This window comes from Gopherus evgoodei, unplaced genomic scaffold (genome assembly GCF_007399415.2).
Source record: "Gopherus evgoodei ecotype Sinaloan lineage unplaced genomic scaffold, rGopEvg1_v1.p scaffold_54_arrow_ctg1, whole genome shotgun sequence".
In the NCBI taxonomy this organism is placed as follows: domain Eukaryota; kingdom Metazoa; phylum Chordata; order Testudines; family Testudinidae; genus Gopherus; species Gopherus evgoodei.
The window spans coordinates 1-72,089 of record NW_022060075.1 but is presented as its reverse complement, the minus strand read 5'-3'; the positions used below and the strand labels follow the sequence as shown (position 1 = coordinate 72,089).

General features: G+C 44.0%; 2 protein-coding genes and 2 pseudogenes across 2 annotated transcripts; 3 read left to right on the top strand and 1 right to left on the bottom strand.

The window, feature by feature from the left end:
• Positions 1 to 8,738: 8,738 nt before the first annotated feature.
• LOC115643263 lies at positions 8,739 to 9,673 on the top strand (annotated as a pseudogene).
• A 10,554-nt stretch (positions 9,674 to 20,227) lies between these two features.
• LOC115643261 (olfactory receptor 52M1-like) lies at positions 20,228 to 21,175 on the top strand. Its single transcript, XM_030547142.1, has one exon. It carries the CDS (start codon positions 20,228 to 20,230, stop codon positions 21,173 to 21,175), a length of 948 nt encoding a protein of 315 aa, XP_030403002.1.
• A 16,535-nt stretch (positions 21,176 to 37,710) lies between these two features.
• Positions 37,711 to 38,531, top strand: LOC115643262 (olfactory receptor 51E1-like). The gene is made up of 2 exons (XM_030547144.1): positions 37,711 to 38,198; positions 38,357 to 38,531. Exons 1-2 carry the CDS (start codon positions 37,711 to 37,713, stop codon positions 38,529 to 38,531), a joined length of 663 nt encoding a protein of 220 aa, XP_030403004.1.
• Positions 38,532 to 59,125: 20,594 nt separating this feature from the next.
• Positions 59,126 to 60,118, bottom strand: LOC115643259 (annotated as a pseudogene).
• Between the last annotated feature and the right edge of the window lie 11,971 nt (positions 60,119 to 72,089).

The following is a 72,089-nucleotide window of genomic DNA, read 5'->3' as shown; positions in this document are numbered from 1 at the left end:
TTGGCAGAACAAGTAGGATGGAGTAAACTTGCAGGCTATAAAATTTTACATTGCTCTATTTTTGAATGAAAGTTTTTACTTATCATTCTACATTTGTAAGTTCAGCTTTCATGATAAAGAGATTGCACTGCAGTACTGGTATTAGGTGAATTTAAAAATATTATTTCTTTTGTTCTTTTATGGTGCAGTAATTGTAATCAAAAATACATATAAAGTGACCACTGTAAACTTTGTATTTTGTGTTGTAATTCAAATCAATGTATTTGAAAATGTAGAAAACATGCAAAATATTTAAATAAATGATTGTTTATTATTGTTTAACCGTGCAATTAACTGTGCGATTAATCACAATTATTTTTAATTGCATGATTAAATCACAATTTTTTTTTATCACTTGACATCCCTTTAAAAAATCTAAAGCAGCTGACTCCAAAGGCTCGTAAACCAAAGGCAAATAAAAATAAACCCCACATTAATGTATCTCATTACTTCTAAACCAATCTCATGGTTTTTGGGGGAGTGACTTATAATTGTTGAATGAGGCTTCGTGATACTGCGTAATGAGTTCAAATGATTTGAAAAGCAACTAGCAAATGAAACAAAAAATAGCAATTTGTTTTGGAAGTATGTGAGAAGCAGTAAGACTGTAAAACAATCATTGGAACCATTGGACTATGAGGTGATAAAGGAGCTGTCAAGGAAGATTAGGCTATTACAGAGAGGTTAAATGAAGCCTTTGAACTGGTCTTCGCTGCAGAGGATGTGAGGAAGATTCCCAAAACTGAGCCATTCTTTTTAGTTGACATATATGAGGAACTGTTCCACATTCAGGTGTCAACAGAGGAAGTTATGATGCTGAATCCATATTCATCATAGTGGTATAATTATGACATAATTATGAAGCATCTGGTACAATATATGGCTTGTGAGGTATCAAAAAGTTATGATTTCCTGAATATCATTATCCTATGTGTGTGCATGTATCATTTTTGTACCTGACGTTATATATATATTAGGACCAGACCACGTGACACTGAACTCCATTTTGGTACACATATTTTTCCACAGACTGGGCTGGGAACTTGGCTTGAAACAAAGGCTTTCTCTTATATGGAAAAACAATATAAGGCAGGGAGTGACGTCCTCTCTTGGCCTCACTCCCCACACAAGAGAACTCCTGGATACACTTGAGTAACAAAGATTAAAAGGGGAGAAGTCTTGGACCCAGGCTAAAGGGATTTCTATCCTGTGTATTAAAATTTTGTGGACTGCTTGTATCCTCAGTCAAGGTGACAAACTGACAATTCATATCCTATCTATATAATTTATTAGGCTCAGTTCATGGCTCTGTTTATTTTTCAACACTCTGGGCTGGGAAATTGTCTCGAAACAAAAGGTCCTCTCCTTATGGAAATACTATATAAGGTTGGGAGTGACATCATTTCTTGGACTCACTCCCTACACAAGAGATCACCTCAAAACACCTGAGTAAGAAAGACTGGCCTCCTGGAAATGATGGTCCCAGGCTATCACTTATAAACACTTAAAATTCATGTTTTTGTAGTTAATAAATTTGTTTTATGCTTTACCAGCACCTCCCTGACAAATATCTCAGCTCTGTGTACAAATGCTGTTGCGTATCTTTCCCACATCAGTGGGGAAAGTGACTTTAGTTAATGAGCTTACAAGATACAGAATCCTCTGCAGTGCAAGGTGGTATAATTTTGGGTTATACTCCAGCAAGGGTGCAAGGCAGGAGAGCTTGGAAATTGGCTGTTCTCTCCTGCCTGTCTTGGAGTGGCTTAGGTAAAGCACTCAGGCAGCTCAAATGGGTGTGTGGCATCACTTACTGTCATGCTGGGTGTAACAGAGATAGCACAGGCTGGCTGTGTTACCACAAAAGCAGTGTAAGATTGGCCTGCCCAGCTGGAGGGTTAAGGGGCACATCGGTTCCTGTGGCTCCCAGACTACACTCCTGGGATGACAATGTGTGACAGTGGTCTGTGTTATTAAGCTTCCTGAATTCATCAATAATCTACATGGACTCCAGGGAGTTTCTGATGAACCCAGGAAGATGAGTACCACATACTGCCTCCTCAGCCACACTTGAAAATGTATGGCAAATAATAAGGAAAAACTTCCCCAGGCAAACCCCAGAACTGGTGGCCGGTGACCACAGCTGTGCCAGGGGAGACATAGCCTGCCCTTGCCAATTATATCTGCCATCCATAGTTCCAAACATTCTATTAGCTTTTTTATTGACTGCTACTGCACTTTGTGTGGATGTTTCCAGAGAACTATCCACACTGACTCCAAGATCTCTTTCTTGAGTGGTGACAGCTAATCTGGAAACATCATCTCTCAGGTATAATTAGGATTATGTTTTCCAAAGTGCATTACTTTGCATTTATCTACACTGAATTTCATCTGCTATTTTCTTGCACTTGGTTGCCACCCCTTGCCACCTTAAACAAATGGGCTGATGGAGAAGTTTAATTGAACTTTGGGGGCCATGATACATAAATTCATCAATGAGCACTCCAGTGATTGAGACCTAGTGTTGCAGCTGTTGTTCTTTGCCTACAGGGTTGTACCATGTCACAGTTTAGGGTTCTCACCATTTGAACTTGTGTATGGCCGCAAGGTTAAGGGGCCATTACAGCTGGTGAAGCAGCAAAGGGAGGGGTTTACGCCTTCACCAGGAACTAACATTCTAGACTTGGTAAGCAACCTATAAAACACCCTCCAAGACTCTTTAGCCCTAGATAAAGAAAACCTAAAAGATGCTCAGGAAGAGCAAAAGTCCTGGTATGATAAACATGCTGTGACTCACCCAGGCAGCTATCCACTACCACGCACAGAGGAGCCATTGGAGAAACTGGGACGTGCCCAATTCATCTCTACTTTAGACTTTACCAAGGGGTACTGGCAAGTGCTGCTAGATGAATCTGCCAAGGAAAGGTCAGCCTTCATCACCCATGCTGTGAAATGCACCCACCATCTTCCAGAAACTTGTAGATAGTCTCCTAGCGGGATTGAGAGAATTTGCAGTCACCTATCTTGAGAATGTGGCCACATTTTCTGATTCGAGTGCATAAGGGAGGCAGGACAAACTCTTAAGGCTGAAAAGTGTTAAATAGGCCTAAACAGAGTGACTCATCATGGATACCAGTTGGGTCAAGGAACTATCAGGCCAAAGTGGAGGTTATCCAAAAGTGGCCTGTCCCAAAGTCAAAGAAACAGGTTCAATCCTTCTTAGGCTTGGCCGGGTATTACAGGCGATTTGTACTGAGCTACAGCAAAATCTCCACCCAACTGACAGACCTGACCAGAAAGAAACAGCCAAATGCAGTTCAGTGGACTGAAGAGTGTTAAAAGGCCTTTAAGCAGCTTAAAGTGACATTCATGTCTGATCCTGTCCTAAGGGCCCCAGACTTTGACAAACCTTTCCTAGTAACCACAAATGCATCCGGGCATGGTGTGGGAGCAGTTTTAATGCAGGAAGGACTGGATCAAGAATTCCATCCTGTTGTATTTCTTACCAAAACACTGTCTGAGAGGGAAAACCACTGGTCAATTAGCGAAAAGGAATGTTATGCCATTGTGGATGCTCTGTAAATGCTGTGCCAATACATTTAGGGATGGCATTTCCACCTGCAAACCGACCATGCTGCCCTGAAGTGGCTTCATACCATCAAGAAAAATAACAAAAAACTTCTTCAGTGGAGTTTAGCTCTCCAAAATTTTGATTTTGAAATAGAACACATTTCAGGAGCTTCTAACAAAGTGGCTGATGCACTCTCCCATGAAAGTTTCCCAGAATCAACTGATTAAAATTGTCCTTGAAATGTGGGAAATATTGTTAGTTTTTTATATAATCAGTAATATATCTAAAGGTGCATGTGTCTAATTAACTCTGTTGTCTCCCAGAGCTCCAGGAAGAAATCACAACCAATGTGGAACAGGCTGTCCAGCACTGTCTGTGATTTGTGATGTGTGTCATAAATAGAAAGGGAAGAGTAACAACCTTTATGTATTCAGTAATATAAAATCCCTTCTGGCCAGAGGTACAGAATCACTTACCTATACGGAGTTAATCAGTTCATTTAACCTAGTTGGCACCTGACCAGAAGGACCAATGGGAAAAGAGGATACTTTCAAATCTCGGGTGGGGAGGAGGTTTTGTTTGTGCTCTTTTTGCTTGTTCCCTCTCAGACAGAGAGAGACCAAGCAAGTAAACCATCTCTTGAAAAGATACCTTGAAATGATACATCTAAAATTAAAGAAATTGTAAGCAAAGGCAAGGAAATAGGTTAGGTTATCTTTTGTTTTAGCCTGTAAATTTTTCCTATTCTAAGATGGAGTTTTATTCCTGGTTTTTTGTGTAACTTTGAAGCTATACCTACAGGGTATTACTCTGTGTTTTAGATCTTTTTATTTACCCTGTAAAGTTATCTTCCACCCTGATTTTACAGAGTTGCTTCTTTTACTTTTTCTTTACACTACAATTCTTCTTTTAAGAACCTGAATGATTTTAGTGTCCTAAAAATATAGGGTCTGGTATGTACATTTATTAAAGGCAATTGCTTGCTATATTATTCTCAAGCCTCCCCAGGAAAGGGGGTGAAGGGCTTGGGGGGATATTTTGGGGAAATAGGAACTCCAAGTGGTCCTTTTGTCTATATCACTTGGTGGTGGCAACAGTACCATCCAAGGACAAGGAAAGGATTTGTGCCTTGGGGAAGTTTTTAACCTAAGCTGGTAGAATTAAGCTTAGGGGGTCTTTCGTGCAGATTCTTACGTCTGTACCCCAGAGTTCAGAGTGGGGAGGGAACACTGACAAGAGGTTCCTAGAGCAGTTGTGGAGGCACAGAGATTGTGGGTGGGCCTAGATAGCAGTGGATCATTGAGATCTGTGCATAACTTTGGGATTCCCTGGATCCTGGCTTTTCATTCCTCAGGAAGAAGGGAAGGGACCTTTCCCTATTGGAATGATCTGAGGGATATTTCCACGTAGGGATCCTTGTGGAATCTCCCTTCCCTGGCCTGCACCATGTTTTGTAATATGGGATAGGGGGCTTCTAGGGACAAATCTGGTCCTATATTATTATTCTTATTATTTTCTTATTTAATTATAATTTATTTTATCTTATTTCAGCGAGAGCACACTTGCGATAGCATCGTTACCACTCAGCCACCCCCAAGGTAACTATGTGACAAATAAGAACTATACAAACAGTGAAGACAAGCCTGTATTCCAGAAATAGATTCTCTAGCAGGGCTGGCACTGCAGTCCCGGTGGGAAGCATCACCAGGCATCCCCTGTGATTTGGCCTCCTGCAGTTTGCCATTGACTGTGACGGGGGTTAGTGCTAATGCACAAGAAGCCAAGCAGCTGGGTTTCCCTGATGGCCAAGTGGCCCCCAAGGGAATGTGCAAACATGCTTCAAAAATACGGCTGCCCACTTATCTGAACAGATACTGCCTGCTGCCAATGCAGCTTCCTCCATGACTCCTTGTCCTTTTGGGTGAAGACCTCTGATGTCAGTGACTCCCCTTTAAGCAGGAATTAGGTACTTTGAAAGGTTTGATTATCTTTGAAATGTGCAGTGAAGGGGAAAGGCTGTGAGCTGTTTGTGGATATTCTGTGCAGTAGCAGAGGATTCAGCTGGGCTGTCAGAGTGTCTCAGTGACAGAGGCTGGAGGACAGGCAGCACTAGGTAGCTTGAGAACCCCTCCCCTACATCTACCCATTGTCCTCAGTGAGTTGTTGTACAGACTCCTAGAACTGGCAAAACAAACTGGATAATGAGGATTCAGCTGGGCTGTCAGAGTGTCTCAGTGACAGAGGCTGGAGGACAGGCAGCACTAGGTAGCTTGAGAACCCCTCCCCTACATCTACCCATTGTCCTCAGTGAGTTGTTGTACAGACTCCTAGAACTGGCAAAACAAACTGGATAATGTGGCTAGATCATGGAAATAGGTTCTTCTCAGCTTGTAGCTCTGGTGTTGTCTCTCATCCTCTCTGAAGTGCTGGCTGAGAGATGGTTTTTCTTCAGCTATTCCTTCCCAGCCTTCTTGTTTTCCAGCAGCATGACATTAAATTCAGAAGAGTCATACTGGTTTCACCCAATAGAGCCGTAAGACAAACATCCCAGTAGTTAACCCAATATAGCTATAAGCAAACATCCCAAGAACTTGATTTAACCTACACATACATTATGGCATCTCGGCTTCATATCTGTCCCAATACCACTTTAGGGTGCTACGTATTTTAGGAATACAGGACAGAGATAGTCAGAGAATGAGAGTGAGAGAAATAGACGACTTTCCTGTGTGAAATAAAGTTACATTTCCATGAATACTCCATGAATTTGACTTTGAAATCCACTTCCTGCAAACCTCTTTGTGCCTGAATAACAGGTGTTGAGGGTACTACTTACGCCAGAGACTGACAGCTCAGAGAATGAAAATTTTCTATACTAATCCCAATGCCTGTTACCACTCTGCATACAGGCTGCAGACTGACAGAACAGAACCTGAGAAGAACCAGTCAGCTGTTAACTCAGGGACAGAGGGACTACCATACTTTTGTTTGCCGACAAGTGACTGAATGAGGGCTGAGACATTCAATCTTCTCAGGTTCTGAAGAAATCCAGGTGACGGATGCTACATTTTAAGTCCCACTGTAACCTGAGAAATCATCTCTGAAAGCAGATCAGAGGGGAAAAAATGGTGGACATGTGTTTACTAAAATACAGATATGTAAATGTTATGACAAACTTTTAATTGTAATATTATTTCAAACCAAACTTTTGTGACATGCCTGTATATCAAAAGCCAGCAGAAGAGTAGCTGGAATATTTCTAGGAAGAAGCAGTGGTAACGTTACTCCTTAATTCCTTTTGCTTTAGAAAGTGTTTCAGAAGTGCCCTACATACTGTTTGCAATGACTTTGTGCTATTAACCCTTTGTTCAGCAAAGAGTTATATGATTCTGCCACCTCAGAACTGACCAGTAGCTGTTTCTAACACCTACATTCAGGGTCATGAACACAATCCCTCTACAATAAATGTGCAAGACTTTCCAAAAAGACATGAGAGAACAGAACTGCTGGGCTGTGTTTCAGGAGAGTAGAGCTGAGGTGCAGGAAAGGGGAGTGTAATAGTGGTTGTATATAATTTGAACCCACTAATGCTTACATGAGAATGGCTGAAGCAACTTGCACACTCAAGTTACTTCCTTACTTACAGATAATAGTGCAAACCTAGTGTTTTCACTATTTAGCCATATGTGTCCTTATCCTCACATCCACCCAACTGAAGTAACTGTTTGTGTCAGTTTCTCACTTGCCAAATATCTACAGACTATGGCATGGGGAGAGATCAGAGAGTGAGAAGACATGCCGGTAGCCCGGGAACTCAAAGGGATATCTACAGCAGAGAGATTCTACAGCCCTCAGCAAGGTCCTGTGAGGATGAAGAGGAGGCTGTAGGACAGGGGTAGGCAGCCTATGGCACGTGTGCCGAAGGTGGCACTCAAGCTGATTTTCAGTGGCACTCACGCTGCCCGGGTCCTGGCCACGTGTCTGGGGAGATCTGCATTTTAATTTAATTTTAAATGAAGCTTCTTAAATATTTGAAAATCCTTATTTACTTTACATACAATAGTTTCATTATATATTATAGACTTATAAAAAGAGGCCTTCTAAAAATTTTAAAATGCATCACTGGCACGTGAAACCTTAAATTACAGTGAATAAATGAAGACTCGGCACACCGCTTCTGAAAGGTTGCCAAACCCTGCTGTAGGATGATTGAACTCTTTGGATTCAGTCAACATAGGCCAGGCAAATCACTTCAGTTCCTCTTGGAGGGATTTTTGAGGGTCAGAGTGTATCACCAGGAGCAATTGATAAGGGAATGTTAAAAGAGTCCTGTTCTGATTGAATTTATACATTTAAAGCTGGGGTGATGCCATTCAAAGCAATGTTATTGAATTAAGAACTTGTGCCTAAGAATGTATCCCATGTACTACAAATAGTCAGTGGCTTTATTTGGACTTTCAAGAGTAGAGAAATTTAAAAATTATATACAATGAGACAATGGAACAGGTTTATAAATAGCTTCAGTGCAGGACAGATAAATACAATTACATTTTTTTGCATGCATTTGCCAGGTGTTTACACACATCTCATAATACAAAGGATCACATTAAGAGGTGGAGGGCCAGAAAGAGTGTCTGTGGGAAAGTCATAGCTGTAAAATCACACAGCGCTGAAATAGATTGTGGAACTCTCAGCCACAAGACATCAATGGGGCCAAGAGTTTAGTTCAACGAAGTACTGGACGTTTATACAGATAACCTGAAAATACAATTAGAGTAGAGATGATTGTTTCAAAAACTCTTCAATCAGATCTAAACTTTCCTGACTTGCACCACAACATTTGTGGGTGCAGATTATTTCAAAGCCTTCTACTGCAGGGTGTCTTCCACTTCCTCTGAAGGATCTAGAACTGGTCACTAGGATCCATGGAATATGGGTCTGATCCACTCTGGCAATGCCTATCTGCCATGTAAATCTAAGACTATGTTTTTGCTGATCTTCCTTGAGCTCCTTGGAGTCTCTAGACTTGCACTGAGAGCAGAAAGATGTCTATCTAAATGTCATCCAGTCTCCTGTCATTTTTCCTTTTAGGAAGGAAAGTTCAGAACTACTCGGACCTGTCTAGTCCATTATGTCAGCTGTCAATAACACGAACTTCAACTGTGCAGTGTTCCTTCTCACCGGGATAACTGGGCAGGAAGACGTCCATCCCTGGATCTCTGTCCCTTCTGCTTAGTGTATGTTATTTCAATAGTAGGAAATTCAGTCATTCTGTTCATTACAAAAACAGATCCAAGCCTGCATGAGCCGATGTACATTTTCCTTTCCATGTTGGCCGTCACAGACCTTGGCTTATCGATATCCACCATACAGACAACACTGGGTATATTCTTCTTTAACACTAGAGAGATCAGCCTCGATGCGTGTTTTGCCCAGCTGTTCTTCATCCACTTGTTTGAATGCATTGAATCCTCTGTGCTGTTGTTGATGGCCTTTGACCGTTTCATCGCTATCCGTGACCCACTGAGATATGCCTCCATCTTAACCCTGCCTAGAACAGGCAAGATGGGACTGGTGTGTGTTCTCAGAGAGGTGACTGTAATGCTCCCATTCCCTATTCTCCTTCAACAGTTCCAATATTGTCGAACCAATGTCCTCTCCCATTGCTACTGCATAAACCAGGATGTCATGAAGATGGCTTGTTCAGATATCAGAATAAACAGCATATATGGCTTGTCTGTTACTCTCTTGATGGAGGGGTTGGACTCGCTGCTCATCTTCCTCTCTTATGTGATGATCCTCAAAACAGTGCTGAGCATCACATCCCAGGTGAAGGGTCTCAGGGCCCTGAACACCTGCGTGTCCCACCTCTGCGCCGTCCTGCTCTTCTACACACCAATGATCGGCTTGTCTCTGTTACACAGATTTGGGGAGGGCTCTTCTCCCTTGCTTCAGATTCTCCTGGGCTACATTTCTCTGCTTGTCCCTCCCTTGATTAATCCCCTTGTGTACAGCGTGAAAAGCAAACACCTTCGTGCGAAGATACTCAAGGTGTTCGTCAGGTGAAGGATCAGTTCATCATCTTGCTCCAGCACTTATGACATGTGAGACGAAAAATACTGGCCACCTATTCCATCCTGGACCCTTAAATCCAAGACAACATGAGCTACTGATCTCCACTATGTAGAGATAGGTTCAGATGGGGTCTAAAGCCTGGAGCAATTGTAGAGGGGCTGGTGAGGGAAGGCAGGGCACTGGGGAAGGAGATCAAGACAGGCAGCAACATTTACAAAGTGACTTTGTTCATTGAGAGCCAGGGGACTGGTTGGATGTTTGTTCATAAAGAACCATATCGGTGCCTGCTCAGACCTCAGAATTCCTCTCCATACAGTCAATAAAGAGAAGGGAGGTGGATATTGTTTCCCATTGCCCTGGTTTGACACTGTCCTCTCTCTGGTTAAACATTCGCGGGCCATGAAAAAAAGTGCAGAACTGTTCTGTTGTCACAGTCCTGGCCCTTCCTGAGCGTTCTGGTTGCTGTGTGATCCATGAGGGCTGCAGGAACTGTGGACAGGGGCTATTCAAGGTTCACGGGCACCCACCCTTCCCCTATGCCTTTAGCCAGGTGCTTGTGACTGAGTCATGTCACAGACAGGATTAATGCAGGAGCCTCAGGAGAAGCAGAGCAGAGTTGCATGTGTGAGTGAGGATATGACACACATCAGTCCTGGGAAGCGATTCAGGCCCAGGTTCCCTCCTCCTTCCCTTCATTTGTGCTGCCCCAGCAATGAAAAGGGGTGGAAATGGACCTCAGCTCCCCAACAGAGGTACAGCCAGCTCCAATCCCAGCGCAGCCCATTCACTGCAGGGTGACCACCCTTTCAAAATCAGAAGATGGATAGAGGCAGGAGCCCCGCCCCCTCTGTGACACTGCCCCACCCCTCTTCTTCCCCCGTGAGGCCCCACTCTCTGGTCCTCTTCTTCCCCCAAGCCTCCACCCCCTCTCCAGGCCAGAAGCTAGTGGTGGGCCATGGTGAAATGTGTCCAAGGAGCTAGAGCCACTTTGAGGAGAACAAGATCCTCCAGCTGCCTTGGACAGGAGGCTGGGGGGGCCAAGAGCAGCCTCCACCCTGTGTCCCTGCCCCCAGGACACACCCCAGGGAAGGTGGAGAGTCTTGGGCTCCTCACAGCAGCCTGGGCTCCTGGGGTAGCTCTTTCCATGTCCCGGCTGGTGCCCAGGCCGGGGGGGAGTGGAGCATCAGGGGAAGTGGAGGTGTAGGGGGAAGGGCCTAGTGGGAAGAGATGGGATGGAGGCGGGGTCTCCATGGAAAAGCAGCAGGGGTTGTGGCAAGCCTGGACCAATGCTCACCCCCAAAAGTAGTTTGGTGAGGGCTGAGTAGAGGAGGAGGATGGGGCTATGGGGTAGGAGCCCTTGTGTTTTAGAGAAGACTGAATTAATGCAAACCCAGACAGGGGCTCTTTTTCTAAGTACTCCAGGCAGAGAGTAAGTCATTGCAAGGACCTTGGAGGGAAGGGCAGGGCACCTGCAGGGCTACCTCAGGCCACAAGGGCGCACTCTGGCATGGCCCCCATCCACAGGGACTTGGCCAGGGTGAGCTGTGCACTGGAAAGCTGTTATCACTGTGTGGAGTCTAGCTCAGCCCCCAGGCTGCTCTAAACTCCACAGGGGCAGGGGAAGAACAGGCCAGTGAATCAACCCCCTGTAACTGGCTCCTTGCCATCCCTGCTCTCTGCAGCGAAGGTGGGAGCTCTGCTGGTGCAGCAGAGAATCCAGCCGAACTTCTCACCACCCAGATGGCTGGAAGCCTGGCCCTCTTGTCTGGGCACTGCTCTGCGACTCAGGACAGCTGGGTGTGATTCCTTTGCCATGTGTGACCGTGGGCAAGCCATGGGCTGTCTCTGAGCCTCTGCACAGGTGGATAATAGCCCTGCCCTGCCTCACAGTGGAGACCGAAGGATAAATACATACAAGGTGCTCAGATGCTCTAAGACTGTAAGATCCAGGGTATGTGAGGGGTTAAACAGAGCAACACTTCTGACATTTGTTTATAAAAGGCGTCTTATCACAGCCTCCCGTGACAGCTGCTTTTGGGAAACCCCATGACTCCAGCGTGTTGGTGTCTGCGGCAGATGTGGGGGTGCTCGGGGGTGAGAGTGAAGGGTAAGAACTGGATTTCTGAGAGGAGTTTTAGACTGTTACGGGGAGGCCAAGTGGCTCAGCACAGCCACTGGACCCGTGTTTGTGATCCACTGAGGCAGAATGGGTCTAACTGCCAAACAAAGGGAATAACAGACACAGGGCCCTTATCTTAGACATCTGCCTGGGCGACAGCAGTGTGGCAAAGGCCAGCTTCACACCTTGGCCCTTCAACGTGGACACGGCTGAGCACTACGGTGACTGGGCCCAGGCTCACACAGGTTTCAGCAAAGTCTGATTCCAAAAGAAAATGACAAACAGATGGGAAAATGCTCTCAGAGACACAGGAAATCTAGGCTGGGTCCCAAGAGCTCCTTGGCTTCCCAAAAGAATGTAAGGTGGGGCAGTTTTGTTTGTCTATCTCCACAGTAAAGCCTGTCTAACTTAGCTTGCAGTGATACATGAGATAGACGAGTGTAGACATGTGACAGCTGCCTGGTATTTTAAAAGAATTTTCCCCAATGCCTTTTGCTGTTTGCCAATAAACCTACTAGTTTTAAGGAGGCTGGGGGTGACTTTATACCTCTGGTCACAAGCACCCAAAGGGAAGAGACTGAGGTGTCCAACTGGACCGTCTCAGTGATAAGCATTTAGAATAGATGGACTGTTCTCAGTTCAAAGAATGGGACAATTGTGAGATTCCCCCCAAAGCAGGAAAGGACCTGATTTAGAGGGTAAAGAGACCATATATCCAGTGTAACTCTGACAATCCTGATACTTTTTCACCAGCGGATATAATTGTTTAGTGCCTATCAGCATTCAGGGTAGTGACTGCTTCAAGTTGCACCCAAGATAATGATCTTCTCAAAATAATGATTCATAGAGTTATAGAATTTGAGGCCAGATGGAGCCATTAGATCATCTAGTGCAGCTGTCCCCCGCCCCCTCCCCAGGTCACTAGCCCCAGAGAGGAAGGATGAGTCAGGGTTGAAGTGCTGGCCTGGAACTCAAAAGAACTGGCTGCAGTTCCAGGCTCTTCCACAGACTTCTTCTGTGACCTTGGGCAACTCACTTAGTCCCTCCGTGCTTCAGCAACATGTGCTTTAATATGGCTGAATATAGAGGTTTACATCCAGCAGCAAGGGCTGCAGGCCATCCTTACCGGATGGGGGACCCAATCCTGGGAAGCAGTGACTCTGAAAAGACTTTGGGGTCAGAATTGGCTGAACATGAGCACCCAGTGCAGCGCTACAGACGAGAAAGCTAGTGCAGTCTGGGATGTACAACCAGGGGAATCTCATGTATGGACAAAGAGGTCATTTTGCCTTTGTATTTATCACTGGTGCGACAACTGCTGGGATCCTCTGTCCAGTTGTTCAGTTCTGGTGTCTGCAGTTCAAGAAGGATGTTGATAAATTGGAGAGGGGTTCAGAGAAGAGCTCAGAGAATGATTAAATTATTATTGTTTTAAAAATGAGAGTAATTAACCATTGGAACAATGTACCAAGGGCCGTGGCAGATTCTCCATCACTGACAATTGCTAAATCAAGGCAGGAGGTTGTTCTAACTCTGCTCTAGGAGTTATTGTGGGGCAGGTCTCTGGTCTGTCTGTGCAGGGGGTCAGACTAGGTGATCACAGTGGTGCCTTCTGGCCTTGGGATCTGCCCAGTGGAGTTAGTAGCATGGCCCTGCCGCATGGGGCGTTGTACTGATCAATATGTTACTGACTGTGAGGCGCTTGGACACTACAATAATTGGGCCAGAGCTCAGAGCTTTAGAGAGATTTCAGCTCTGTGTGCCTCATAAGGATGATTTGGGTCACTGGGTGGAGAACCTGAACTCTTCCCAACACCTCTTAGTGATAAGACCTGTCATTAGCACAATCCCCTTTGACGAGGGAGTTCTGGGCCCCTCCTGCAGCTCAGCAGTAAGAGGGGGCGTCAGGATGTTCTCTCAGAGAGTGAAGGATCTGGAGAGCAGTGCCTGGCCCAACACAGCTCTGCTGCGATGCCCCTGGGGCTGATCCTGACCCCCACCTTCTCTATGACCAAAGAGAGACACTCTAGCTCTGGAGATAGTCCTCAAATCCTGCATCCCAATTTCCATCATCACAAAGTTTGCGTTCACTGGATCTGGGTGGTTTTTTTGGGGTCCAATAGAGAGTTAGCAGCAAGCACTTGGAGCTGGGCTTGGATCACTCCCCTTTCTATTAAGAGTGTGGATGGCTTTGATTACTGGGTGTGTGCATGTGTCATGCCTGAATAATGGTAGAGAACATATGAGCTGTGCCTCAGGATCCAGTGACTCTTTGACTTATGTCCGGCTGTCTGTGGCGTAACCTGGTTCCTTACAGCATGGGACTCTGTAGCCCGGTACATCTCTGTCAGTGTGTGATGAGAAATATCCACTAACTAAACCTCAGTGCCGGCCTTCTGTGGGTGCTCTGCTTGTGATACAGCTATCAGTGCCAGCAACTGGGATTTTATTGGGATTCTCACACTATTTCCTGTCTTTCTTAGAGCCCCAACTTCTGGAATCTAAACACTGTGCAGGAATCTCAGCTTTCAGTTTTCCAAAGATTTTTTTTTAAATGAGTTGCTAGAAACCCTGAATCAATTGCACCCCAAAAGGCTGAGAAACCAAAGACACATGGAAACGAACCCCACATTAGTGTATTTTTAAATATAAATGGAAAAGTTATGATTTGTTGAACATGATCACCCTAGTTATATGTATGTATTATTTTTGTCCCTAAAGTTATGAATATTGACAATGTACCAGTAGAATATCAGGGTTGGAAGGGACCTCAGGAGATCATATAGTCTAAACCCCTGCTCAAGGCAGGACCAATCCCCAAACAGAATCTTACCCCAGTTCCCTAAATGGCTAACTCAAGGATTGAGCTCACAAGCATGGGTTTAGCAGGCCAATGCTCAAACCACTGAGCCATCCCTCCCCTGATTTCAAATGTGTTTGCTCCTCAGTAACAGCCACAATGTAGTTTACAGCTGATCTAGCCAGCATATTATGAATGAACCATTCATGGAAATGGTGCATTAAGAAACCATTTTTAGGCTTTAGAAGAAGATTATCCCCACTTGATGGACTTTCCTGTGAGTATTCTAGCCAGGATATGGATAATGGCCCCTGCTATGACTCATCAAAGCAGCCAAGGGCACTTGACCAGCTCATGTGACACTGGACTGCATCTTGTGGCTGAACTTTTCCACTAACTGCACTGGGCCTTTTGCTTGGAAAAATGAAGCTCCCTCTACATGGCAGAAGCTATAATAGCGGAAAGCGACATCGTCACTTGGCCTCACTCTCCCCACAACTCAACCCACCCAGAACCACCTTAGGAATAAGGACTGAACAAGTGATGTTGGCCCAAGCTGAAGGAATTTCTAGCCTGGGTATGAAAGATGGGTGAACTGTTTGTCTCCTCAGGGTGAGACACTTCTTGATTGATATCCTGTCTAGGGTATAGAACTTATGTTGCAATTTTTTTTTAATTTCTTAAGTAAACAACTCTGATCTGTTCTCTATGACATACAATGACTTACAATAATTTTTTTCTGTACTAAGTACATCTGCTTCCTATTTATTTATCTAAAACAGTATCTTTGACATATAAAGGGAAATCTGCTCAGGAACAGGGGCTGGTGCATTGTCCTCTCCACATTGAGGGAAAGGGGCAGGGCAATAAACATACACTGGTCAGTCTTCTGACAAGGACAAGACAGCACAGCTCTGAGATCCTAGGCTGGGGAGTTGGGGGAACTGGCTGGAGCCTCTCTATTGCTGGTTCAGGGATGGCTTTTGAAAGCTTTCACGTAACTGCAGCTGGGTGTGTCTCTGTCTGCATATGGATGTGTAAGTGCAAGACCTGGAGGGGTCTCACAGTGTGAGAGGGGCCCAGGCTGGTATGTGAGAGGACTCACGGGAGCCCCTCTTTCAGGTTGCACCCTGTAGAAGTCCCTCACTCCTACCCAGTGAAGAGGCCCTACAACAGTATGACTCCAATTCTCGCTTATCATGCGCTCAGTTACTGATGGAGAGACCGTTTTTTATATCAGGGAACTCAGAACTCCTGGGTTCTGTCTGTCATTCTCTATTTGATTTTGGCCAAGTCATGTCTCCCTGTACCTCAGGTTGCCTATGGATAAATGGGGATATGTTCATAGTGACTTTCCTTTGCTAGGATTTTGGAAGATCCACCAGTGAAAGGTTCTACAAGGTATGATAATAGCTACTGATGAGAATTATTGATCTCTGATCCATTAGCAAAAATCCCTTGTGCCTCCAGAAAGTTTTCGTGTCCCCCCTCAGTCATCTTTCTCTAGATCTATCTGTCTGCTATCTGTCCATCCATCCTGGGCATTTACACAGCACTCAATCCTAAAAGACAAAGGCAAAATCCCTAGGTTTCTAAGTAATCAACTATAATTTTTAAATATACACAAATACACAGAGCAGCCAATTCCTCTCTGACTCAGCGCAGAGCCCAAGAGTTCTCATCTCCCTTTGGGAAGGTCCCTTAATTACTGTTTACTCCTAAATCTGGACAAAAAACACAGACGCGCAGACATGGAAAGAAAGACATTGGCTAGAGTGTCTCTGGTCTCCAGGCTGTTTGCATCCAGATGCTGCTTCTCCCCTAGAGGCTGAGAGAATCCCACTGGGATTGCACACAGCTATATTATAAACATTGCACATCCTGTGTCAGCTCTCGGCATGGGATGCTGCTGCAGATATTGAGCTGAGAGAGGTGTGAGACATGGCTACCTGAGGGGGATTCCTAGCGAAGAGGCTTCCATCTCAGAAATCACAGGTACCATCTCTTGCTGTTCAACAATCCAAGTGTAACATATGCATGATGGGGTAGAGAATAGATTTGTTTTTATTTCTGCTCCACACAGCCACCAAACACCCCAGGGCCCTTGCCACAGGTGCTGAATTTGCTCTAGTATCCTGGGCCAAAATGTCCCTCTTTGCTGTGCCCCTTGGTGATGAGCTGCAGCCCTGAGATGGCTGCATTTCAGTGGCACAATGGACCCTTCTGGATGAAACTTGTTAGTAGACGTCCAGGACAAGGCCAGATTCAGAGGCTGTGGGCTGCAGTTTGCTCAGGCCCCCATGAAGAGCTATGGAAGCCCCCCTGTCATGTTTAAAGTGAAGAAAAGCCCTCAAGTAGGTCATCCAGAAAAAACATCCAGTCTGGAGTAAGAACTGAGTAAAACCTCAGGAGCCAGCTGCGTGTTAATGTTTAGCAAATTTATAGGCAACGGAAAATGAAGTCTTGTAGTTGAAGGTGTAAGACAGACTTAACTATGATTGGTGACACCATCAATACTAACTATGGCCAATCCATTTGTGACTCCCATTCAGCTAAGCTCTTTGCTCCAATAATATCTGTGGCAAGGAGTTCCACGGGCCAAATATGGATTATGTAAGCACTTTTTTTTAATCAATTTTCTATGTTCATTTTTTCAGCGTAAATGAATGTTCTCTTGTCAGTGTGTTATGAGACAGAATAAATTTAAATGCCTGAACTGTTTTCTATATAGATAGATTTGTAGGGTTCATTAGATCATCCAGTGTGACCCCCTGTATAACAGAGGACATTAACTCTCACCCAGTTACCCCAGTACTGAGCTCCATAACTCGTCTTTGAGTAAGAACTGGTCTGCACTAGGATTTCATATCATGGAATCAAAGAGCGATAGAGTTAGAAGGGGGCTGCAATGATCAGCCAGTCTACCCCTGCCAAGTTGCAGGATTTGTTGTGTTGAAACCATCCAAGACAGATGACTATCTAGTCTCATGTTGAAAACCTCCAGTGAAGGACTTTTCACAACCTGCCACGGCATCTGTTCTTACATTTGGGAAGTTTATCTGAGATTAAATCTAAATCTGCTGTGCTGTAGTTTAAAACTATTGCCTCTTTCCTGCCCTATGTGCAACACTCCTCCATAGTTTTAATGGCAGCCTTTCAAGTATCTCAAGACTGCTGTCATGTCCCCCCTTAATCCTCCATTTTCCAAACTAAACATACCCTTTTCCTTCAGCCTTTGCTCATATGACTTGTATTCCATCCTGTGGATCGTCTTTGTCACTCTCATCAGGATCCTTTTCAGTTTCTGTACGTTCTTCCTATATATTGGAGACCCAAACTGGACAGAATACTCCAGCTGAGGTCTAACCAGGGCCAAGAAAATTGCTACTATCCCCTCCCGTGACTTGCATGCTCTGCCTCTGCTAATGCAAATGAAAATTGTATTTTCTCTTTTTTGCTATAGCAAAAAAAAAAAAAATCACACTCCTGAGAGATGTAGCTCTATCAGTCTAACCCTGGTATATAAAGTATCATGTCTACCGAAGAATTTAAATTGACCTAGCTACCACCTCTCAGAGATGTAGATTATGTATGCTGACAGGAGAACCCCCCCCAAAGTAGCCACGGGGCTGCTGGCGGTTGAAATGGTGTCACCGGTGATGACAACATCCAATTTCTTATAAAAATGGCAGGTCTGAGGCACAGCACCAGAGATACTGTTTGCCTCCCTTGCCTTGTGGTACATTTGCCTCAGTTCCTTCACCTTTGCTGTGTACAGCAGTGTGTCCCGATCAGAGCACTTTTCCCACACACTGCCTGAAATCTGCCCTTAGGGACTGACATTTGTCATAAACAGATGGTTAAGGGTTAATGTCTCTTTTACCTGTAAAGTGTTAAGAAGCTCAGTAAACCTGGCTGATACCTGACCAGAAGACCAATAGGGAGACAAGATACTTTCAAATCTTGGTGGAAGGAAGTCTTTTTTTGTGCTTTTTGTGTTGTTCGTTGTTCGCTCGTGGGGCTGAGGGACCAGAGGTACACCCAGACTTTCCCAATCTTTCTGAATCAGTCTTTCAGATTTCAAAATAGTAAGTAATAGCCAGGCAAGGTGGATTAGTCTTATGTTTGTTTTCTTAACTTGTAAATGGTGTTTTTGCTGAAAGGATTTTTACCTCTGTTTGCTGTAACTTTGAATCTCAGGCTGGTGGGGGGGGAGAGTCCCTCTAGTCTATATGAATGTGATTACCCTGTAAGCATTTTCCATCCTGATTTTACAGAGATATCTTTTACTTTTTCTCTTTCTTTAATTAAAAGTTTTCTTTTTATGAACCTGACTGATTTTTCCTTGTTTTAAGATCCAAGGAGTTTGGATCGGTGAGAAGCCTCTCAAGGCAACCCAGGGAGGGGAAAGTCTGGGGGGAAAAAAGGGGGGATGGTTAATTCCTCTTGGTTTTAAGATCCAACGAGTTTGGATCAGGGTGAAACCTCTCAAGGCAACCCAGAGAGGGGAGAGTCTGGGGGGAAAAGGAAGGGGATGGTTAATTTCTCCTTATTTTAAGACCCAAGGGGTTTGGGTCTTGGGTTCCCCAGGGAACGTTTTGGGGGAACAGAAAGTGTGCCAGACACTGACTTCTGGCTGGTGGCAGTGTACCAAATTTAAGCTAGTAATTAAGCTTAGAAGTGTTTATGCAGGTTCCCACTTTTTGTACTCTAAAATTCAAGGTGGGGGAAAAACCTTGACAGCATTCCTATAGCTGGAGCACAGCTGGGACTGCACAGCCTCCTCCCCAAATACTGAGCAGCTCCAGAAGCTCCACAGTGTCCGCAGCATTTAGCCACCACGACAACCTAGGAAGGTGTGACGTGAGCACTCCACACCGAGCAAACAGAAAGGGGAATTTCAAAATTAGAGAGCCTTTAAAGGGGGAGGGGCAGAAAGTGTTTACCTTGTTGCAGGAAAAAGGAGTTTAAACTCTTCCCCAGAGCAGTCAGGATGGGCAATGTGGGACGCCTTCCAGAGACCAATTACAGTGATCAAAACAAGCACCAGCATCTGCACTGGCACTTTGCCAGAAAAAGTTGATGGAAAAGTCTTGTCAAGATGGTTATATGATGTCACTGACGCTGAGGAGTCTGTCGTTGAAAGTGGCTTTGCAGTGTGTACACTGCCCCCGTATCTTTGGCAAAAGCAGATTATTTACAAAAAATAAATAAATAAATAAAACATGTCAGTGTAGGAAAAGCCTAAGGAACAATGGTGGATAATCAGTATTCACACTCGTGATTTCTACTGGAGCCTAGTAAGGTTTCCCACCCCATGATGTGCAGGATTTATTGAGCAGGGAGCACCATAAAATATGGAATTGGAATTAGTAGGGTCAGTTCTTCATAATTCATTTCTCTGAATAATGAAACTGTCATTTATCAGAGTGAAAATCTACTCCCTCCATGAAACCAGCCTCCAGTAGAGGATACAGTGTCTCAGATTCACACTGTCTCTCCATCCAGGTATTTATACTGCGACCATCACCCTAGACCCTCGGCACACACAGTAAGTCAGGGGAACGTACGGTACATACAGGAGACACTGTTCTGCCTCAGAGTTGGACACCTTCTCTTCTACTCCATGTCAAGTTCCAACACAACCGACTTCACCAAACCCTCCACATTCATCCTGCAGGGCATTCCTGGCCTGGAGACAGCCTATATCTGGATCTCCATCCCCTTCTGCACTATGTATATTATAGCCATCTTGGTGAACTTTTCCATCCTGTTCATTGTGAAGATGAAGCAGAGCCTCCATAAACCCATGTACTATTTCCTCTGCATGCTAGCTATCACCGACCTGGTTTTTTATATGTCCATCCTGCCCAAAATACTGGCAATCTTCTGTTTCAATTACAAGGAGATCAGTTTCAGTGCCTGCCTCACTCAGATGTACTTCTTTCACTGCTCCTATGTGATGGAGTCTGGGATCCTCCTGGCCATGGCTTTGGATCGCTACGTGGCCATCTGTAATCCCCTGAGACATTCCATGACCCTGACTAACCCCCTGGTGGCCAAGATTGGCCTGGCCGTGGTGCTGCGTGGTTGCATTGTTGTATTTCCCTATCCCTTACTGGCAAGACAATGGCCTTATTGTAGAACCATCATCATCCCCCAGCCATACTGCGCACACATAGCTGTGGTGAACCTGGCCTGCGCCGACACCCGTGTTAGTAGTTACTACGGCCTCTTTGTGCAATTCTGTGTGATTAGTGTGGATGGGATTTTTATCGTTGTGTCCTATATCCAGATCCTCAGGGCCATCTTCAGCCTCCCCACAAAGGACGCCCGGCTCAAGACTTTTGAAACCTGCGGCTCCCACCTCTTTATCATTATAGCCTTTTACATCCCAGCTCTCATCATCTCCCTCATGAACAGATTTGCCCAAAATGTGCCCCTGCATTTCCATGTTCTTATTGTTAATGTGTACTTCTTGTTGCCCCCCATGCTGCACCCCATCATCTACGGGGTGAGGACCAAACAGATCCGGGGCAGGCTTCTCTGGCTCTTTACACATAAAGGGACCTAACGTTTTCTCCTGGTGCTCTGGCTTTCAGACCGAAGTCTGTGCAGAGCTGGCTGGTGACATGGTGCTGGGCCCCCTTCCCTCAATCACTTACTGGACAGTCAAAGTGACATTAAATCCTTTCCTGGCTTTTCTGTGCTGTGTCTGAGTGACAAATTGAGGAATCACTTTGTGTACAAGCATTCTCCCATAGGATACTACCTTTCTAATTGCTTTTAACTGGATATCTGAGGCCCCATGCCCAGTGCTGTCTATTCCCCAAGGCCCTGACCCCTGACCCACCTCTTTCCACAAGGCCCCTTTCCCCATCCCACCTATTCTCCCAAGGCCCCGCTCCATTCTCAATGTCTTCCCCCAAAATCCCACCTCTTACTTGCTCCCCTCCTCTCCAAACCCATCCACTTGCTGGATCATCTCTGCCTTCCACCCACTCCCTCTGCTTTGGGGCTGGGACAGGATCTGCTGCAGCCTGGCAAGGAACCGGCAGTGAGGACAAAGCGCTGGGGCTCGTAGGGCAGTCTGGAGCAGAGAGGGAAGCCAGGAAACTATATAAAATCATCTGAGGGTTGGGAGCAGGGCTGTGATGTAGTCAGCTGAGGCCTGGTCTACACTACGATTTTAGTTTGAATTTAGCATTGTTACCTCGATTTAAGCCAGGACCCTTCCACATGACAAAGCCCCTTTTTATCGACTTAAAGGCTCTTTAAATCGATTTCTTTACTCCACCTCTGACAAGGGGATTAGTGCTGAAATCGGCCATGTCGGGTTTAATTTGGGGTAGTGTGGATGCAATTCAATGGTATAGGCCTCCGGGAGCTATCCCAGAGTGCTCCATTGTGACCGCTCTGGACAGCGCTCTCAACTCAGATGCACTGGCCACGCAGACAGGAAAAGGCCCGCAAACTTTTGAATTTCATTTCTTGTTTGGCCAGCGTGGCGAGCTGATCAGCACTGGTGATCATGCAGAGCTCAGCAGCATGATGTGCACATTGCTGGGCACATTGCCCAGCCTGCACTTTGTGAGAAGTTTATGATCATGTCTATGTCCTCATCACTCTCGTCACCGCGTTGCCGTCGCCTCCTCGCCTGGTTTTGCTTTTGCAGCTTCTGATTCTACACTGAAAAAAGGCACAAAAAATTGCCTGCCATCGCCCTGATGGAGGGCAGGGAGACTGATGACATGGCTTACAGGGAATTGAAATCAACAACAGGGAAGGCTTTGCATCAAGGATAAACACAAACACAGAATGGCCCCCTCAAGGATTGAACTCAAAACCCTGGGTTTAGGAGCCTGTTAATTTAACAAAACAAATCGGGTCAATTTCTTGTTTTGATCCATCTATCTTTTACATCTTAGGCTGGCAGCAGACGATGCAGTACGACTGCAAGCCATCGTCATCTCCTGGCTGCTCAGCAGAAAACGGTGCAGTACGACTGCGAGCCATCATCATCTCCTGGGTGCTGACCAGAAGATGGGAATGACCTGGCTGAGTCACTCCCATGTCTGCCCAGGAGCCCCTGACTGACCTCACTGAGGTCGGCTAAAAGAGCACCAGGAATACGACGATGGCTACCAGTTATTATGCACTGTCTGCTGCCAAAAGGCAATGAGCTGCTGCTGTGTAGCAATGCAGTCCCATGTCTGCCAGCACCCAGGAGACGTACAGTGACAGTGAGCTGAGCGGGCTCCATGCTTGCCGTGCTATGGTGTCTGTTCAGGTAACCCAGGATAAATGGTGTGAAACCATTGTCTGCCATTGCTTTCAGGGAGGGAGAGAGGGAGGGAGGGAGGAAGAGGAGGGCCTGATAATATGCACCCAGAACCTCCCGCGATACTGTTTTTGCCCCATTAGGCATTGGGATCTCAACCCAGAATCCCAATGGGCAGCGGAGACTACAGGAACTGTGAGATAGATACTCACAGCTACCCACAGTTCAACGCTCCAGAAGTTGATGCTAGGCTCGGTACTGTGGACGCAGCTGGCCAATTTAATGCACTTAGAGCATTTCGTGTGGGGACACACACAATCGACTGTATAAAAATGATTTCTGAAAAACCAGCTTCTATAAATTTGACCTAATTTCATAGTGTAGAAATACCCTGAGATTGTGCCTCGTACAGCTTGTTGCCCTAAAGCTCATCTTCAAAGTCCTGAGGGCAGAGAACATTGTGTGGCTTATTTCCATCCTTTCAGTGATTGTCTCAAGTTGAGTGGGGGAGGTCTAGGTTGGATATTAGGGAAACATTATTTCACTAGGAGCGTGGTGAAGCACTGGAACGCGTTATCTAGGGAGGTGGTGGAATCTCTATCTTCAGAAGTATTTAAGGCCTGGCTTGACAAAGCCCTGGCTGGGATGATCAGGTTGGGGTTGGCCCTGCTTTGAGCAGGGAGTTGGACTAGATGATTTCCTGAGGTCCCTTCCAACCCTAATATTCTATGATTTGCTCCTCCTTGCTGGGGGCCTGTATCTGGCAGGGTCCCTGCAATGGGGATGGGTTGGGAGCCGCTTGTCGTGAGCGAGGCCTCAGGGGCAGGGCAAGGGATCAGTTTTGAAGCTAGGAGGACAACAGCTAGAGCAGTGATAGGACAAGCCCCTGTGTTAGCTGGGAAGGTGGGATGCTGGGCAGAGGCTGGGTGGCTGCGGTAGCTCACAGGGAGGGAGATTAATGGCACAGCTACTGTTACCCAGCAATTTATATGGTACCTTATCTGGAACAACAGGGCTCCCACTGCCCAGGGGCTGAAGCTGAACGGAGAAGCTGAGTCTAACATACACTCTTCCTGATGCTTTTGATCACTACATCTAGAAGTTCTTTAGCTAGGCTGCCAGGCAGGGTTCTCCTCATGTCATGGATGGGCAGAGCCACACAGAGCTAAAGTCATTTACTCAAGGCCACACAACGAATCAGTGACACAGCTGAGAATAGAATCTGGGAACCCTGACACCCCCCTACCTCCCCGCACAACTGCTCTGGCCATGAACTCGCATTGCTCCTCTGTGTTGTGTTAGATACACTGAGGCTGTTTCTGTGTCGTGATCAGTGGAGTTGACGTCCTTCTTAAACAGGAGGGATTTAATAAAGGAACAGCTAAAAACTACAGCCACACAAACAGGTTTCCGCACAGTTCAGTTTTCAGCCTTGTCTTGCCTGTTTACCAGGGACCACATACTGCCTGGAACTCTACAGAGTGCAGAATGGACAAGGATGTGCTGTAAGGAACCACATCAGTGCAGGCTGTGACTCTGCAGCCCTGATTAGGGGCTTTTGGTAGCAGCACACTGGAAATAATAAATAATTATCTACATTTAATGCAGGGAGAATATGTGCCCAAGCTCATCCAGCGAATCCGTGGGAGAGCTGGGACTCTTCATCCCCAGCTGGCTGGTCTTGGGCCAAATTCTCAGGTGGTGTAAGGGGTTGCAGCCTCACTGAAATCAGGGGCGATCCCCAGCATTAATGAAACCAATGGAGAGAAAGCACCATGAATCTGTGCAGCTGCATGGACCATACAAGCCAGGTCTGAGACACTAAACAAGGGATTGGAAGCAAGGGACTCTGGGCTATTTTCTGGGCTCAAGACATTTTCCTTCCTGCTGCCTCAGTTTCCTCATCTGTAAAAGGAGGCTACCTCCTGGGAGGAGTGAGCAATACTCTGTGTAGAGCCTATCAGCAGTAAATTCTGTCCATGTGTGACCGTGCTTCAGTGGGACATGGCTGAGGATACCAAACTCTGGACAAACTGCTGAGAAACAGGGTAGAGTCACCCCAGCCTGGCGTTTTTTCTATGGTTACATTATACCAAGCCAGTAATAAATGTAAACTTCGGTCTCATCACACTGGTTAACTAGGCACATCCCAGCCCTTGGCACACCATTCGCACACCAGATTTCATGATGAGCAGTCAGTGGAAACCAATTTCCACCACATATCAAGTCCTTCCAATCTGAAGACACCAGTCACTTATTCAGGTCCATATATAACTCAGATCTTACGCAATAATCCCACTCTGCCATCCCTTTAGCCATTAAAAACTAAAGGTTTAATAATAAAAGAAAACAAGAAGAGTAATAAATGGTTAATAAATCAGATACATCCAAGTGGTTTTTCAGTGTTCAGAGATCAGGATCACAACAGTAATGGAATAAATTCCGAGCTTGCAAAAGTCTCTATGGAAATAGCCAAAGCAGGTTGAGGGTCATTAGTCCTTACTCAGAGCTTCCTCGTTAGAAACCCAGTGCATAAATATCCTCTGCCCTCTGCTTCGAATTGCTGATATTCATAACTTCAGACACAGAGATGACACATGCATATACACAGGATAATCATACTTAGCCAATCATAACTTTCCTATTGACACTTGACAGGACATACTTTGTACAACGTTTGTTGCAATTATATAACCATGGTAGCAAGAACGATAAAAATGGTCATATTCAATCATACAGCACCACATCCTGTTCTTGCCCCCTGTTATAACTAGTAAGGGAAGGGTAACAACGGCATCTGACGAAGTGGGTATTCACCCACGAAAGCTCATACTCCAAAACGTCTGTTAGTCTATAAGGTGCCAAAGGACTCTTTGCTGCTCTATCTGTGTTGAGATATCACCAACTGGAAAAGCAAAATGGAAAACAATGGTGCACAGATATTTCAAGTGATCCAGAGAAGGCACTTGCTGACTTTTGAGATCACTAGACTGAGCTACAAAGTGTTGAAAGGTACAGAAAACTGTGCTAGAATACCTATGGGTAACAACACAATGTTTGCAATACTTGGGAGTTGTAGGGTCAAAACCTAATTAAAGCTTTGGGCACACAGCCACTGCATTACTCATTGACAAACAATCCTGACATTAGGAGCCCCAAAGCAACACTGTCATGTCCCCATATTTATTGTTGTGATATGATTATGATGTGTTTTATATAAAGTGTGTCATGGAATATATCAATGGAAAAGTTATGATTTGCTGAATACGATTACCCTAGTTGTGTGTATGTATTATTTTTGTACCTAAAGTTAGGAATATTGACTATGTAGCATTATTTCAAATGTGTTTGCCCCTCGGTAACATAGAATCATAGAATATCAAGGTTGGAAGAGACCTCAGCAGGTTCTAGTGCAACCCCCTGCTCAAAGCAGGACCAATTCCCAATTAAATCATCCCAGCCAGGGCTCTGTCAAGCCTGACCTTAAAAACCTCTAAGGAAGGAGGTTCCACCACCTCCCCAGTTAACCCATTCCAGTGCTTCACCACCCTCCTAGTGAAAACGTTTTTCCTAAAATCCAACCTAAACCTCCTCCACTGCAGCTTGAGACCATTACTCCTTGTTCTGTCATCTGCCGCCACTGAGAACAGTCTAGATCCATCCTCTTTGGAACCCCCTTTCCGGTAGTTGAAAGCAGCTATCAAATTCCTCCTCCTTCTTCTCTTCTGCAGACTAACAATCCCAGTTCCCTCCGCTTCTCCTCATAAGTCATGTGCTCCAGCCCCCTAATCATTTTTGTTGCCCTCCACTGGACCCTTTCCAATTTCTCCACATCCTTCTTGTAGTGTGGGGCCCAAAACTGGACATAGTACTCCAGATGAGGCCTCACCAATGTGGAATAGAATGATCACATCCCTCCATCTGCTGGCAATGCCCCTATTTATACAGCCCAAAATGCCGTTAGCCTTCTTGGCAGCAAGGGCACACTGTTGACTCATATCCAGTTTCTTGTCCTCTGTAACCCCTAGGTCCTTTTCTGCAGAACTACTGCCTAGCCATTCGGTCCCTGGTCTGTAACAGTTAATGGGATTCTTCCATCCTAAGTGCAAGACTCTGCATTTGTCCTTGTTGAACCTCATCAAGTTTCTTTTGTTCCAATCCTCTAATTTGTCTAGGTCCATTTGTATCCTATCCCTTGCCTCCAGCATATCTACCACTCCTCCTGGTTTAGTGTCCTCTGCAAACTTGCTGAGGGTGCAGTCCACGCCATCCTCCAGATCATTTAAGAAGATATTGAACAAAAACAGCCCCAAGACCAAGCCCTGGGGCACTCTCCTTGAAACCGGCTGATCTATCCAGATTTCTATGCACCTTATAGTGCATTCATCCATCCCATACTTCTTCAACTTGCCACATATCAAAAGCTTTGCTAAAGTCAAGGGATAACACATCCACTGCTTTCCCCTCATCCACAGACCCAGTTACTTCCTCATAGAAGGCAATTAGGTTAGTCAGGCATGTTATTACTGTTTAATTTATTAAAATTCACCAGGACCAGATGGTTTCACCCAAGAGTTCTGAAGGAATTCAGATGTGAAATTGCAGAACCACTAACGGAATTGTAGAGTCATAGAAGATTAGGGTTGGAAGAGACACTGCACCGGCCGTGATAAACAGACAAACAGAATGTTGGGAATCATTAGGAAAGGGATAGATAATGTGAGGGAAAATATCATATTGCCTCTATAGAAATCAATTGTATGCCCACATCTTGAATACTGCATGCAGATGTGTTATGATATAGATATTCCAGCCTGTCTGTAAAGGCCTATACTTTAAGAATTTAGGTTGCCTATGGAAATGATCTAGGGGGTATAAAAGAAAGAATTTGTGTAAGGGCCTTCTCTCACTGTGACAGTCTGAGGCCCTCTTCTTAGGCCAATGCCTTTGGCTTAAGAGGCAGCCATAAGTCGGGAAGTGTGCGGTCACATCCTCACATTCCAAACTAATCACATTGAAATAAGACTATCTGGGGCTGTTAGGAATGTGTTCTGATCAATCACCTCCAGCAAAAGGGAAGAGCCTAGAAGATGCAAAAAGAAATTTAGTTTGGTAGTTTTCTGTCTGGTAAGAACTCACTTATCAGTAGACACAGCTGGAGAACCCTTATGTCTGTACAGATGTAGTTGTGAAATCCTCACTTCTGAATTATTTTGTATGTTTATTTGCATGGTCTTTGTCTGGTTCTGTGACTGTTTCTGTCTGCTGTACAATTAATTTTGCTGGGTGTAAACTAATTAAGGTGGTGGGATATAATTGGTTAGCTAATCATGTTACAATATGTTAGGATTGGTTAGGTAAATTGTAGTAGAATGATTGGTTAAGGTATAGCTGTGAATATTACTATATAAATTAGGGGCAAACAGGAAGTAAGTTGGGATTCGAAAATAAGGAAAAGGAACTTGAATTTAAGCTTGCTGAAAGTTCACCCCAATAAACATTGAATTGTTTGCACCTTTGGATTTGGGGGATTGTTGCTCTCTGTTCACACGAGAAGGACCAGGGAAGTGGGAGAGTGAAGGAATAAGCCCTCTATCAAGAGATGGTCAGCCCATCTCAAAAAAAAAAAAAGATACATTAGCATTGGAAAACGTTTGGAAAAGGGCAACAAAAATGATTAGGAGTATGGAGCAGTTTCTGTATGAGGAGAGATTTAAAATACTGGGACTTTCCAGTTTGGGAAAAAGACCACTAAGGGGAGAGATGTTAGGGGGCTATAAATTCATGACCATTGTGGCAAAAGTAAATCAGGAATTGTTATTTACTCCTTCCCATAACAAAAAACTAGGGGTCACTTAATGAAATTAATAGGCAGCAGGTTTAAAAAACAAACAAAAAGAAGTATTTTTTCACACAATGCACAGGCAACCTGTGGAATTCCTTGGCACCCCAAGATTATAACAGGATTTAAAAAAGAACTAGATAAAATCATGGAGGATAGGTCCATCAATGGCTATTAAGCAGGATGGGGAAGGATTGTGTCCCCAATTTCTGTTTGCCAAAAGCTTGGAATGGTTGACAGGGTAGGGATTCCCTCTGGAGCACTTGGCATTGGTCACAGTTGGATGACAGGATACTGGGCTAGATGGACCCATGTCTGGCCCATTATGGCTGTTCATATGTTCTAATGTCCACTGAGGCAGGGAATGGTGTGCGGGTATAGTATTGTGCGTATTCAATATGTCTTATGCCCTCTAAAGTAAAGGAAAGATTTTAGAAACCGCATTTAAAAGGCCTGGATCTGTTTGCTTTAACGATCCTGTGGCCCGAAAGAGAGAAACTGGAAACAGAGTGCACCCAAGGGGGAGCTCTGGCAAGGGTGTGCTGAACCAGTTGGAGTGTCTGGGGGAGCTGAACCATGGTAGGGTGAAGTGAACAGCTTGAGGACCTCATCACACAGGTTTGGGATCACCCGGCCCTACTCCCTTTCCACTCACAGTATTCTAACATTGATGTGGCAGCTCCAGGTTTGCTGTCACAGCCTTGCTCAAGCTGCCATGGCTCAACACCCGCCAGAAGGGTGTGTTTGGGTCCCACACACTGGGGCCATGTGCTCTAGAGTCAGAGCAGCTTTCAGGCCCTGCCTCTGGCTCTGCGTTTTTATCTCTGGCTTTCTAGGCTTACTCTTGGGGTGCAGCTTCCATTCTAGTGCCTCCCTCTGGGAGCGGGGAGCTGCACACCAAGCGCCAAGGCCCTGAGGCTAGTTTCCTTTGCTCTGTACCTCGGCAGGCTTTTCTCCTACGGTACAGGGTAGTTTGCAGTCTCTTTCAGGACATGGAAGTAAATCTTATATAATAAAAATTAGATTTCAGAGAGCTCTAGTTCTAAATCTATATTGCTGTGACATCCTGTACCCCAAAGCAAAACCCTGGCACCCCACATTCACCACTGTTATTTAGTTGCAACAAATCTTGTACAAAATATGTCACATGAGGTATCTATGGAAAAGCTGTGGTTTTCTGAATGTGATTATCTTATTTGTGTGTCAGTATCACTTTTGCCTTTGAAGTAACAAACATTGACTCATCTACCTGTATTTCTAAAGTATTTCCTCCTGTGGTGATTCCACAAAGTAGTTTACATCCAGCCTAGCCAGCACATTGTGAATGGATATAAAACTTGATTGTTCATCAATGAACACAATGGGCCATGGAAGAAACTTGTCCCCATTTATAGCCAAAATATGGGCAATGGCCCCTGCTATGACTCACTGATTGATGCAAGGGCATGTGACCAGTTCATGTGACGCTGGACTCCAACTTGTGCCTGAACTTTTCCACTAACTGCTCTTATCTCTCTGTTTGCCCAGTCTAATTGCAAAGTTAATTGGTAAAGCTCTGGATGTAGTCAATAAAATGCCAACTGATAATCTTTTAGATTATTCTAAATTCAAAGAAATGGATTTGAAAGAATTTCAGATTACCTCTGAAATATATAGAGTGAAAAATACAAATCCTTAGAGGGCAGGAGTACTGCTGGCAAGAATAATGTGGAATGAAATGAAAGCTTTGATGAGGAAGTGGGCAAGGAACAAAGATGTTACAAGCTTTGAAGCAATGTTTGATGTTGTTGCTCAGGAGCATTTCTTAAATATATGTAAAGATGATGGAAAACAGTATCTGTGCGACAAAAGGGTGAACACTGTGGATGAGATGGCTTCTCTAGCTGAAGATTTTGAGCAGACACAAGCATCTATTGTGAATAAACCACAGACAGAGAGGTTTACACTTCTGGGAAGCATGTTCCATTTTACCCCCTTCCTTCACAGAGGGCTAGCGAAGATACAAAGTTCTCTTATATCTTTACATCACCAGACCTGGTATACCAAGACACCAAAGATAACCTTAGACTAAGATCCCTACTGAAGGGACACTGAGTGGAAAGGAAAAATAGTAACTAAATACATGCCAAGGTTATTGGAGGAATTGAATGGCCCAATGGATGTTGAACAAACCAAAGCGTTCAAAAAAAGTCATGGTATAATAAAAATACATGGAAACACCAACCTGTGATACAAAATTTGGTGATGATCTTAAATCTGATGATTCAAAATTGTTGCTAATTGTAAACCTTATAACAAAGAACATGGCAGTGATGGTAAATCCTATGAAAAGGTGCAATATGCATGATTTTGGGGGGAAGTTTTTAGCTGTGCTATGAGTAGTATGGAAGAAGCCCTGTGGGGATAGTGCTTCTCTACTAACATCTGTAAACAGTTTCAAAGCTTCTCTCAGCAGGGAAACCATAATAAACCTGGTCTGCTGTGTAAACGGGGAACTTGAGTCACACCACTTCATGGCATTGATGACTATCTCTGTTGAGATATCAGCAGTTGGAACAGCAAAATGGAAAACAGTGGTGCACAGACATTTCTAGTGACCCAGAGAAGGCACTTGCTGACTTTTGAGATCACTAGACTGAGCTACAAAGTGTTGATAGGTACAAAGAACTGTGTGAGAATACCTGTGGGTAACACCACAATGTTTGCAACACATGGGAGTTGTATGGTCAAAATCTAATTAAGGCCTGGGGCACATTGCCTCCGCATTAGTCAGTGACAATAACTCCTGCAGTAAACTAAGGGGTGTGGTCTGATATTTTGTGCCCCAAAGCAACACCCTCGTGTCCCCGTATTTACTATGGTGATATGATTTGATGTGTTTTATATTCCCTAAAGTTATGAATATTGACTATGTGCCAGTATTTTAAATGTGTTTTCTTTTCAGTAACAGCCACAATGTAGTTTACAGCTGATCCAGCCAACATATTATGAATGAACCATTCAAGGAAATGGTTTATTAAGAAACACAGTATGCGTTAGAAGAAGCTCATCCGCACCTTATGGACTTTCCTATGAATGTTCTAGCCAGGAGATGGGCAATGGCCCCTGCTATGAATTATCGAAGCAGGCAAGGGCACGTGACCAGTTCATGTGACACTGGACTCCGTTTTGTGCCTGAACTTTTCCACTAACTGCACTGGGGCTTTTGCTTGGAAAAAATGCAGTTCCCTCCATATGGCAGAAGCTGTAATAGGGGAAAGAGATATTGTCACTTGGCCTCACTCCCCCCACAACTCAACACCCAGAACCACCTTAAGAATAAGGACTGAACTAGGGATGTTGTCCCAAGCTGAAAGGATTTATAGCCTGTGTATGAAAGATGGGTGGACTGTTTGTCCCATCAGGTGAGACATTCCTTGATTCAAATCCTGTCTAGTGTACAGAACAGGGGTAGGCAACCTATGGCACAGGTGCCGAAGGCGTTACGTGAGCTGTTTTTCAGTGGCACTCACACTGCCCTGGTGCTGGCCACTGGTCCGGGGTGGGGGAGGGCTGCATTTCAATTTAATTTTAAATGAAGCTTCTTAAACATTTTAAAAATCTTATTTACTTAAGAAAACTATTGTTGTATGAAATATATTACAGACTTATAGAAAGAGACTGTCTAAAAACATTAAAATGTATGACTTGAACTCAAAACCTTAAATTAGAGCGAATAAATGAAGACTCATCACACTACTTCTGAAAGGTCGCCGACCCCTGGTATAGAACTTAGATTGTGATTTTGTTTATTCCTTAAGTAACCAACTTTAACCTGTTTTCTATAATTTATAAAAGCTTAAAATCAATTTTTCTGTACTTACTACATCTGCTTTCTATTTATTTACCTAACTGTGTATTATTTGAAGAATAATGAGAAATCTGCTCAGGAACAGGGGATGGTGAATTGTCCTCTCCACATTGAGGGAAGGAGGCAGGGCAATAAATGTACGCTGGTCAGTCTTCTGAAAAGGGCAAGACAGCACAGCTCTGCGGTCCTAGGATGGGGAGCTGGAGGAACTGGCTGGAGCCTCTGTATTGCTGGTTCATGGATGGCTAGTGAAAGCTTTCACGTAACTGCAGCTGGGTGTGTCTCTGTCTGTGTATGGGTGCGTAAGTGCAAGACCTGGAGGGGCTTGCAGCTTTTCAGCCTCAAAGTGTTAGAGGGGGCCCAGGTTGGTATGTGAGAGGGCTCACAGGAACCCCTGTTTCAGGTTGCATCTTGTGGAAATCCATCACTCCTACCCGGTGAAGAGGCCTTACAACAGTATGACTCCATTTCCCGCTTATCATGCACTCAGTTACTGATGGAGAGACCATGCTTATGGCAAGGAGCTCAGAACTCCTGGGTTCTGTCTGTCATTTTCTGTTTGATTTTGGCCAACTCATGTCTCCCTGTACCTCAGTTTACCTATGGCTATAATGGGGATATGTTCATAGTGACTTTCCTTTGCTAGGTCTTTTGAAGATCCTTCAATGAAAGGTTCTACGTGGTATGATAATAGTTACTGATGAGAATTATTGATCTCTGATACCTTAGTGAAAATCCCTTGTGCCTCCAGAAAGTTTTTGTGTCTCCTTTGCATCATCTTTCTCCAGATATGTCTGTCTACTGTCTACTCAGCCATCCTGGGCATTTACACAGCATCAGACCCTATAAGACAAAGGCATGATCCCTAGTTTTCTTAGTAATCAACTATAATCGGTGATGGGCTGCAGCCTTAGGTGGCTTCATTTCAGTGGCATAGTGGATCCTTCAGGATGAAAGCTGTTAGTAGACGTCCAGCACAAGACCAGATTCGGAGGCTGTGGGCCGCAGTTTGCTCAGGCCCCCATTAAGCGCTATGGCAGCCCCCCTCTTGTGTTTTAAGTGTAGACAAGCCCTCAAGCAGGTTGTCCAGAAAAACATCCCATCTGGAGTAAGAACTGAGTAAAACCTCAGGAGCCAGCTGCGTGTTAATGTACAGACACTGCCACCTCCTCCTCTTGCAATTTAGGGCTTTGGCTGTTAGCCGGGGGGAGAGGCTGTGGGATATGGAAGAGCTGTTACCAGACTTTATGTGCTGAAAGGCACGGAGGTGCTAGGGCACCTCACTAGCAGAAATATAACAATTTTTCAACATGGTCGAGACATCTTCTCCTCTAGCTTCATTCTAGAAATTGGCTGAACTGTTATGCCTACAACTTTCAAAATGCAATTCAGGCAGAAGTAGACACCTAGCATAAGAAAATTTAGGTTAATATTTGGCCAACATATATACAACTGAAAATTAAGTCTTGTAATTGAAGGTGTCAGACAGACTTAACGATGTGTCGTGCCACCTCACCACCAACTATAGCCAATCCAGTTGTGAATACCATTTAGCTAAGTTCTTTGTTCTAATAATATCTGTGGCAAGGAGTTCCACAGGCCAAATATGGACTATGTAAGCAGTTTTATGTGTTCAGTGTTTCAATGTAATTGAATGTTCCCTAGTTCATGTGTTATGAGACAGAATTAATATATTGCCTGAATTGCTTTCTATGTTGATAGATTTATAGGGTTCAAAATCGGAAGGGACCATCAGAACATCCAATCTGACCTCCTGTATAACACAGGGCATTAAATTTCACCCAGCTACCCAAGTTCTGAGCTCCATAACTTGTGTTTCGGTAAGACCTGGTCTACACTAGAATTTTATATCATGAAATCAAAGAGTGACAGGGTTAGGAGGGGGCTGCAATAATCAGCTAGTCTAACCCCCTGCAAAGATGCAGGACTTTTTGTTTCTAAATTATCCAAGACAGATGACTATCCAGGCTCCTGCTGAAACATCCAGTGGAGGACTTTCACAACCTGCCTGGACATCTGTTCCATTGTCCTCCTGTTTTTAAATTTGAGAAGTTTATCGGAGATTAAATCTAAATCTGCTGTGCTGTAGTTTGACCGCATTGCCTCTTGATTTATGTGATAATGTTCCTCCATAATTTTAATGGCAGCCTTTCAAACATCTCAAGACTGCTGTCATGTCCCCCCTTAATCTTTCCTTTTCCAAACTAAACATATCCTTTTCCTTCAGCCTTTGCTCGTATGGCTTGCATTCCATCCTGTGGAGCGTCTTTGTCACTCTCATCTGCATCTTTTTCAGTTTCTCTACATCCTTCCTATATATTGGATACCGTAAATGGACAGAATACTCCAGCTGAGATCTAACCAGCATGAAGAAAAGTGCTACTATCCCTTCCCGTGACTTGCATGCTCTGCTTCTGCTAATGCAAATGAAAATTGTATTTGCTCTTTTTTTCAATTGTAAAAAAACCCCACACCCATGAGAAATGTAGCTATGTGAACCTAACCCTGGTATACACAGCATGAGATTTACCAAAGAATTCTTCATCAATCTAGCTACCGCCTCTCAGAGAGGTAGATTATGTACGCTGAGAGGAGTACCCCCACCAATGTACCCACGGGGCTGTTGGTGGTTGAAATGGGGTCACTGTTGAGGATAGCATCCAACTTCATATAAAAGCGGCAGTTCTGTGGCACCGCACTGGAGACACTGCTTGTCTCCTTTGTCTTCTGGTACATGTGCCATAATTCCTTCACCTTTGCTGTTTACTGCAGTGTGTCCCGATTGTAGCTCTTTTCCCACATGCTGCATGAAATCTGCGCTTAGGTATTGACAGTCCTATGGCTGGAGCGCAGCTGGGACTGCACAGCCTCCTCCCCAAACACTGAGCAACTCCAGAAGTTCCGCAGTGTCCGCAGCATTTAGCCACCACGACAACCTGGGAAGGTGTGACATGAGCACTCCACACCGAGCAAACAGGAAGAGGAATTTCAAAATTCCAGAGCCTTTAAAGGGGGAAGGGGAGAAAGCATTTACCTTAATGCAGGGAAGAGGAGTTGAAACTCTTCCCTAGAGCCCTCAGGATGAGCAATGTGGGACACCTTCCAGAGGCCATTTATACTGATAAAACAAGCACAAGTGTCTACACTGGCACTTTGCCAACAAAACTTGTGCCTAGAACTCTTGTCAAGGTGGTTATATGATGTCACTGGATCTGAGGAGTTCTGTCATTGAAAGTCACTGTGCAGTATGTAGACAGCTGTTGTTTCTTTGGCAAAACCTGCTTATTTGTGAAAAAACACGGTAGTGTAGAAAAAGCCTAAGGAAGAATGATGGATAACCAGTATCCACCATTGTGTTTCCTACTGGTGCCTAGTAAGGTTTCTCATCCCATGATGTGCAGGAATTATTGAGCAGGGAGCACCATAAAATATGGAATTGGCATTAGTAGGCTCAGTTCTTCATAATTCATTTCTCTGAATAATGAAAATATCATTTTTCAGTGTGCGAAGAGTGACCAATCTGCTTTGCCCATGAGAACAGCCTCCAGCGGTGCATGTAGTGTCTCATATTCACATTTCAGAGTGGTAGCTGTATTAGTCTGTATCAGCAAAAAAAAACAACAACCAAAAAACGAGGAGTACTTGTGGCACCTTAGAGACTAACAAATTTATGTGGGCATAAGCTTTCGTGGGCTAAAACTCACTTCACTGGATGCATGCAGTGGAAAATACAGTAGGAAGATATATATATACACAGAGAACATGAAAAATGAGTGTTGTCATATGAATGTAACAAGATTAATCAATTAAGGTGGGCTATCATCAGCAGGAGGGAAAAAAAAACTTTTGTAGTGATAATCAGGATGGCCCATTTCCAACAATTGACAGAAAAATGTGAGTAGCAGTAGGAGGAAATTAGCATGGGGAAATAGTTTTTACTTTGTGTAATGACTCATCCACTCCCACTCTTTATTCAAGCCTAATTTAACGGTGTCCAGTTTGCAAATTAATCTAGTTCTGCAGTTTCTCATTGGTGTCTGTTTTTGAAGGTTTTTTTGTTGGAGTATTGCAACTTTTAGGTCTGTAATTGAGTGACCCAGCAGGTTGAAGTGTTCTTCGACTGGTTTTTGAATGTTATAATTCTTGATGTCTGATTTGTGTCCATTTATTCTTTTGCGTAGAGACTGTCCGGTTTGGCCAATGTACATGACAGAGGGGCATTGCTCACACAGGATGGCATATAACACATTGGTAGTTGTGCAGGTGAACGAGCCTCTGATACTGTGGGGGCTGATGTGATTAGGTCCTATGATGGTGTCCCTTGAATAGATATGTGGACAGAGTTGGCAATGGACTTTTTTGCAAGGATAAGTTCCTGAATTAGTGTTTTTGTTGTGTGGTGTGTGGTTGCTGGTGAGTATTTGCTTCAGGTTGGGAGGCTGTCTGTAAGAAAGGACTGGCCTGTCTCCCAAGGTCTGTGAGAGTGAGGGCTTGTCCTTCAGGAAAGGTTGTAGATCCTTGATGATGTGCTGGAGAGGTTTTACTGGGGGGCTGAAGGTGATGGTCACTAGCTCATATTCATGTTTTCTCTCCATCCAGGTATTTGTACTGCGACCACCACACTAGAGCTTGGGCACATACTTGAAGTCAGGGGAATGTTCAGTGCATGCAGGAGACCCCGTTCTGCCTCAGAGTTGGACACTTTCTCCCCTACTGAATGTCAGATTCCAACACAACCAACTTCACCAACCCCTCCACCCAGGGCCAGCGCTTCCTTTTAGGTGACCCAGGCAATTGCCTAGGGCGCCAGGATTATTGGGGGGTGGCATTTTGCCGGGGGGGGGGGCAGGCAGCTCTGGTTGACCTGCTGCAGTCATGCCTACAGAGGGTCCGCTGGTCTCACGGCTCCGGTGGACCTCCTGCAGGCATGACTGCAGCAGCTCCACCAGAGCCGAGGGACCAGCGTGCGGGGAGGCGAAATGGCCGTGCGCCTAGGGCGCTAAAAATATTAGCTCCGGTCCTGCCTCCACTTTCATCCTGCTGGGCATTCCTGGCCTGGAAGCAGCTCATGTCTGGATCTCCATCCCCTTCTGCACCGTGTACATCATAGCCATCATGGGGAACTTCACCATCCTGTTCACTGTGAAAATGGAGCTGAACCTCCATGAGCCCATGTACTATTTCCTCTGCATGCTGGCTGTCACCAGCCTGGTCCTGTATACATCCACCCTGCCCAAAATGCTGGCAATTTTCTGGCTCAATTCCAGAGAGATCAATTTCAATGCCTGCCTCACCCAGACGTACTTCATTCACTGCTTCTTAGCAATGGAGTCTGGGATTCTCGTAGCCATGGCTTTGGATCACTTTGTGGCCATCTGCCATCCCTTAAGACATACCACCACTCTGATGAACCCCCTGGTGGCCAAGATTGGCCTGGCCGTGGTGCTGCTTGGTTTCATAGTTGTATTATCCTATCCCTTACTGCCAAGACAATGGCCTTATTGCAGAACCAACATAATCCCCCAGCCGTACTGCCTGCACATAGCTATGGTGAACCTAGCCTGTGCCGACACCCGTGTCAGTAGTTACTACGGCCTCTTTGGGTAATTCTGTTTGATGGGTCTGGATGTGATTTATATTGGGGAGTCCTGTATCCAGATCCTCAGGGCCATCTTCAGCCTCCTCACAGAAAACACACGTCTCAAGACTTTTGGGACCTGCAGCTCCCACCTTTTTGTCATTTTAGCTTTTTACTTCCCAGATCTCATCATCTCTGTCATGAACAGATTTGCCCAAATGTGCCCCTGCATTTCAACGTTCTCATTGCCAACCTGTACGTCTTGCTGCCACCCATGATAAACCCCATCATCTACGGTGTGAAGACCAAACAGATCCGGGACAGGCTGCTCTGGCTCTTTACTAATAAAGGGGCCTAACGTTTTCTCCTGGTGCTCTGGATCTCAGACCAAGCTCTGTGCAGAGCTGGCTGGTGAGATGGTGCTGGGCCCCCTTCTCGCAATCATTTACTGGACAGTCAAAGTGACATTAAATCCTTTCCTGCCCTTGCTGCACTCTGTCTACATACAACTCATTCTCTCATAGGATTCCACCTTTCTAATTGCTTTTAACTAGACCTCTGAGGCCCCACTCCTGCCCTGCCTATTCCCCAAGACCCTGACCCCTGACTTACTTCTGTCCACAAGGCCGCTTCCGCTGTCCCACCTGTTCCACCAGAACCTGCACCATTCCCCATCTCTTACATCAAAGCCCATCCCCTGTTACTCACTTCCCTCCTCTCCATCCCCATCTGCTTGCTGGATCATCTGCACCTTCCTCTCCCGCAATCTGGGCTCCCTCTGCTCCGGGGCTGGGCTGGGATCTGCTGCAGCCTGGCAAGGAACCTGCAGTGAGGATGCAGCGCTGGGGCCAGCAGGCCAGTCCGGAGCAGAGAGGGAAGCCTGCAAACTGTATAAAATCAGCTGAGAGTTGGGAACAGGGTTGTGATGCAGTCAGCTGAGACTGTGCATAATACAACTTGTGGGGCCTAAAGCTCAGCTGCAAAGTCTTGAGGGGAGAGACCCTTGCGTGGCTTATTTCCTTAACTTTCAGCAATGGTCTCAAATTGCAGTGGTGGAGGTCTAGGTTCGATATTAGGAAACACTGTTTCACTAGGAGGGTGATGAAGCACTGGAATGGGTTCCCTAGGGAGGTGGTGGAATCTCCATCTTTAGAAGTATTTACGGCCCAGCTTGACAAAGCCCTGGCTGGGATGATCAGGTTGGGATTGGTCCTGCTTTGAGCAGGGGTAGGACTATATGACCTTCTGAGGTGTCTTCCAACACTAATCTTCTATGATTCTATGTTTTGTTCCTCCTGGCTGGGGGTCTGTGGCTGGCAGGGTGTTGGGCTGGGAGCCCTTTGTCCTGAGCCAGGCCTCGGGGGCAGGGCAAGGGATCAGCTTTGAAGCTAGGAGGACAACAGCTGACACAGGCGGAAGGACAAGCCCCATCTTGGCTGGGAAGGGGGGACACTGGGCAGAGGCTGGGTGGCTGCAGTAGTTCACACAGAGGGAGATAAATGCCACGGCTACCATGAGCCAGCAATTTACATGGCAGCGTATCTGGAATGACAGATTTTGATCACAACATCTAGAAGTTCTTTAGCTAGGCTGCCAGGCAGGGTTCTCCCCATGTCATGGATGGGCAGAGCCACACAGAGCTAAAGTCATTTACTCAAGGCCACAGAATGAGTCTGTGGCAGAGCTGAGAATAGAAAGCAGGAGTCCTGACCCCCGACACTGCTCCACCACCACTGCTCTGGCCATGAACTGGCATTGCTCCTCTGTGTTGTCTTACAGACAGTGAGGCTATTTGTGTGTTGTGATCAATGGCATTGACGTCCTTCTTAAACAGGAGGAATTTTTAAAAAAACAGCTAAAAACTAGAGACGCAAAAACAGGTTTCCGCACAGTTCAGTTTTCAGCCTTGTCTTGCTTGTTTACCAGGGTTCACACGCTGCCTGGAACTTTACAGAGTGCAGAATGGACAAGGATGTGCTGTAAGGAACCACATCAGTGCAGGGTGTGACTCTGCAGCCCTGATTAGGGGCTTTTCGTAGCAGCACACTGGAAATAATAAATAATCATCTCCATTTAATGCAGGGAGAAGCTGTGCCCAAGGTTACCCAGTGAATCTGGGGAAGAGCTGAGACTCTTCACTCCCAGCTGACTAGTTTCTGCTGATGCATTATCTCTAGTTAATATGTCTTGGGCCAAATTCTCAACTGGTGTAAGTGGTTGCAGCGTCACTGACATCAGGGGAGATCCTCAGCACTAAATTGTAAGCTAGGTACCCTAGGCTATTTTCCTGGCTCAAGACTGTTTGTAGAACCAATCAACAGAAAATACTGTCCATGTGTGACCGTGCTTCAGCGGCACACGGCTGAGGATGCCAAACTCAGGACAAACTGCTGAGAAAGAGGGTAGGGTCAACCCAGGCTGGTGGTTTTTCTGTGGTTACATTATAACAAGCCAGTAATAAATATAAACTTCTGCTTCACCACACTGGTTAACTAGACACATCCCAGCCCTGGGCTCAGCACCTGGACACTGGACTCCATGATTAGAAGTCAGTAAAAACCAATTTCCACCACATAAGGAGTCCTTCCAATCTGAAGAGACCAGCTGCTTATCCAGGTCCATACATAACTCAGATCTTACCCAATAATCCCACTTCTACCACCTCTTTAGCAATTAAAAACTAAAGTTTAATAATAAAAGAAAACAGAAAGAGTTATAAATGGTTAATAAATCAGATACATCCAAGTGGCTTTTCAGTGTTCAGAGATCAGGATCTCAGCAGTAATAGAATAAACTGCTAGCTTTCAAAAGTGTCTCTGGAAATAAACAAAGCAATTTGGGGGTCTTTAGTCCTTGTTCAGAGCTTCCATGTTAGAAACCCAGTGCAGAGAAATGAAGACAAGCCACAGATGTCTCTTTGGTATCCTCTGCCCTGTGCTTGGAATGTTACTGTCCCAAACAAAGCCCATTCCAGTACATCACCAATATTAATAACATCAGACACAAAGATGACACATGCATATACACAGGATAATCATACTTAGCAAATCATAACTTTTCCATTAACAGCTGACAGGACATATTGTGTACAAATTTGTTACAATTATATAACTGTGGCAGTAACAATGATAAAAGTGGTCATATTCAATCATACAGTATCACACCCTGTTCTCGTCCCATCATGGTGCGACAGCTGCTAGCCACCTAAGCAATTCCCATTGCCTGGGTTCTAGCAGGGTAAGCAGCTTGGACACTAGAGCCACTGGAGGACAGGAAGAGCAGATAAAAATCTGGGTTTTTTTTCCACAGGGAGGCTGTTCCTTGAACACAGAACGGAGGAAAGAGTTATTTAAAAGTGAGAGGTGGACGTCTGTGGACTTGGCTGTTTCCTCTAAGCATCACCAGCCAGCCCCCTTGGCTTTGAACAATCTGCCCATACAGGGGATCTTGTGAGAGTCCCTGTGTTTTCTGGGACTAGCCCAAGAACAGATCCCCTATGATGGGTTCCCCAGGGTGTAACCAGGACTGTGGACAACTGAGCCCTCTGTCCTACCAACCTGGTGTATCCCTCTGTCATGTGATGCTGAGTCAAGCCACAAACCTCTGGCAGGTTCTGTGCTTACACAGACATCCACAGGCAGGGACACACCCACCTGAGTTACATGAATAAACTCCTAGCCACTCATAACTAACACTAGAGAGGCTCAAGCCACTTCCCCCCAGCTCCCCAGCCTTGCACCAAAGAACTGCACTGTCCTGCCCTGGCCTGAATCCTGGCTTGTGTTGGATATTTACCCGGTCCACTCCTCCCTTGGTGTCGAGAGGACACACAGTCACCTTAAAAAGCAGCAAAGAGTCCTGAGGCACCTTATAGACTAACAGACGTTTTGGAGCATGAGCTTCCGTGGGTGAATACCCACTTCGTCAGATGCATGTAGTGGAAATTTCCAGGGGCAAGTATATATATGCAAGCAAGAAGCAGGCTAGAGATAATGAGGTTAGTTCAATCAGAGAGGATGAAGCCCTCTTCTAGCAGCTGAGGTGTGAAAACCAAAGGAGGAGAAACTGGTTTTGTAGCTGGCAAGTCATTCACAGTCTTTGTTTAATCCTGAGCTGAAGGTGTCAAATTTGCAGATGAACTGAAGCTCAGCAGTTTCTCTTTGAAGTCTGGTCCTGAAGGTTTTTTGCTGCAGGATGGCCACCTTAAGATCTGTTGAAGTTGCTGATATATGCATTTTAAAAAAGCAGGATGTACCCTCAGGAATGTCTGTTGGGGTCTCAAGGCTGCAGACTCTGAAATAAACCCACACCTGGTTAATCAATAATCAAAAGAAATATCTTGCTTGATCATTAAAACTGCTTGCTTAACAAGGTTTCTTTAAGGGACATGTCATTCTATTACTGATGTATAAATAAGGGGAAAAAGCTTAAGATAGTTGGACTCATTTGGGGACTCTTTTAGACTCTCTTTGGAATCTCCCTCTGGATACATCTTGGGGTCCCTACCAGCAGATGGAAGATTTGGCCACTGGAAGCCTGATGCTGTGTCACTCGAGAGCCACACTCAGCTTTGGTAATTATCAAGGGTTGGGGGTCTTTTACTAACCTGTTGCGGAAGTTGAGACTAGTAAAGTTTAGCTTTAGGTGAAAGCACTCTTGTGTTGTCCTCTTTGTGCAGCCATCTATCGGTCGGACGGCCCTGTCTCCCCTGATTTATTTCCTGACACCTCCTTGCACAGAGTAAAAGCTACCAAGGGCTTTGGGTTGAAAGAACCCTGGGTAACAGGCTGAGGATAGGAGGGAGATTCCCAAATTTGAGCCATTCTTTTCAGGTGACAGATTTGAAGAACTGTCCCAGACTGAGATGTCATTACAGGAAATTTGGGAACTAGGACCAGATGGTTTCACCCAAGAGTTTGGAAGGAATTCAAATGTGAAATTGCAGAACCACCAATAGAATTGTAGAGTTATAGAAGATTAGGGTTGGAACAGACAGTGCACCGGCCGTGATAAACAAACAAACAGAATGTTGGGAATCATTAGGAAAGGGATAGACAATGTGATGGAAAATATCATATTGCCTCTATATAAATCCATGGTATGCTCACATTTTGAATACTGCATGCAGAAGTGGTCAATCCATCTGAAAAAAAAAAGATAAATTGTGTTTGGAAAAGAGCAACAAAAATGATTAGGGATATGAAGCAGTTTCTGTATGAGGAGAGATTTAAAAGACTGAGACTTTTCAGTTTGAAAAAAAGACCACTAAGGGGAGAGATGTTAGGGGGCTATAAATTCATGACCAGTGTGGTGAAAATAAATCAGGAATTGTTATCTACTCCTTCCCATAACAAAAAACTAGGGGTCACTAAATGAAATTGATAGGCAGCAGGTTTGAAAAACAAACAAAAGAAGTATTTTTTCATACAATGCACAGGCAACCTGTGGAATTCCTTGCCAGAGTATGTTGTGAAGGCCAAGAGTATAACAGGATTCAAAAAAGAACAAGATAAAATCGTGGAGGACAGGTCCATCAATGGCTATTAAGCAGGATGGGGAAGGATTGTGTCCCAGCCTCTGTTTGTCAAAAGCTAGGAATGGTTGACAGGATAGGGATTCCCTCTGAAGAACTTGGCATTGGTCACTGTCGGCAGACAGGATACTGGGCTAGATGGACCCATGGTCTGGCTCAGTATGGCTGTTCATATGATCTAATGTCCACTGAGACAGGGAATGGTGTGCGGGTATAGTATTGTGTGTATTCAATATCTCTTGTGCTGTGGAAAGGTTTTAGAAACCCCATTTGCAGGGCCTGGGTCTGTTTGCTTTAATAATCATGTGCCTCGAAAGAGAGAAACAGGAAACAGTGCATCGAAGGGGGAGCTCTGGCAAGGATGTGCTGAACCAATTGGAGTGTCTGGGGGAACTGAACCACGGTAGGGTGAAGGGAACAGCTTGAGGACCTCATCACACAGGTTTGGGATCACCCGGCCCTACTCCCTTTCCACTCACAGTATTCTAATATTGGTGTGGCAGCTGCGGGTTTGCTGTCACAGCCTTGCTCAAGCTGCCATGGTTCTATGCCCGCCAGAAGGGTGTGTTTGGGTCCCACACACTGGACCCCGTGCTTTGGAGTCAGAGCAACTTTCAGGCCCTGCCACTGGTTCTGGGTTTCTAGGCACAGACTCAGATGCAGCTTCCATTCTAGTGCCTCCCTCTGGGAGCATGGAGCTGCACACCAAGTGCCAAGGCCCTGAGGCTACTTTCCTTTGCTCTGAACCTCGGCAGGCTTTTCTCTTATGGTACAGAGTAGTTTGCAGTCTCTTTCAGGACACGGACGTATATCTTATATAATAAAAATTAGATTTCAGAGAGCTCTAGTTCTATAGCTATATTGCTGTGACATCCTGTACACCAAAGCAAAACCCTGGCACCCCACATTTGCCACTGTTATATAGTTGCAACAAATCTTGTACAAACTATTTCATGTGAGGTATCTATGGAAAAGCTGTGATTTGCTGAATGTGATTATCCTATTTATGTGTTTGTATCATTTTTGCCTCTGAAGTAACAAATATTGACTATCTACCTGTATTTCAGATGCATTCCCTCCTGTGGTAACTCTCACAAAGTAGTTAACATCCAGACTAACCAGCACTTTGTGAATGGATATTCAACTTGATGGCTCATCAATGAACACAGTGAGCCATGGAAGAAGTTTGGCCCCATCTGTAGCTGAAATACATGCAAGGGCATGTGACCAGCTCATGTGACACTGGACTCGATCTTGTGCCTGTACATTTCCAGTAACTGTGCCGGTATCTCTGTTTGGGACAATGAAGTTCCCTCCACATGGCAGAAGCTATAAAAGGGGAATTGACATCACCACTTGGTCTCACTCCCACCGCAACTCAACACTTTAAAACACAGTTAGAAGAAAAAGACATTGACTGGAGAGGTGGTCAGTGGTTGGAAAGGAGAAATGCAGGAACTTCTCCAAAAGTCCACAAATGGGAACAACTGTGTCCTGCATATAATGAGGCAGGTGATATTAGTGAATACTTCACTATCTTTGAGATAGTGTGTGTAATTCATAAGATTCCTGTTAAACAGAAGATGCCCACTGTAGTTGCAAAGTTAATTGGTAAAAAACTGGATATACTCAATAAAATGCCAATTGGCAATCTTTTAGATTATTCTAAATTCAAAGAAATGGTTTTGAAACAATTTCAGATTACCCCTGAAACATATAGAGTGAAGTTTACAAATCCTAAGAGGGATGCTGATATGAGTAAGTGGAATATGTAAATAAAATGAAAGGTTTGACAGGAAAGCGGACAAGGAGCAAAGGTATTATAAGCTTTGAAGGAGCATTTGATGTTGTTGCTCAGGAGCATTTCTTAAATATATGTACAGATGATGCAAACCAGTGTCTGTGGGTCAAAAGGGTCAACACTGTGGATGAGATGACTTCTCTAGTTGAAGATTTTGAGCAGACACAAAATATCTATCACAAATATCTATCACAAAATATCTATCACAAAATATATACCTATATATACCTAGACAAATATCTATCACAAATATCTATCACAAAATATATACCTAGACTTTAGTAAGGCATTTGATACAGTTTCGCATGATATTCTTATAGATAAGCTAGGAAAGTACAATTTAGATGGGGCTACTATAAGGTGGGTGCATAACTGGCTGGATAACCGTACTCAGAGAGTAGTTGTTAATGGCTCCCAATCCTGCTGGAAAGGTATAACAAGTGGGGTTCCGCAGGGGTCTGTTTTGGGACCGGTTCTGTTCAATATCTTCATCAATGATTTAGATGTTGGCATAGAAAGTACGCTTATTAAGTTTGCGGACGATACCAAACTGGGAGGGATTGCAACTGCTCTGGAGGACAGGGTCAAAATTCAAAATGATCTGGACAAATTGGAGAAATGGTCTGAGGTAAACAGGATGAAGTTCAATAAAGATAAATGCAAAGTGCTCCACTTAGGAAGGAACAATCAGTTTCACACATACAGAATGGGAAGAGACTGTCTAGGAAGGAGTATGGCAGAAAGAGATCTAGGGGTCATAGTGGACCACAAGCTTAATATGAGTGAACAGTGTGATACTGTTGCAAAAAAAACAAACATGATTCTGGGATGCATTAACAGGTGTGTTGTAAACAAGACACGAGAAGTCATTCTTCCGCTTTACTCTGCGCTGGTTAGGCCTCAACTGGAGTATTGTGTCCAGTTCTGGGCACCGCATTTCAAGAAAGATGTGGAGAAATTGGAGAGGGTCCAGAGAAGAGCAACAAGAATGATTAAAGGTCTTGAGAACATGACCTATGAAGGAAGGCTGAAGGAATTGGGTTTATTCAGTTTGGAAAAGAGAAGACTGAGAGGGGACCTGATATCAGTTTTCAGGTATCTAAAAGAGTGTCATCAGGAGGAGGGAGAAAACTTGTTCACCTTAGCCTCCAATGATAGAACAAGAAGCAATGGGCTTAAACTGCAGCAAGGGAGATTTAGGCTGGACATTAGGAAAAAGTTCCTAACTGTCAGGGTAGTTAAACACTGGAATAGATTGCCTAGGGAAGTTGTGGAATCTCCATCGCTGGAGATATTTAAGAGTAGGTTAGATAAATGTCTATTAGGGATGGTTTAGACAGTATTTGGTCCTGCCATGAGGGCAGGGGACTGGACTCGATGACCTCTCGAGGTCCCTTCCAGTCCTAGAGTCTATGAGTCTATGAGTCTATGAGTCTATCTAGTTTCCAAAAACTGAGGAAAATTATCAGCAGAACTTATTGGGATGAAAAATTGAGACAAAAACGTTCAAATAAAAATTGGGAGATTATTAGATAGCGAAAAATCGCAATTCCACAGTCAAGAAGGGTAAAAACTTGGTTCAGCTGCAAAGTGAAGGTCAAAATTCGGTGTGAGGGGAAACTATATAACAAATGTGAACAAGGGGAGATAAATATCCTGCAATATAAATTGGCATTTATGAAAATCAAAAAATGACTTTAAAGACATCAGTTAAATATCCCTGGTTGGCAAAGCTAAGGCTGACGAAAAATGAGGTTATTAAGTATATTAAGAAGAAAATGAATCTTAGAAAAGTTTTAGGTCAATTCCTGTGTTTTAAAAGTAAACTATTAAAAACTGAGGGCAAAGATTTGAGAAGTTTAGGAAACAATGGAAAATCTGCTGTGGGATTAGTTCAAGAAAAATAATCTAAGAATATAAATAATGTCAGTCAATAACAAGGTTTATGCAAAACCGGTCTTGTCAATTAAACCTGAATTCACTCTTTTATTGGAGTAAATATTTGGTTTCTCAAGGGAAATGGGCATATGCAATAAGCTTTGGTTTTTCAATGCCATTTTAATTTATGAAGGGAAAACAGTGAGGTAAAATAATTAACACTCTGCAGTATCATTGGAGCACACATAAAATGGACCGAAGACTAGCTGACTGAGAGACCTCAGAAAACACGTGCTGTGACTGGGGCTTTTTCTAGTGGGGTTCTGCAGGGATCAGTTCTGGGCCTGATGTTATTCGATATTTTCATCACTGACCTGAAAGGAAATAGAAAATCAGTGCAGATAAAATTTGTGGACAACCCAAAGATTGGCAGAGCACTGAAAATGAGGAAGACAGATAATGTGACCAGAATAGAAGTGTAAAAAATCGAGACTAGGCGGGGGGGAATAGGCTCTTATAAAAGAAGAAGCTCCAAATATTGGGACTGTCCCTAAAAAATTGGGACATCTGGCCACACTAAGGACAGGGAAGACATATCAATTGAACTGGAGCATTGGTAAGAGTATTTACACTGGTAAATCTGTTAATACAGTCAGGGAATGCAGGCTTGACCCACAGTCTGGGGAACTATATTATGCAGTGCAATGACCCTGACAAGGATTTAAAGGTCATTGTTTAAAACAAACTCAAAACACCAAAAGGACTGATGCAATCCTCAGAGGCATAAAAAATGAAGTGATGAGTCGCAGCAGGGGATGGGTTTTACTTCTGTATGTGGCGAAACCAAATGAATCCAGTTTTGGGGTCCACATTTTAAAAGGATGCTGGAAAACTGGAGAGAGTGCCGAAAAAAGCCACAAAAATGATTGGAGGCTGGAGAAAATGCTGGACCGTGAGAGACTTGAAGGTTTTCATCTCTTTAACTTATAAAAATATTATCAAGCGGACACTTCCATGGAGAGAAGCCTGTGCATAGTAATAGCCTCTGTAGTCTAGAGGAGAAAGACAAAACAAGGCCCAGTGAGTGGAAGCTGGATGTGGACAAATTCCAGCTGGAAATAATGGCCAATGCTGAGCAATGAGGGTGGCTAACCATTGGAACAAACTGAGAAGGGAAGTGGTGGATTCTCCAATATTCCATGTCAGCAGATCCAGACCGAATACTTTATTGTAAAATCTGCCTAAAGGCTTGTCTACAATTAAAATGCTATAGCAGCACTGCCTTAGTGTTTCTGTGTAGACACTATTTACACCATAGGCAGGGTTTCTTTCATAAGCATAGTGTCATAGGTTTCACCCCTACTCTGGACTTTAGGGTACAGATATGAGGACCTTCATGTACACTTCTAAGCTTAACTGCCAGCTTAGATCTGATTTTGCTGCCACCACTCCCAAATACTGACTCTCTTCTCTGGATAGTCTTGAGAGACTCCTCCATCAAGTCCCTGGTGAACACTGATCCAAATCCCTTGGATCTTAAAAAAAGAAAGAATTACTCCTTTCCCCTCCCTTTGCCCCCCTCCCCGCCAATCCCTGGTGAGTCCAGATCCAATTCCCTTAGATCTAAAAAATAGGGGAAAAATCAATCAAGTTCTTAAAAAGAAGGCTTTTAACTAAAGGAAAGAAAGGGTAAAAAAAAAACACCTCTGGGAGATAGCGTACAAGCTGATCTCACAGACAACAGATTTAAAACACAGGATGTTCCCCTGGGCAAAACCCTTAGTACACACAATACCCAAATTTGATTATTTCCCTAATTGAACAAAAACAAGTTACAAAAGAAAATAAACATAAACCTATTTATCTCTTTCTAAAATTTACTACTCTGATAAGAGGCTGGTTCCTTGATCTTTTTCACTCTGGCTGAAACTGAAACTGGCTAAACAAAGGAAAACTTCCCTCCTTCCTTTTGAAACATCTTGTTCCCTCATTGGTTCCTCTGGTCAGCTGTTAGCTAGGCTAGGTTAACTTCTAAACCCTTTACAGGTAAGAGAGGCATTAACCCTCAACTATTTGTTTATGACACATAGGTAAACCACTTACTCAAGAGGTGATATCTAGGTGGATGAAAGAATTCTTCCGCGTACCTTCTCATGAAAAAGATGACAAAATGGTGGAATACAAGCATTATAATCTAAGACAGAAAGAAATAGGTATGTTAAGTTTAGAGAAGAAGAGATTAAGGGAGGCTGTGATAGCAGTCTTCAAATACTTCAAAAGGTTGCCATAAAGAACTGGAAGAAAGTTGAGGGAGGGAGAAGAGGCAATGTGTTCAAACTCCAGGATAGCAGATTTAAATTAAATCCCATGAAAAATTTCCTAACTGTAAGAAGAGAAGTACAATGGAGCAGGTTGCCAGGGTAGTCGTGGTAGTCAGGATAGTCATGAAAGCTCCTTGAATAGCGGTTTTCTAAGGAAGTGTGGACAGCCATCAATCTTCGATGACTAAGACACAACAAATCCTGTATCTTGGCAGAGGGATAGGCTAGATGACTCTTCAGGTCCCTTCTAACCCTGTGGTCCTATGATTCTATGATGTAAAATCCTAGTGTAGACCCAGCCTTAGTCACACACAGTCTTTGCATCAATACAGGGATAGCTGGGTGAAAATTAAAGGGCTTGTGTTACAGAGAAGGTATGACTGGATAGTCTAGTGGTCCCATCTGACATTACACCATATGGATCTATCAATAAAGAAAGTAGAAAAGTAGAGCAGGCAAATATCTTTACTGTGTCTCATAACCCACAGACAAGGGAACATTCAGTTACATTTCAAGCCTGAACATAACAACACTGATAAAAGAACCTTGTTACCATAATGTATATTTGACCTGCGGAACTTCTTGCCACTGACATTATTGGAGTGAAGAGCTGAGCTGAATGGGATACACGAGTGGTTTGGCCATTGTACGCGGTGCTGGTGGCACGACCTTTAGTGAAGACTGTCTGACACCTTCAATAAGAAGTCCTCATTTTCAGGTGCTTATAAGTTTGTCAGATTTTAGGCATTTGGACTGAAATTTCCCTAGCTGCATGTCTGCTTCCAGCAGAATTGTTTTTGACGGTTTCCAGAATAACAGTTCAGCTGACTTTTCAAAGGAAACTAGGAGAAAATACATCTTGCCCATGCTGATTTTTTTTTTCTAATTGTTCCAGTGAGGAGCCTCCCTAGCACCTCCTTGCATTCCAGCAGATAAAAGTCAGGTAACAGATCCCCAATTAAGAGCCACAGCTGTGAAATATAAGAGGAGTAGGTGACAGTGCCTGTGCACTAACACACAGATAACTCCTGACGTCTTTATTCAGTTCTGACTCCAATGGTAGTTTTGCCTCATTGGGACCCGAACTAAATACAGGCCACGGTTTCAGAATTCAGCCTTGTATTTTACAGCTCCTAACACCTTTCATCCTGAAGTATCCACTGTGGCACTGAAATGCAGACACTTCGGAGCTGCAGATCATCAGCTGGAATGGGCAGGGGTACATAGAGAAGAGTGACATTTTAGCCAAAGATACCGGAGGAAGCTTTACACCTAAGGCAAGGACCCTGGGATGTTTAATGGCTGCACAGAGTGTAAAATACCACAGACTTACTCTCTATCCCATCACACCCATGATGCACTCGGTTTGTCAAGAGGTGACCTCCTCAGCAAGGGATGGGTACCTGTGAATTCCGAAGCAGAAGTGCCATTTCTGGGAATCCCCTTCAAGTAGCCATGTCCCACGTCTCTCTTACCCCAGCATCGGCAGCCGAGAGCTGACACAGGGATCTGCAACATTTATAGTATAGTTCTATGCAATCCCAGTGAGGTTTATTCGGCCTCTAGGGGAGAAGCAGCATCTGAATGGAAAGAGGCTGGAGACAAGCCTGTCTCCGCTTCTCTGCTAATTATGCAGCTTAAAGAGTAAACAGTAATTAAAGCAGCTTCTGAAAAGGAGATGAGAACTCTTTAATTCTGTGCTGAGACAGAGGAAAATTGGCTGTTTTCTGTATTTGTATATATTTGTATATATTTAAAAAATAGAGTTGATAAGGAAGGAAACTAGGGATAATGCCTGGAGCGCCATAGGGTCTGAAGCCCTGTGAATGCTCAGCAGGGATAGAGAGATGTAGACAGACAGATCTGGAGAGAGATGACTTGGGAGGAGGACAAAAAGGCTTGCTGTAAATACAGAGGGCTTTGGTATCAGCAATCAGAAATTCTCATCAGTAACTATCATTACATTGTGCAGCACCTTTCACTGAAGAATCTTGAAAACACCTATCAAAGGAAAGTCACTTTGAACATATCCCCATTGTACAGATTGGTAAACTGAGGCACAGGGAGACAGGACTTGGCCAAGGTCACACAGAGATTGAGTGGCAGGATGACAGGAAAAAAAGACTTTCCTGCCTTAGTCAATCATTTTGTGAGATGTGTCGGAAAGGCTGCATGAGCAGACCCTGAGTCTGTATGATCCTTTCATGATGAATCTGAGGTTTTCTGAACTTGCTGGCATTTGTGAGCTCCCCACTTCCAGGAAGGATGAACTATTGGTGCCTACTTCTGCTCCCACTCAGATACCTGCTGACAAATCATACTCACTGGGGTTACTTCGGGGGAACAGACTTAGTAAAAGCAACACCAATAAAATGTTCCTGGGGACAGTGGCCTTGTCTTCCCCTCAAAGATGCCATGGAAAAAGGGACACCCTACAGACAGGATAGAGATTGGATAAGTGTTTGCACCGGATTTGTTCTTGCCCTCTCTGTTCATTTCCTCCCAGTCTCTCCCCGCTGGAACTGAAATTCAATGTTTCAGGTTCAGTCAGACTTCTCAGGACTGCCCCGGCTTCAGGGCTTTTGGATTCCTATAGCTGAACTCTCTGCCTTCTCATCAGGCAAATCTGGGGTATTTCTCCTGTGCAGAGCACCCAAGCTTTTAAGTACTGGAATGAGACTGAACAAATGTTCCTGCCTGGACTGAACAGGGATGCTGTATCCACCTGTATTCAAGTTACTAACACTCTGTAGCTGGAAACCATAGTTTGACCTTCATCTGTAGCTATGGCAAAGGGGTGCTAGGACTTGATTTATTTCCTGTATCAATAGACGCATAGGGTTGAATGTCAGAATGGACCATTAGATCATCCAGAATGACATCCTGTATAACGTGCACTATTATATTTCACGAATATACCCCTTTACTGAGCTCCATAACTAGAGTATGATTAAGACCTGGTCTACATCAGTGTAATCCCCTGCCAGGAGACAGGATTTTTTGCATCTAAACCATCCTAGACAGATGACTATCATTCTTTTTTTGGAAAAGCTCCAGTGAAGGTGCTTCCACGACCTCCCGAGGCATCTAGTCCATTGTCACCTAATTTCAATTTATAGAAACTTGTTAGGAAAGTATGTACGTGGTAATTAGGGTCATTCCATGTTAGATAGTCTAAAGCTTTAAATGTAGACTTGTATTGTTAAACAATTGGAAGATGAGAGTGACTCTAGTAGTCTGCTTACCTCTAGTGAGATAGAGCTGAACCATGTAACCAAATGGTTCCTGTGTAAGGCTGTATTCTTTTAATTCAAAGTTCAAAAGGAAATATTATTGGATAAAAATTGGGTGTAATAATATCATTGACCACATGTCTCTGTAATCTTTGTGGTAAACTGTCTACAAACTGCTGAATGTATAATTATGTTATTTTAATCCAGGAAGTTAATTACTGGTGATGTTTAGGAAATATAATGTTACTTCAGAAGCTGATTGTTCACCTGAAGACAGTTGTGCTGCCAAGGAACTGTATATTGGGATCCTGGGACCTGATCCTTTTTACTTCAGATCTGCTTAAGCTTCATCAGGGTAAGCTAGAGGCACAAGATTGTGGTCTCTAGTTACACCCCAGATCTCCCTGATATTTAATACCTTGACATTGGACAATAATCTATGGATTAAATTGAGAAGGAACTCTGTGCTAGATGGTGAAGCACACCATCTCTACTATGAAACTGAATTAAGTTTGTCTGTATAATGATCTTTTAATGAATACTCTGTCTCTTTTTTTTTTTACTAAATCTTAATTCATTTAATAAGAATCGGCTGTAGAGTGTATTTGGGTAAGATCAGAAATACTTGCTGATCTGATCTGGGAGGTGATGTGACAATCCTTAGAGGTTGATAGAACATTTTTTAAAGTACAGAATTATAGAATATTAGAGATTGAAGAGACGTCAGGAGATCATCTTTTCCAACCAGTGCTCAAAGCAGGACCAACTCTACCAAAATCATCCCAGCCAGGGCTTTGTCAAACCTGGCCTTAAAAACCTCTAATGATGGAGATACCACAACTTCCCTAGGTATTTTCACCACCCTCCGAGTGAAATAGTTTTTCCTAATATCCAACCTAGACCTCTCCCACTGCAACTTGACATCGTTGCTTTTTGTTCTGTTGTCTGCCACCTTTGAGAACATAGCTCTAACTTCTTTGGAAACCCCCTTTAGCCAGTTGAAAGCTGTAATGAAATCCCCCCTCACTCTTCTCTTGTACAGACCAAATAAACCCAGTTCCCTCATCCTGTCCTCCTAAGTCATGTAAATCAGCCCTGTAATAATTCTTATTGTCCTCCAATGGTGTAAAGGTTCCTTCCCCACTCTGAACTTTAGGGTACAGATGTGGGGACCTGCATGGACACTTCTAAGCTTAATTACTAGCTTAGATCTGGTATTGCTGCCACCATCCAGAATTTTCAGTGTCTGGATCACTCCCTTTCCCCCCAAAACCTTCCCCTCTCTGGGTAGCCTTGAGAGACTCCTTCACTAATTCCCTGGTGAGTCCAGATTCAATCCCTTGGATCTTAGAACAAGGAGAAATTAACCATCCTCCCGCCTTTCTCCCACAAATCCCTGGTGAGTCCAGATCCAATCCCCTTGGATCTAAATACAAGGAGAACTCAATCAGGTATTAAGAAAAAGGCTTTTAATTAAAGAAAAGAAAGGTAAAAGAAACCCTCTGGGAGAGATTAGCATACCAGCTACTCTCACAGACAACAGATTCAAAACACAGAGGATGTTTCCCTGGGCACAAATTTAGTTACACAAAAAAAAAAAACCTAATTTGATTCTACTTCTAATTGCATAAGACAGGTTACAAAGAAATAAACATAAACCTATTTATTCCTTTCTAAAATTTACTACTCTGATATGACGCTGGTTCCTTGATCTTTTTCACTCTAGCTGAAACTGAAACTCTCAACAAAGGAAAAACTTCCCTCTTTCCTTTTGAAACATCTTGTTCCCCCATTGGTCCCTCTGGTCAGGTGTTAGCTAGGCTAGGTTAACTTTTTAACCCTTTACAAGTAAAAGAGGCATTAACTTTAACCATCTGTTTATGACAAATGGACTCTCTGCAGTTTGTCCCCATCTTTTCTGTAGTGAGGGTGGGGAACCAAACTGGACATAATACTCCAGGTGTAGCATCACCAGTTCCAAATAGAGAGGAATAATCATTTTCCTTATTCTGCTTGCCATGCACCTTCTAATGCAGCTCAATATGCCTTTAGCCTTTTTGGCAGCAAAGCACACTCTTGACTTACGGGCAGCTTCTCATCCATTGTAATCCCTGGGTTGTTTTGTGCAGAACTTCCACTTAGCCAGTTGGTCTGCAGCCTGTAGCAATGCATGCAGAACTCTGCATTACTCTTGTTGAATATCATCAGATTACTTTTGTCCATATCTGCCAATTTTTCTAGGTCACTGTGGATCCTATCCCTACCCCCAAGGGTATCTACCTCTGCCTCAAGATTAGTATCATCCACAAACTTGCTGAGGGTGAAATCCATCTCATCATCTAGATCATTAATGAATATGTTGAACAAAACAAGCCCCATCACCGACCCCAGGGCACTCTTCTTGATATAATCATCATTATACTTGACTCTTCTATCTTGTACCAAAAGCTGGGTTGCTGCAGGTGAATTGTATTTTGTTTTCTGTATAATCAGTAAATCATTGTGAAAGTTGTTCTGTTGCTGGCTTGCGAAATCCAAGTGTTAGAATAACCACCCATTTGGGTCAGTTCCAGTCTTCGCAGTTTGCCCTAATTGGTTAATCTCACTGTGGGCCACCCTGGAATCCCAGGCACAGGATGTTAAAATAATTCTTTTACTTTAGAAAGCACAAGAGAGAACCTCAACCAGGTGAACACACCATGTCCTACTTCAGTGACCTTGAGAATGATCATACTGGGTCAGACCAAAGATTTTTCTAGTTCAGTGTCCTGTCTTCTGACAGTGGCCATGCCAGGTGGCACAGAGGGAATGAAAAGAACAGGTAATGTCTGCCAGCGCCTATTACCAGCTTCTTGCAAACAGAGGTTAGGGACAACACCTCTGCTCATCTTAGCTGCTATCCATTAATGGACCAATCCCCCATGAATATGTCTAGTTCTTTTTGGAACCTTGTTATAGAATTGGCCTTTACAACATCCTGTGGCAAAGAGTTCCACAGACTCACTGTGAGATGCGTGAAGAAGAACTTCCTTTTAATTGTTTTAAACCTGCTGCCCATTACTTTCATTTGGTGGCCCCTAGTTCTTATATTTTGGGAACAAGTGTCAAGGTTCTTTCCCAGCTCGGAACTCTAGGTTACATATGTGGGGACCTGCATGAGAACCTCTAAGCTTAATTACCAGATTAGATCTGGTTTTGCTGCCGCCACCCAAATAATTTAAAAGTTACTTGGGAAACTCTGTCTACCTCCCCTCAGAATATCTTCCTACATCAATTCCCTGGTGAACACTGATCCAAATCCTTGGATCTTAAAACACGGGGAAATTGACCATTCTCCCTCATTCCCCCCCCCCACCAATTTCTGGTGAGCCTAGATCCAACCCCCTTGGATCTTAAAACAAGGAAAAATCAATCAGGTTCTTAAAAAGAAGGCTTTTAATTAAAGAAAGAAAGTTAAACATTATCTCTGTAAAATCAGGACGGAAAATACTTTACAGAGTGATCAGATTCAAAGAGCCCAGAGGAACCCCCGCTAGCCTTAGGTTCACAGATATAGTAAACAGAGATAAAATCCTCTCAGCAAAAAGGAACATTTACAAGTTCAAAGATAACAAAGATAAAACTAACAAACCTTGCCTGGCTGTTACTTACAAGTCTGAAATATGAAAGACTGGTTCAGAAAGATTTGGAGAGCATGGATTGATGTCCGGTCCCTCTTAATCCCAAGAGTGAACAACCCCAAAACAAAGAGCACACAAACACAAGCCTTTCCCCCCACCAAGATTTGAAAGTATCTTGTCCCCTTATTGGTCCTTTGGATCAGGTGTCAGCCATGTTACCTGAGCTTCTTAACCCTTTACAGGTAAGAGGATTTTCATGTCTCTGGCCAGGAGGGATTTTATACTATTGTACACAGGAGAACTTTTACCTTCCCTTTATAGGTATGACAACAAGTAAATAACTTTTATTCACTTTCTCCACACCAGTCATAATTTTATATACATTGATCATATCCCCCCTTAGTCTCCTCTTTCCAAGCTGAAAAGTCCTAGCCTCTTTGATCTCTCCTCATATGGGACCCAGTCCAAACCCCTAATCATTTTAGTTGCCCTTCTCTGAACTTTTTCTAATGCTAGTATATCTTTTTTGAGATGAGTAGGATTGGTCCTAGGACTGTCCCTTGGGGAACACCACTAGTTAGCCCTCTCCATTCTGAAAATTTACCATTTATTCCTACCCTTTGTTTCCTGTTTTTTAACCAGTTCTCAGTCCATTACAAGATCTTCCCTCTTAGCCCATGTCAACTTCATTTACCTAAGAGGGTTTGGTGAGGGACCTTGTCAAAGGCTTTCTGGAAATCTAAGTACACTATGCCAACTGGATCCTCCTTGTCTATATGTTTGTTGACCCCTTGAAAGAACTCTAATAGATTAGTAAGACACAATTTCCCTTTACAGGAACCATGTTGACTTTTGCCCAACAAGCTATATTCTTCTATGTGTTTGACAATTTTATTCTTTCCAGTTGCTTCAACTAATTTGTCTGGTACTGATGTTAGATTTACCAGTCTGTAATTGCTGGGATCACCTCTAGAGCCTCCTTTAAATATGGGTGTTACATTAGCTATCTTCCAGGCATTGGGTACAGAAGTTGATTTAGTGGACAGATTACAAACCATAGATAATAGTTCTACAAATTCACATTTGAGTTCTTTCAGAACTCTTGCGTGAATGCCATCTGGTCCCAGTGATTTGTTACTGTTAAGTTTATCAATTAATTCCAAAGCCTATTCTAGTGACACTTCAATTTGTAATGATTCCTCAGATTTGTCACCTACAAAAGCCAGCTCAGGTTTGGGAATCTCCCTAACATCCTCAGCCATCAAGACTGATGCAAAGAATTCATTTAGTTTCTCCGCAGTGACTTTCATCTTTAAGTTCTCCTATTGTATCTCGATCATCAAGGGGCCCCCCTGGCTATTTAGGAGGCTTCCTGTTTCTGATGTACCTAAAAATTTTTATTATTATCTTTTGAGTTTTTGGCTAGCTTTTCTTCAAACAAGTTTTTGGCTTTTTCCTATTCCATTTTTACTCTTAACTGAGTTTTTGGCTAGCTTTTCTTCAAACAAGTTTTTGGCTTTTTCTTATTCCATTTTTACACTTAATTTGGCTTTGTTTATGCTTCTTTATATTTACTTCACTAAGATTTGATTTCCACTTTTTAAAAGATGCCTGTTTATCTCTCAATGCTTCTTTTACATGGTTGTTAAGCCACAGTGGCTCTTTTTTAGTTCTTTCACTATTTTTTTTTTAATTTGGCATATGCATTTAAGGTGTCCTTCAAAAGTGTCCATTTGGCTTGCAGGGATTTCACTCTAGTCACTGTATCTTTTAACATTTGTTTCTCAGAGTGAAACAGATTTATTTGAAGATTGGATCCCATTGGGAACTGGATGTCTGGGTGCTGGAAACAGGTAACTTGTTGAGCTGTTCTCAGTTAAGTCTGCTGCTTTAGGGGCGTGGCCCAGGCCCTGGGTCTGTGTTGCAGTGGGCTAGCATGTCTGGCTCGGTAACACAGGGTTCTGGAATCCAAAGTTGTCAGGGAAGACTGGCTCAGGGGTAATTTCAGCACATCTGGTGACAGTCCCAGGGTGATCTCTGTGACCGATCGTGTCACATATACATTAAAATTTTAATTCTAAATGGTGCTCCTTAAGTGACTTTCCACAAAATATCAGGACATGTTTGTGTTGGAGCTCAGTGGGTTTAACACTCATTTACATTTCTTTCCTTGATATAGGAATTAGATACATTTCTTCTGCCACAAAACAAGACGGTTAGAGTGGCAACGCCTAACAAAGTCTGAAATGGCTCCCGTACGCTTGGAGGTGGGGAGAATAGAGGTGAAAAGGACACAGTGAGTGACAAAGGGAGGGGAAGCGAGCAACTGAAGTGGGGCCTTTGTGGAGAAGAGGCACAGCAGGGAAGGAGCCTTGGTGGAAGATCCAGGGCAAGGGGTGGTTGCAGAGGTCCAACTTCCATCAATTAAAAAGGAGCAAACCAGTGAATTATACATGGGCTGATTCCCCAGATTGCCATACTGGCATAGCACAATAAGTTCATAAAAGGGTTTAATGTCTCTCTGACTCTCCAGGAATTGATTCAGGAAAGAGGGCCCAGCACCATGTTACCAGCCATCTCTGCACAGAGCCTGAGTACCAGGATAAAAAAAATAGGTCCCTTTACGAGTAAAGTGCTTGAGCAGCCTGTCCCGGATTTGTTTTGTCCTCACCCCATAGATGATGGGGTGAAGCAAGGGGGGGAGCCAGAAGGTACACATTGGCAATGAGAACAAGGACGTGCAGGGGCACTTTGTGGCCAAACCGGTGTGTGAGGGAGGAGAAGAATTCTGGAAGGTAGAAAGATAATATGCAACAAAGGTGGGAACTGCAGGTCCCAAACATTTTCAGCCGGGTGTCCTTTGTGGGGAGGCTGAAGATGGCCCTGAGGATCTTGATATAGGACACAGTGATAAAAAGCACATCCAAACCTATCACAGAGAAGAGCACAAAGAGACCATAGTAACCACTGAGGTGGGTGTCACCACAGGCCAGACTCACCACAGCTTGTGCTCACAGAAGGAGTGGGGGATGAGGTTGGTTCTGCAGTATGGCCACCGCTTCACTAGGAAGGGATAGGGCAATGCACTTATGCCACAACGCAGCACCACGGCTAGTCCGATCTTGGCCACAACAGAATTTGTTAGGATGGTGGAATGTCTCAGAGGATCACAGACGGCCATGTAGCGATCCAAAGCCATGGCCACCAAGATCCCAGAGTCCATCATTGTAAAGCAGTGAATAAAGTACATCTGGGTGAGGCAGGCACTGAAATTGATCTCCCTGGAATTGAACCAGAAGATGCTCAGCATTTTTGGCAGAGTGGTCGTGGACAGGATCAGGTCAGTAACAGCCAGCATACAGAGGAAATAGTACATGGGAGCACGGAGGCTCTGCTCCATCTTTACGATGAAAAGGATAGTGAAGTTCCCCAAGATGGCTATGGCGTATATAGTGCAGAAGGGGATGGAGATCCAGACATGGGCCACCTCCAGGCCAGGAATGCACCTCAGGATGAAGATGGAGGGGTTGGTGATGTCAGTTGTGTTGGAATCTGACATGGAGTAGGGGAGAAGGTGTCCAACTCTGAGGCACAAGGCTGTCACCTGTATGTACCGTGCGTTCCCCTGACTTCTTGTACGTGCCCAGTCTCTAGGGTGATGGTCGCAGTTCCAATGCCTGAATGGAGAGACAATGTTAATATAAGACAGTACACGCACTAGTGGAGCTTATTCTCATGGGTGAAGCAGATTGGTCACTCCTGACACACTGAAAAATAACGTTACAATTATTTAGAGAAATGAACTATGAACAACAACCCCTCTAATGCCAATTCAATACTTTATGATACTCCATGCATCAATAATTCCTACATGGCAGGGTGCAGTAACCTTAAGAGCTAGCAGCGGGAAACACAAGTGGGACTTTAAAGACATCACTTAAACATCCATGGTTAGTAAAGCTAAGGATCACCCAAAATGAGGTTATTAAGTATATTGAGAAGAAAAGGAACCTTAGAAAAAATTTAGGGTAATTCTTGTGTTTTAAATATAAACTATTAAAAAACGAAGGTAACTATAAAAAAAAGATTTGAAAGGATTAGGAAATAATGGAAAAGCTGGTTTTGGATTAGTTCAAGAAAAAAATTCTAAGACTATAAAGAATGCTAGTCAATGACAAGGTTTATGCAAAACCAGTCTTGTTAACCAATCCTGAAATCATTCTTTTGTTAGGGTGAACATTTGGTGTATCAAGGGAACTGTGCATAGGCAATAATATTTGATTTTTCTATTTCATTTTAAGTTATGAAGGTAAAAGAGTGAGGTTAAATAATTAACACTCTACAGTATCATTGGAGCACACATAAAATGGACCGAAGACTAGCTGAGTGAGAGACCTCAGAAAACACATGCAGTGACTGGGGCTTTTACTAGTGGGGTTCTGCAGGGATCAGTTCTGGGCCTGATGTTATTCAATATTTTCATCACTGACCTGAAAGGAAATAGAAAATCAATAAGAATAAAATTTGTGGAGGACCCAAAGATTGGCAGAGCGCTGAAAATGAGGAAGATAAGTAAGGTGACCAGATAGGAAGTTTAAAAAATGGAAACTAGATGGGGGGGAAATAGGCTCCTATACAAGAAGAAGCCCCATATTTTGGACTGTCTTTAAAAAATTTGGACACCTGGTCACCCTAAGGATAGGGCAGCCACATTAATTCATCTGGAGCATTGGTAAGAATATTTACATTGGTAAATGTATTAATACAGTCAAATGCAATCTTATCCTCTCAGAACAGGGCATGCAGTCCTGACCCACAGTCTGAGGTACTATATTATGCAGTACAATGACCCTGACAAGGATTTAAAGGTCATTGTTTAAAACCAACTCAAAAGGACAAAAGGACTGATGCAGTCCTCGAAGGCATAAAAAGGGGAGTGGTGAGTTTTAGCAGGGGATGGATTTTACCTCTGTAGATGGGGAAACCAAATGCATCCAGTTCTGGGGTCCACATTTTAAAAGGATGTGGGAAGATTGGAGAGGGTGCCGAGAAGAGCCAGAAAAATGATCGGAGGCTGGAGAAAAAGTCGGACCATGAGAAACTTGAAGGGTTTCATCTCTTTAACTTATTAAAAAAACCTGACCAAGAGGACATTTTCATGGGGAAAAAACTGTGCATTGCGATGGCCTCTGTAGTCTAGAGCAGAAAGGCAAAACAAGGCCCAATGGATGGAAGCTGAACGTGGACAAATTCCAGCTGGAAATAATGGCCAATGTTCAGCCCTGAGGGTGCTTAGCCATTGGAACACACTGAGAAGGGAAGTGGTGGATTCTTCAGCTCTCCATGTTGGCAGATCCAGGCTGAATGCTTTATTGCAAAATCAGCCTGAAGGCTTGTCTACAATTAAAATGCTATAGCAGCGCTGCCTTGGTGCTTCTTATACTACTACACCAAAGACAAGGCTCCTTCCATCAGCATAGTTAATCCACCTCCCCAAGAGGTGAGAGGTAGGTGAATGTAAGAATTTTTCCATCTACCTTTTCATAACAATGATTACAAAGTGGTGAAATACGATCCATATGATCAAAGATAGAAAAAAACTGGGTGTGTTTAGTTTGGAAAAGAGAAGATTAAAGGGGGGGGGACGTGATAGCAGTCTTCAAATACTTCAAAAAGCTGCCATAAACAGCTGGAAGAAAGTTGTTCTCTCTTACCACAATGGGCAAGAGAAGAGGCAATGTGTTAAAACTCCAGCATAGCAGATTTAAATTAAATCTCATGATAAACTTCCTAACTGCAAGAAGAGGAGGACAATGGAATACGTGGCCAGGGTAGTCGTGGAAGCTCCATGAACAGAGGTTTTCCAAGGAAGTGTGGATAGCCATCAATCTTTGATCACTAAGACACAACAAATCCTGTATCTTGGCAGAGGGATAGACTAGATGACTCTTCAAGTCCCTTCTAACCCTGTGGTCCTATGATTCTATGATGTAAAATCCTAGTGTAGACCCAGCCTTAGTCACACACAGTCTTTGCATCAATACAGGGGTAGCTGGGTGAAAATTAACAGGCTTGTGTTACAGAGAAGGTATGACTGGATAGTCTAGTGGTCCCGTTGACATTAAACCATATGGATCTATCAATAAAGAAAGTAGAAAAGTAGAGCAGGCAAATATCTTTACTGTGTCTCATAACCCACAGACAAGGGAACATTCAGTTACATTTCAAGCCTGAAAAGATAAAAGAACCTTGTTACCATAAAGTATATTTGACCTGCGGAACTTCTTGCCACTGACACTATTGGAGTGAAGAGCTGAGCTGAATGGGATACACGAGTGGTTTGGCCATTGTACGCTGTGCTGGTGGCACGACCTTTAGTGAAGACTGTCTGACACCTTCAATAAGAAGTCCTCATTTTCAGTTGCTTATAAGTTTGCCAGATTTTAGGCATTTGGGCTGAAATTTCCCTAGCTGCATGTCTGCTTCCAGCAGGATTGTTTTTGACAGTTTCCATAATAACAGTTCAGCTGACTTCTCAAAGGAAACTAGGAGAAAATATGTCTTGCCCATGCAGATATTTTTTTCTGATTGTTCCAGGGAGGAGCCCCTCTAACACCTCCTTGCATTCCAGCAGATAAAAGTCAGGTAACAGTTCCCCAATTAAAAGCCACAGCTCTGAAATAGAAGAGAAGGAGGTGACAGTGCCTGTGCATTAACACACAGCTGGCTCCTGCCGTCATTATTCAGTTCTGATTCCAATGATAGTTTTGCCTCATTGGAACCTGAACTAGGTACGGGCCACAGTCTCAGAAATCTGTCTTGTATTGTATATCTCCTAACACCTTTCATCCTGAAGTATCCACTGTGCCACTGAATGCAGACACTTCGGAGCCGCAGACCATCAGCTGGAATGGGCGGGGGTACATAGAGAAGAGAGACATTTTAGCCAAAGATACCGGAGGAAACTTTACACCTAAGGCAAGGACCCTGGGATGTTTAATGGCTGCACAGAGTGTAAAATACCACAGACTTACTCTCTATCCCATCACACCCATGATGCACTCGGTTTGTCAAGAGGTGACCTCCTCAGCAAGGGATGGGTACTTGTGAATTCTGAAACAGAATTGTCTTTCCTGGGAATCCCCTTCAAGTAGCCATGTCCCACGTCTTTCTCGCCCCAGCATCTGTAGCAACATCCCACGCTGAAAGCCAACATAGGGGTTTGCACCATTCATAATATAGTTCTGTGCATTTCCCAGTGGGGTTTGCTCGGTCTCTAGGGGAGAAGCGGGAATCTGTTTGTAAACAGGTTGGAAACAGGCCTGTCTCTGCTTCTGTGCTAATTATCCAACTTTAGGAGTAAACAGTAACTGAGGGACCTTCTTTGGCTCTGTGCAGAGTCAGAGGAGAATTGGCTGTTTTCTATATTTGGTTATTTTTAAAAATTATAGTTAATTAGGAAGAAACTAGGGATAATGCCTGGAGCATCATAGGGTCTGAAGCCCTGTGAATGCTCAGCAGGGATAGAGAGATAGTAGACAGACAGATCTGGAGAGAGATGACTGTGGGGGACAAAAAGGCTTGCTGTAAATACAGAGGGCTTTGGTATCAACAATCAGAAATTCTCATCAGTAACTCTCATTACATTGTGCAGCACCTTTCATTGAAGAATAATCTTGAAAACACCTAGCAAAGGAAAGTCACTTTGAACATATCCCCATTATACCACTGGGAAACGGAGGCACGGGGACACAGGATTTGGCTAAGGTCACAGAGAGACTGAGTGGCAGGATGGCAGGCAAAGCTCAGAATCCTGACTTCCATGCCTGACCCACGGTCTGTCCATCCTGCCAAAAGGGACATGGAGTCCTGCTCTGACAGGGACTGTTCATTTTGTGGGATGTGGTGGAAAGGGTGGATGAGTCTGCACTATTCTCTCATGGTGAATCTGAGGTTTTCAGAACTTGCTGGCGTTTGCAATCTCCCCACTCCCAGGAAGGATGAACTATGGGTGTCCACTTCTGCTCCCACTCAGATACCTGCAGACAAATCACAGTTACTGGGGTTACTTCAAGGGAACAGACTTAGTAAAAGCAACACCAATAAAATGTTCCTGGGGACAATGGCCTTGTCTTCCCCCCAAAGATGCCATGGAAAAAGGGACACCCTACAGACAGGATAGAGACTGGATAAGTGTTTGCAACGGATTTGTTCTTGCCCTCTCTGTTCGTTTCCTCCCAGCCTCTCCCCGCTGGAACTGAAATTTAATGTTTCAGGATCAGACTTCCGAGGACTGTCAAAGCTTCAGGGCACTTGGATTCCCAAAGCTGAACTCTCTGCCTCCTCATTGAGCTAATCTGGGGTATATCTCCTATGCAGAGCACCTGAGCTTTTAAGTACTGGAATGAGACTAAACAAATGTTCCTGTCTATACTGAACAGCGGTGCTGTGTTCACCTGTATTCAGGTTACTAACACTCTGTAGCTGAAAACCAGGGTTTGACCTTTATCTGTAGCTATCACAAATTGGTACTAGGACCTGATTTACTTTCTTTATCGATAGACTTATAGGATTCAAGGTCAGAAGGGACCATTAGATCATTCAGTCTGACATCCTGTATAATATGCACCATTACATTTCACCTATTTACCCTTGTATTAAAGCCTGGTCTACATGAAGGTTTTATATCATCATCAAGTATGACCGCCTACCACGATGCAGGATTTTTTCCATCTAAACCATCCAAGACAAATGGCTATCCAGCTTTTTTTGGAAAACCTCCAGTGAAGGTGCTTTCACCACCTCCCAAGGCATCTATTCCATTGTCCTGTTCTTACAGTTAGGAAGTTTTTCCTTAGATTATGTCTAAATCTGCTATGGTGTAGTTTAACCACATTGACTCTTGTTCCACTCAGTGTGGTAAGACAGAACAAATTTTCTCCATTTTTATGTAGCCTTTCAAATATTGGAAGACCACTGTCACGTTCCTCCTCAATCTCCTCTTTTCCAAATTAAACCTATCCAGTTCCTTCAGGCTTTGCTCATATTGCTCATATTCCATCCCCCGGGTCATCTGTATCTCTCAGCTCTAGACCATTTTCAGTTACCTACATCCTTCTCCAGCTAAGGCCTAACCAGCACCAAGTAGGGAACACTATTGCCCCTCATTACTTCCATGTTCTGCCTTTGTTAATGCAACCCATAATTGCATTTTATTTTTTTCCAATAGCAAAAAATCCACACTCCTGAGAGATGTAGCTATATCAACATAACTCCAGTGTAAACAGCATTAAGTCAATGGATGAATTCTTCCATCAACTTTTCAGAGAGTTATGTTCCCAATGCTGGCAGGAGAACTCCTGCCATTGGTTTAAGTAATAACTACATTGAAGTGCAATGGCAGCACCGCTGGAGCATTTTACATGTAGAGAAATCAGAGTTTATTGCATTTCCCTTGCCCATCCAAATGTGGACTCTTGTTGAAAGATGAAATTGGGTTTATTTGAAAAGACCAGTTTTCCATAAACCATATTGTTTCCTCGCATTAATTATATTCCTAGAATTTTTCTGAACTAATTCCAAACTGGCTTTTTCATTATTTCCTAAACTTGTCAAATCTTTGTTTTTTAAACTTTCACTTTATTTTAAAAATTCTTTTCATTTAACACAGAACTGTCCTGTATTTATCTTTTTTGTTAGTTTTGGCTTTGCTGCCCATTTGCATACTTCTGGTTCCAAATGACATATGTGATTGATCAGTCAGTTCATAAGTCTGGTGTTCATAACTCCAAGTTTCTACTGTAGATTCTAGTTAACATCCTCCTTGACAGCTAATGGACTTGAAAAGATTACATTAACTCATGTGATATGAGTACCTCACACTGCTTCTTTCCAAATGCAGAAACTTTTCTAGCTCAACCTGTTGTAGGATTTTTTTATTCTTTAGATTTTTAATAACCTCCTTTTTGTGACCCTTAGCCCCAGCATGGCCAGGTCAGACCCGAAAACCTGCCTTTGCTATGACCATAAGTGGTACAAGTGCCTGAAGCGGGTAGTGGAACCCTTGATGGAGAAATGCCATCAAAGTCAGATGAGCAAATTTGTCCAGTGCTTTTGCCAATGACATCCATAAAGGACAGATTGGGTCCTGCAGGTATGACTGATAACTAATTTAGGAATGGAGCCCTGAAAGGCAGGCAGATGGAAGCCCCCCTCTGCACTGGCAACTCCCACAGAATAGCTGGTTCACAATGTATCAATTCTGTCTTTCCTCTGATCCAAACCAGTGAAGTCAAGAGGCATATGCTGACACATGGGCAAAGTAGTGCCTCCATATTAACTGCCAGGATATTGTGGTCACATCACATGGAGAGGACACTCCATCCTTCCTGGAAGAATGAACACGACATGGAAGGTGGCATTTATGGGTTATAAGCTCTCACTTGACTAGCATAGAGAAGGACACCACAGGTTACCTTCAATGGTGGGAGGAATCACGGCACATCTGTCAGCCATCGCCCACCACAAAATCGAGCAGCCCCCAGATACTTAGGTGCCAAACCACCACAACTTCATGGGGTGTGAGGGGCTAAACCAAAACCTTGCATCTGGCAAAAATTAAAAAAACAAGAAATTTCCCGCTTAACAGCTGGAATGTCAGGACCATGTGTCTGGCATTGACAGAGAATGATGATATGCAATGCACAAGCAGCATACGGAAGGCAGCTTTAATAGACCGTGAACTGTACAAACTTTATGTTGACATTGCAGCGCTTAAGAAAATGAGACTTGAATATGCTGTGTCTGTCTAAGAGGCTAATTACACCTTCTTTTGGCAAGGTAAAAGCAGTGAAGAAAATCATCTGCATGGTGTAGACTCATAGATTCATAGATTCATAGACTCTTGGACTGGAAGGGACCTCGAGAGGACATCGAGTCCAGTCCCCTACCCTCATGGCAGGACCAAATACTGTTTAGACCATCCCGGATAGGCATTTATCTAACCTACTCTTAAATATCTCCAGAGATGGAGATTCCACAACCTCCCTAGGCAATTTATTCCAGTCTTTAACTACACTGACAGTTAGGAACTTTTTCCTAACGTCCAACCTAAATCTCCCTTGCTGCAGTTTAAGCCCATTGCTTCTTGCTCTATCATTAGAGGCTAAGGTGAACAAGTTTTCTCCCTCCTCCTGATGACACCCTTTTAGATACCTGAAACTGCTATCATGTCCCCTCTCAGTCTTCTCTTTTCCAAACTAAATAAACCCAATTCTTTCACCCTTCCTTCATAGGTCATGTTCTCTAGACCTTTAATCATTCTTGTTGCTCTTCTCTGGACCCTCTCTAATTTCTCCACATTTTTCTTGAAATGCGGTGCCCAGAACTGGACACAATACTCCAGTTGAGGCCTAACCAGCGCAGAGTAGAGCGGAAGAATGACTTCTCGTGTCTTGTTTACAACACACCTGTTAATGCATCCCAGAATCATGTTTGCTTTTTTTTGCAACAGTATCACGCTGTTGACTCATATTAAACTTGTGGTCTACTATGACCCCTAGATCTCTTTTTGCCATACTCCTTCCTAGACAGTCTTTTCCCATTCTTTATGTGTGAAACTGATTGTTCCTTCCTAAGTGGAGCACTTTGCATTTATCTTTATTGAACTTCATCCTGTTTACCTCAGACCATTTCTCCAATTTGTCCAGATCATTTTGAATTTGAGTCCTTAAATGATTTGCCACAAGATATGAGAACATATTGGTTTTAGAGATGACTGGGACGCAGCTCACAAGGGGAGGGGAAGACAGGAGCAAGTGACAGGGGCAGGACCTTCGGGAGAAGACACACAGCGGGGTTGAGGCTTGACAGAAGAGATGGGGCAAGACTGTAATTTCAGGGATCCAGCTACCAGCAATTAGAAAGGTGGCAACTCAGTGTAGTGCACATAGACTGACTCCCCAGTTCATCACATTGCAATGGGGCTACTATAAGGTGGGTGCATAACTGGCTGGATAACCATATTCAGAGAGTAGTTACTAACGGTTCCCAATCCAGCTGGAAAGGTATAACAAGCGAGTTTCTGACAGGGTCTGTTTTGGGGCCGGCTCTGTTCAATATCTTCATCAACGACTTAGATATTGGCATAGAAGGTACGCTTATTAAGTTTGCTGATGATACCAAACTGGGAGGGATCGCACCTGATTTGCAGGATAGGGTCATAATTCAAAATGATCTGGACAAATTGGAGAAATGGTCTGAGGTAAACAGGATGAAGTTTAACAATGACAAATGCAAAGTGCTCCACTTAGGAAGGAACAATTAGTTTCACACATACAGAATGGGAAGAGACTGTCTAGGAAGGAGTATAGCAGAAAGAGATCTAGGGGTCATAGTGGACCACAAGCTTAATATGAGTCAACAGTGTGATGCTGTTGCAAAAAAAAAGCAAACGTGATTCTGGGATGCATTAACAGGTGTGTTGTAAACAAGACAGAAGAAGTCATTCTTCCGCTTTACTCTGCGCTGGTTAGGCCTCAACTGGAGTATTGTGTCCAGTTCTGGGCACCGCATTTCAAGAAAGATGTGGAGAAATTGGAGAGGGTCTAGAGAAAAGCAACAAGAATGATTAAAGGTCTAGAGAACATGACTTGTGAAGGAAGGCTGAAAGAATTGGGTTTGTTTAGTTCGGAAAAGACAAGACAGAGAAGGGGCATGATAGCAGTTTTCAGGTATCTAAAAGGGTGTCATAAAGAGGAAGGACAAAACCTATTCATCTTAGCCTCTAAGGATAGAACAAGAAGCAATGGGCTTAAACTGCAGCAGGGGAGGTTTAGGTTAGACATTAGGAAAAAGTTCCTAACTCTCAGGATGGTTAAACATTGGAATAAACGGCCTAGGGAGGTTGTGGAATCTCCATCTCTGGAGATATTTAAGAGCAGGTTAGATAAATGATTATTAGGAATGGTCTAGATAGTATTTGGACTTGCCACGAGGGCAGGGGACTGGACTCCATGTCCTTTTGAGGTCCCTTCCAGTCCTAGAATCTATGTATCTATGAAAAGTCTGAGATTCTTTAGTTTACACAAGAGACAAAGAAGGGAGCATATGACATAAGGGAGGAAAATAAAAAATGAAACTGATTTTTATTCAAATGGTCAGTTCCCAACCAGTGCTATCTATAGACTTAGTGCTCCAAGGGGACTAATTCCCCAAAGGTGAGGAAAATTGTCATAAAAACTGATTGGTAGAAAAAATTTAGACAGAAAAATATGAATGGAAATTGGTAATTCTTTGATAAGTTTATTAGATAGCAGAAAAACATTATTCCACAGTCAACAAAGTGAACAACTTTGGACGTAAACCCAGTTCAGTGGCCAAGTGAAAGCATCAGTTAGTAGGGGGAAGCGATATGTAACAAAGAGAAAAAGGGAAAATAGATAGCCAAGAATAGAGTTAGGAAGTCATGAAAATTGATAAGGGACGTTAAGACATCAGGGAACACTCCATGTTTGGCAGGGCTATGGATCAAAAAAAGGAGGTTATTAAGTATATTAACAACAAGAGAAATCCTAGAAAAGTTTTATGTCAGTTCTTGTGTTCAATGTACAGCATTAAAAATAAAGGGAATTTTTTTTTTATAAAATAATTGACAAGGTTAAGAAAAAATGGAAAAGCTGGTATGGGGTTAGTTAAAAAAATGTCCAGAAATATAATTAATGCCAGTCCCCAACAAGGTTTATGCAAAACAGAGCTTGTCAAATAAACCTGATTTCATCCTTTTATGAGAGTACACATTGATTGATCAAGGGAACGGCACAGATGTAACAAACCTTGATTTCTCAAAGGCATTTGATTTAGCAGGGGAAAACACTGAGGTAAAAAAATAACATCATGTAATATCAGTAGAGATCATTTAAAATGGACTGAAACTGGCTAACAGATGGATCTCAGAAAGTGTTAGTCAATAGGCCTTCGTCAGTAAATAGGGATGTTTGTAGTGGGGTTCTGCAGGAATCAGTTCTAGGCCTGATGCTATTCAGTATTTTCATCAATGATCTGGAAGGAAACAGAAAATCACTGCAGAAAAATTTGTGGATGACCCAAAGATTTTCAGAGTGGTTGCAATAATGAGACTAGGGCAGGCGCACCGATTGTTAATGAGACCCATCAGGATATTCATCAACAGTCTGGGATCCGTTCCCATAGACTGAAAAGTGAACAGAGTGTGCGGTACAAAAATTTTTGAAAGATGGCATCAGATTCAGATGGAAAGGATCAGACTGCTGGGATGAGAACCGATGCCTGACAGGGTATTGAGACAGGACCCAGGTTGCCCCAAGAGCCCCTGCCCCCTTCCCACAAACCTTGGTGGCTGAAGGGGAAGAGGTGCTCTGTGGGTTAGCTGCCTTGTAGCAGGGTGGTCACCCGCTCCTGCCATGAGGGGTTTAAAGACAGTCCTGGGAGAGGGCTGTGGCAGGGGAAAAGCTACTAGGCTGATTGGAGAAGCAACCACAGCTGGGCCACGCCCCAATCAGGCCTCAGCTCACCCTATATAAGAGGCTGGGAGCCAGGAACTCAACCGTCCCTCTGTCTCTCTCTCTCGGGAGAAGGGCCTGGCTGCAGGGAGCTAGAGACAGGGTACCTGAGTGGAGCAGGGCTGGGAAAAGGCAGAGGAGCTGGGGAGCTCCAGCCTGGAAAGCCCCAAACTGCCGCCTAGCATAAGGCCAACATGTACTGGGGGTTGCAGAGGGCAGCCCAGGGGTAGGGGTAGGCCAAGGCAGCAGGTCCAAACCCAACCTTGCCAGTGAAGAGTAGGCTGATACTGCAGTCTGCCCCAGGGTGCGGGGGCTAGACGATGACTGGCAGTAGCCTGATACTGAGGGGAGGAGAGGATAGTTTGTGAGGCTCCCCAGAGAAAGGAGACCCTGAGAGAAAGGGGTTACTGCCAGGGGGCAGCACCCCAGATAACAGAGCACCAGGTCCGGGAGGGACACGGTGGCCAAGCGGCAGCAGGACACTGGCCTGCAGACGGCACTCCGGAGCCTGGACGAGCTAATTCCCAGAAGTGACCAGCAGGAGGCACTGCAGGGGTGAGCCCCCCACACACTTACAAGTGGTGGAGAATGTGGGCAGAATTGGTCTGGCCAGAGTAAGGACAGCGGAACTATTGCCCAGAGACACTGGAGTGACACAGGGGATGATGGATCCCAGGTGCACCCGGGTTTTCTATGTGGAGTTCCCAGGTGTAGTCCCTGGGTTGGCCCCAGTGTCAGCACACCAGAGGAAGGGGGCTGATGACCTGCAGGGGGGCTGGGAGACCCATAGTGGACTGTGGGAGATGCAATTGGCCCCCAATGGACAGATGGCCCAGCTGACGGAGGAGCAGAGGGCCCTGATAAGGGTCCTCCAGAAGGAGTTCAGGAGGAGCTACCGAGGGCCGGAGGAGGAGCCCAGGCCCAGGAGGCCTGGCATGGAACGGAAGGCGTTTGATGCCTGTGCCAGGTGTGGACACAAAACGTGGAACTGTC

What these genes read in the sequence shown, in the direction of transcription:
- LOC115643262 (XM_030547144.1), top strand. Translation starts at nt 37,711, where the DNA reads ATGGGGAACTTCACCATCCTGTTCACTGTGAAAATGGAGCTGAACCTC. An exon ending in AGTTACTACGGCCTCTTTGG is followed by an intron (nt 38,199 to 38,356) that starts GTAATTCTGTTT and finishes TTTACTTCCCAG; the next exon opens with ATCTCATCATCTCTGTCATG.
- LOC115643261 (XM_030547142.1), top strand. Translation starts at nt 20,228, where the DNA reads ATGTCAAGTTCCAACACAACCGACTTCACCAAACCCTCCACATTCATC.